At 37.8% G+C, this 72,089-nt stretch overlaps 3 protein-coding genes and 1 long non-coding RNA gene across 4 annotated transcripts; 1 reads left to right on the forward strand and 3 right to left on the reverse strand.

Moving 5' to 3' along the window:
* Window positions 1-21,262: 21,262 nt before the first annotated feature.
* Window positions 21,263-24,429, reverse strand: LOC139125955 (uncharacterized). Its single transcript, XM_070692030.1, has 5 exons — window positions 24,304-24,429; window positions 23,759-24,163; window positions 23,473-23,598; window positions 22,915-23,113; window positions 21,263-22,120 (listed from the first exon to the last, which is right to left on the reverse strand). Exons 1-5 carry the CDS (start codon window positions 24,427-24,429, stop codon window positions 21,312-21,314), a joined length of 1,665 nt encoding a protein of 554 aa, XP_070548131.1. The 3' UTR covers window positions 21,263-21,311.
* A 455-nt stretch (window positions 24,430-24,884) lies between these two features.
* LOC139125871 (uncharacterized) lies at window positions 24,885-26,481 on the reverse strand. Its single transcript, XR_011550391.1, has 3 exons — window positions 26,322-26,481; window positions 25,484-25,670; window positions 24,885-24,953 (listed from the first exon to the last, which is right to left on the reverse strand). It is a non-coding gene; the product is annotated as an uncharacterized lncRNA (long non-coding RNA).
* A 5,796-nt stretch (window positions 26,482-32,277) lies between these two features.
* LOC139125956 (protein starmaker-like) lies at window positions 32,278-32,868 on the reverse strand. The gene has a single exon (XM_070692031.1). The coding sequence runs from the start codon at window positions 32,866-32,868 to the stop codon at window positions 32,278-32,280; it is 591 nt and encodes a 196-aa protein (XP_070548132.1).
* Window positions 32,869-33,413: 545 nt separating this feature from the next.
* Window positions 33,414-52,167, forward strand: LOC139125957 (uncharacterized). Its single transcript, XM_070692032.1, has 4 exons — window positions 33,414-34,099; window positions 34,780-34,886; window positions 36,336-36,542; window positions 52,135-52,167. The coding sequence occupies exons 1-4, from the start codon at window positions 33,460-33,462 to the stop codon at window positions 52,165-52,167; spliced, it is 987 nt and encodes a 328-aa protein (XP_070548133.1). The 5' UTR covers window positions 33,414-33,459.
* The last annotated feature ends 19,922 nt before the right edge of the window (window positions 52,168-72,089 follow it).

Raw genomic sequence — 72,089 nt, forward strand, 5'->3', positions numbered from 1 at the left:
CAAATAAATGTTTTTATCTTTAAAATTTTGGTTGTAATAATGCCAAATTTAGTTTAAAAATAAATCATTCCATTTAGTCACATATTTTTTATTTAGTCTTTACTGTTCAAAATTTAGCTTTTGTATGATTTTATGATGAGAATGTGAAAATCTAGAAGATCAAGAGCGGTGACTCTATCTTTTTGCTTTGATGTTTGATTATTCTCATGTGCATTAATTCAAAAATCCCCGATAACTTTTAAACACTCTTAGTCTTCCATGTGTTGCTCTCTGGCCTGATCTTGTGTACAAGTATATTTCACTGCATGTCATGAATGTCATTTGACCCGAATGCTTCTTCAACTACCATATGTATTAGAGTCAGAGCTATCTCTATCACTGCTCAGGTATGCAGTGACAGTGACACTGCAGTGGCGGGACGGTACCTGATAGAGACACTGCCCGAAGGGAGTAGCTCTATTAACTTTGATAATTTTGACGATATTTGTGTTCACATCGTACAACTATGGTGTCTTGTTCTACTCCCTACAGCAGGATGAACTGTCCAGTATTCAGCTTGCTAACATAGCCTGTGTACGTGTGCCATGTATTTGTATCACTGACTGTCAGTCTAGACTCTAATTAAATTATCATCTAATACATATTCGTATATACAGGCTTTGTTGACAAACTGAATATCGTGTGTTTGAGGATGCTTTTCACGGGTAGAATCCTGAAAAATGGCATCTTCTTGTCTGGTAAACGAAAAACGATATCCCTGAAATAAAAGTGGGCTACCAGTCATTATCACTGGGTTTCCGACTTTAGAAAATGGTAGCCCAAGTGGACTACCCGGCAAAAATGTATTTCGAGTCCTGCAAGTTAGGTCAAGATTTGAAAGGAATAGCAGAGTTCACCAAGGTAAAAATTCTTATGTTGACCTCTTGATCATCCTTGTGTAATTGGTTTTTTTTTAAGTTGTTTTAAAAGTGTATAAACCAGTCGTACTGGCCCTAGTAGACTAGCCGGGAAAAATTAATTTCGAGCCCTGCTTCTAGAGGGACGGGTTGTATTTTGTCAAACCATGAGTAAAGTCACTGTCCATAGAGGGACGGAGGTACGCCTACAGTGTCCAGGCAAAATATGGCATGAAAATGCCGCTTATCTAAGACCGTCACCAGAACCGAGATGTTTTTCGTTGAGCAGAATATATGAAACTGAATTTTAGTATAGGTGTAATATGGCGAAGTAGGTTGGCCGCCTTCAACAATTAAATTGTAAAAAACAATCCTGATTTACAGGTAGGTAAGAGTATTAATTTACCATATTACAACACAGTCTTCACTTCCCTGGTCGTTTGGTTCTCCAATGTCCCACAGTTGTACGCACATTTCAGAACCTTCGGAATGTTTGAAGTGACCTTCACTTTCTCTGTCGTTGGCATCAATCCACACATGGTCTAAGGTATTGTTTTCGAAAAGAAAATGATAGAAAAACAATACATGAGCTAAATGTCAAAACAGACATCTTAATTCGTGATTTCAGCTGTTAAAAGATCACACCATCTCCTTATTATTGTAAATGTGCTTTGTTTTTAATATGTCAAGTAAGCGTACATATTTTAGTGAAACAATTAGGCTCATCATTACAATCTCTCGGTGACACTCCATAGCAATATAACTGCGGTTGTATAGGTTAGCACATTACACGGCCCTTGTTACATCGGAAGCGTTAGTTTTTTTAAAAAACTGAAGGCACGAGGGACTGTCAGCAGTCTAAGTTTGATAGATAGAATATCTGTCCTTGAATTACATTCTGCCGTAATTAGGTTTCGAGACTCAAATTGAGCAGCTGCTGTGCTTAACTCGGCTGTGAGGCAGACGGAGTACGAAGTAAATATTAGATTGTTAACATGTTAAAATTTGTAGCTGTCCGTCACACTCTTGAAGTCTTCCTCGGTTTATCTGAAAGTAATAGCCCTCCCGTCTTGCTTGAAACTTGACTATTTGCACTACGATATAGACCTAGCCCCCGTAGCTTCGCTTTGGTAGCCTCTTGAGTTGCAGGAGGGCCATGAACCACCAACCCACCCACGAACTACGAAACAGCCTACCACAAACGCGACAGTCTGCTAAGGTTTACTCCTACTAATTAAAGGGCTCAGGTAATTTGATGACTAAACCTCTCTGCCTTCTGTCACTTTAACCAGAAACCTCTACACTGAGAATATTCAGCATATGGTAATTGGAAGACAATATTAACTCGATGTTTCGCAGGAAGATGTAATCTCTCAATTTATTGATTATATGAGCTGCATTTACTGTGGGAGTGTTCAACCAATTGTGATGAATTCTGTAAATGCGATTGCGACAAAACGAATACTTGTTTAGAATTTGGTTTAGTACACTACACTTCAGATTTCTGTGGCCAAATCTGTTTCCAAGGACGGAAAGAAAGTTACTCAAGCATCTCTGTTGATCACTGGCCATATTATTTATCTGTTTTAACTTTTGCCATGCACGAGTACGAGTATTAACGGTGAATTTTATATCTGATATCACAGAGTGACACTGAATCTATTGAACACTATAAAAATCTAATAATAGTTACTGTATTTGCAGGATTATTTCATGCATTTTAGCTGAAAAGTGCATATACGGATGAATACAGTCAAGAATCCCTTGCTTGTATTCAGCAAGCCTGTATTCATGTGCATTCATGTGAATTCACGTTCATTAATCTATACTACTGTTAACTCGTTAGTGTGACTTTATCTGTACTGTTGTGTTTTGATGCAGTGGAACACATTCACATTATGCATTAACGGCGGGAAATAATGGCACCAACTTAGAACGTTAGAAAAGTATAAAGTGCACATTTGATCGCCTATTGATTTTAAGTGTGGCCAAACATCCCAAGTTCATGGCAATAGTATAACTTAGATATTTTTCATGGATAAGAAATTAAGTGAAATTACAACTTTGTACCTGGCTCATAAAAGTAGAATGCTAATGTCGAAACAATCCTTAAGACTTCCTGGTCATAAAACCTTGGCAGATGAGCATTATGACTTTCACAGACTTCTTTCGCGTGAGTCCAAGTAGTTGTGAAAAAGAAAAGTCTGTACATTCCTCTTTCATTCTCAAGTTGAAGAACTCTACCTGAAAACAATTAAAGAAATACATTACATATGTACCTATGTACAAATATAGTGCACTCTACCACACAGATAAAGTCACTGGTAAAGCAATATGCTATACACGGACCTTACTTCCAACACAATGAAAGCTGCCACGGGAGACTGGGTAGACTAAAATGAATGGATTGTAAATTCAGCAAGTTATAATCATGCCAGCGAGAGGCAATCCAAAACTTATTCACTCGTAACCTTCTGTTTCGTTTTTTTTTAACCTCGAAAGACGTTTCATTTGTCTGGGCCAATATTCAAACCCCAGTTCCATCACACAAGTGATTAAGGCAAAGATGAGAAATACTGGTAAAAGAATTAGAACAGTTTATGCTGGAGGTAACAGAGAGGGGTGCATGGGGGTGCGCAGGTTTGTGCCAAAACGAGCATTCAAAACGTCTGACGTTTTATTAACCTAGGCCTATATTCTAACCACGGTCCCATAACAGACGTGATTCAAGCAAACATGAGAAACATTGGCAGTATAATCTGACCAGTCTATGCCGGGATTAACAGACATTAACATCAAAATGCCAGCTATTGGTTGTTAGTGATCCTTGGATAAGAAACTTGTATGTTTATATAGCTGCCATAACCTACTCGCAACGCTTAGCAAACAACTGCTGTAGAAAGTTACTTTATCGTGTAGTGTGCATGCTAGAGTGATTTTGATATGTGAAAGTAAATAGTCCAAGGAATTATTGAGTGACTTATAAACACACAAAGCAAAAATTATTTGCAGATGTTCAAATGTAGTAAATTCAGAGGTTTTACATGCAAAATGTACGTGTTTGAGATTGAAGTGTATTTCCAAATCGTCATTACATGAATTGTATGGGCAGCCCTTAACGTTGTGTATTATATCAGAAATGAATTATACAATAACAATGTTAAAGTAAAATTTGAACCTACTTATCTATTTGTTCAAAAGTGGGGGATCCCTCCTTGAGTGTTGCCTAGCAAGTATTTTGATCGTGTAGGATTATTCAAAATCTCTAGAATTACTCAAATTAATTAGTTCATCATATCCCTGTCGGATGTTTACGCTCACCGTGAAAGAATGTATTGAATTGCCCTTTAAAATATTACACACTTCTTAGCCTACTCACCGCTATAGTCCACGCAATCATAACATCTACAATGGGCTTCGCTGTCGCCGCACACATCGCCTGGTGAACAGCAGGGATACATGCCCTTGGGATTACATTGTGATGTGGTATCATCAGAGAGGGGGAAACGTATTCCACAACGATTGTCGTCCTGCCATCTTTGTTTACCTGCAACTGATGAAAATGAAGCTTTAAACCTGTCCATGTATCGCATAAAGAAATGTGTTAACATCCACAACTTTCATTTAACATCTCCCATTGTTTTTCAGTAAAAAAATGTTGTCATGCTTTGTAGTTAATTGCCTTTCAATTCTCTATCAGTTTTTGCATGAAATATTTCTATAAATATTTTTGTTTTGGCTTTCTTTGGAGTAGAAAAGATTTAGGGCATTTCAGTACAAATTCTCAGTATTTATCTTTATAAAGAATAATACAGCTGTGCAAGAAAGCCATTAGTTCTTTGCCAAGGTAAAAGCAAAAATGGAATAACACTTCTAGTTTTACGAATATGCTAAATACACAAACTATAATTTATGCTTTTCGAGAATGGATCCCAGAAATTCAATAAAATAATTGTGTGCTACCCGCTATTAAAGTTCCACTATTTTATTTTACATGTTACACAGAAAGACCATTAGATTTTTGTCAATTGATCGTCTTTGGTATATGAACGTCAGAAACGTACGTATGCATTTTAGTTTTTAAGGAAAAAAAATGATAAGCTGGGATTCATTTCCGTATAACAGGTTTGAAAACTGCAGAGTGATATACCATTACAGTCAATACGAGATGAAGATGTGCAACGGAAGTGCTATGACATCTGTAAGTGAGTCGAATCGGATGTTCGTTGTTGAATAACTTGCAAATATGTAGACGAAAGATCAACTCATCCTTATTTTGCTTTCAAGGCAATTAATATCCAAACACAGAAGTTAGACCGCTAAACGTGACAGACGTAGTTTTTCATAAGGAAATCTGAACTTAGGACATGCAACAGGCACACTGACACATACGAGTAGGTGGACCAAAATTTGTCTTTGCTACAAATAAAATGGCGTCGTGAACGGGAGGACCAACAACATACAAAACATGCAGCAGTAACTCCCGTGCGCACCTTTGGAGATGAGCATGTTACAGAAATGTAAAGAAAAATAGACGTGAGGTTTAGATGAACATTTTACCTTCAATAGATTTTGATATAATCAGAGTGATTCCAACGAGTTGCAAGTAGCGGCGAAACCGCTGATCATTCAAACCTGTCTTCATTTTCTACTGTGATTCAGATTATGATGATGACATGATATATATCTACTTACCTATGGATGCCACCCTGCCTTCAAGCCTTAAAGCTAAGTGGCGCCACACCATATTGCGCCCTTATTTGTACGATAAGAGGGGACACACTAACAATGTACTATGATGTTTACCTACAGTGCTCCATGTAACAAAGAAAAGGAGTACACCATACACATCAAAAAACGTATTATAAATTCTCTCAATTATCATATCTCGATAGAACATGTATTAATGGACAAAATGTTTTGCTCATTGTATTTTCCGTTGTAAGTTTTGGACGTTGAAGGGTAAGCACCTGTTGCCCTTATTCAAATGTGTTCGTAAGGATGATGATGATAGTGGTGATGATGATGACTATGATGATGATGATGATGATGATGATGATGATGATGATTACACTTCATATCTTCACTGCAGCCCAAAAGCCCCTCATCTTTTACAATAATAGCTTCCAAAGTTTTCGCCACACATACGCGAAGTACGCGTACAGAGGGTCAAATCAACCTTCCATGTCATGTTAAAAACTACGCCGAATTTCCTGGCTCCAAAGGTAAATATGTATGAAAAAGTTGCAGATTCCATTTCCCTGACTTGTTGCACTTTCCATTATAGTATTTAAGCACGAATTTCAAGGGGGAATTCCGAAAATACCCGAGCGATAATAGTCATGTGGAAAAATAGGTGAAAACTCAGTTAACAGCCAAACGATAGTTCACTCGTCATTTCCTAAAAATAAGAGAGAATCTCAAAAAAGTAAAAAAGATAGACTTGAGATGTTTAATCTCAAATATTGTAAGAAATAACAGCGGAATGAAACAGTTAATATATTATATCATGCTACCATGCGCCATTCTGATTGGACGAGAGCTCATTCCAACGATGCTAAAATACTGTTTTAGCACTGATAGCAGTGCTATAACGGGCCCCTAAACCAGCATTTTCGAAAATTGCCCGGTCGGTGCATTTGAACGTACCTATCTAAACCATTGACCCTCGAGAAAGACCGAAACAGTCCACTTTGTTTCAAAGACCGAAGACCGAATTTGATACACAGATAAAGTGTGGGTCTGTAACTCACCTCTTGGTGTAAATTAGTTGGGATCGATGATGAAAGACATCTCTAAAGCAGCACGTTTGGGGTATGATGCACACAAATATTAGGGCGACAGCGCACCGTGCACTTTGCTTGATATTGCCGGAGTCGAGACGCGATATATCCCAGTACCGCTCTTTAAAATGAAGATAGTATTCGTTCATGCACAAATAAATTGACACTTCCTCACAGTAACGGTATGTCAGATATTATTTACCAAAGTTTCGGCTATAATAGATCGGGATGTCCTAACGATGTAGACCATGAAGTTCAAAATAACCATTGAATGACTCCTGGAGACTGCGACGATATTTGTCATTTGTATGCAACGAGCAGTGTCAGAGTCCAGCTCTCCCTGCATCGGGCAACACACTCAGAATCTGCACAAATGTTCATCACAGTTGCAATCATCGCAAGTCTGGATTATTTTAAGACTGCTTGTTTTCTGGTACAATTAACGTCCAAATTTTCCATCAAAAATAGATCCTGTAACTTTACTGTGCCACCACTGTATGTCGCGACGGTATGCGGTACAGAATGAGACAAATCTATTTTTAGTATGCCAAAAAAGCCAGGACTATTGTTCTTATTTAAATTAAGAAAAATATTGTTACTTTTTTCTTTTGATTTGAACTCTTGACCCATTTTCTCTGTGAGTGCAGCAGGTATTTTTGATAATTATCGTTCGTGTTGCATGCGAATAAAATGCAATGTCGATATGTGCCTGTACGGAATCCCAACTTATAAAAATGCTCGGTCTCGGGCGCAGAATTTTCGACGTTCGATCTCTCAGACGTCCGTTTTCTGCATTTGGCGCTTAGAGTGATGAAAATACCCGAGTAAGACAACAAATACGAGCAAGTTGATATAATATGATAGCAATAACCCCCTTCGCAGTCGGATATACACTCAATTTTGGTACAATTCGCTCCTTATAGCACGAGCCGATAGGCGAGTGCTATAAGGAGCGAATTGTACCAAAATCTCGTGTATACCCTCTTGCGGCGGGGGTTATTGGTTAAATCAACGGCATTTTTAGATGTATTTTTCATTTTACGACGTTTCGAACAGACTCGATTTCCCATAGAAAACAAAAGCGTCTAATGTAACGAACAGGCTGCACACTTGTCGCTGGTTCAAATTTTTCAATTCTGAGCCAATGATGGCGAAAAGAGGCACAGCGATCCTTTGATTGATAGACAAAATTCGTGTGGTCATAGGTTTTTGAATTTCTTCATGGAACTGGTTTTATTTGCATTTTATTTATTCTGATCACTGATAAATTCTCTTGCCCGTAATACCATGGCAATCTGACTTCGTTTACATACACAGAACAACGGTCTCAAATTGACAAATTGTATCAGTAAGCGTCTCTTAAGTTGTATAGACCAAATACCAGTATAGTTTCGTAATTTACAAACAATTTTGGCTAATAAGAACGATGAAAATTCCAATAAACTGAATAAAAAAAGAACACAGATCGGAGGCAAATGAACGCAGGGTCTCCACTGTAATCGTGCAGTGAACTAGTCCTAAACGTTATGAATCGATATTCTTCTGTCGGAAATTGATACATTGTTGTGTTGCATGTTCGCAGGTCGTTGCCAACTCATAGAGGCGCTAAACTAGGCCAAAGCGCGCCAAAATATGCTAAAACGTAAAAGTATCACAAAAACTGAAAAAAGTGTCATCAAATTAATTAAAGTACAAGAAACCAACATAAATGTTGATGTTATAGTATACATAAGTCAAAATATACGGGTTATTGAGGAAATATACATGGCAAGACCTGAATAAACGAGCGGCACCCTAGCAGATTTCGACCGATAATCTTTTGAAAATAGATTGATACAATGTTCGCCGTTGTCAATAGCGACCAGCTGATAGTGCTGTGCGGTAGCAATTATGCTTCGCGGAATACTGTACACTCAGATATGCTTTAGGACCGCAGTGGTAATCGTCATGTGCTAACATTATTCAAGTGACATAGCGATGTTTCCTGCTGTCGACACTTTCGAGCTGTGACGGCACATTTGTACGCACGTAACACATTGTCTTGGACTGATTGCCTTGGCTTGCGCTCCATGAAACTTACTTTCATGAACACCATTGCTTGGGCACGCTATAAATTTTTAGCCAGACCTTCTTATTATGTGGTACTATTTTAAGTAGAACATAAAGGGCGTGTGAAAAAGTATAGTCTGACGTTTTTGGTAAAAATACAGACAAATAGAGAAACAGACTAGCAACGCCGCTTGCCTTTTGTCCCATGGTCGTCTGGGTCGACTATGGCCTTTTCATATTAAAATGAGATTCAAAGGTGATATTTTTTGAAGACTTTGTTTGTGGTTGATGAATACGAGGGATTATGCGAAAAATACGACGAGATGTCATCGTGCTGCCAGTCTCAGGCCAACCATAGTTACTTTGTGAGCTCTCAGGGCAGAAACACTACTTCACGCCAATCAAAACATAACACGCCAGCAGTTTCATAAACATGTCCTTCCTTGACGAACATAAAAAAGACGGTATGACTGACCGTAAAACCAGATGAGTAAAACCAGATAGTATCGACAGAAGACTTGCGAATTTGGTTCAAACACACACATTATATATTCACAAAAATATGAGAGGAATTTTTAAAATGGTAAAACTCACTTTCCTGAAGCTCAAAACCACACGCTCAGCACCACACGACAACAACAACACACACTTTGCCGAACATACTTTTGCTTAATAATTGGTGAAAATCCGAAAATTACCTGAGGATGCATGGTCGGCACTCTTCGGAAAAGAGAGGCGAGAGCTACCTGAGGCGAGGCGAACATGGACGGGTTACGTAACTGCTTCACGCCTTCAACAATACCCGTTGCTAGTCTTTGTCTGTGGTAAAAATGAGAGGATGTGTGTTCATTTTCATTATGTTTGCCGTAATTCACAGTTTGATGTAATGGACGCAACAAAAAGATTGGTATTGAACTGTGTATAAATTGATTGTGTTATTCAGGTCATTTTCTCCAAGTCTCATGACCTGTGTTTAATTAGTCGAGAAAATCCATAAGGTCACTGTCCTTCACGCCCTCACAACCTTGAATTCAATTAGTCATGTTTGGAATGTTCTTGAAATTTAATTAGTGTGTAAGGGAGATACACTTAGTGCAGTAATTAGCATATCAATACAAGTTTTAGATTGTTCTTAGCTCTTATATAACCACATGAATATAAATAGGGGACCGGCACAGCTTGCAGGCAGACATTTTGGGAAAGTGTCTCTTGCGTATTACTTCAAGTCTTTGGAAACTCCAGCAGTATTAATTTCAAGGATTTGCAAGACCTTGACTGCCACGCTAGATTTATGATGTGGACTTTGTGCAACTTTAAGCCTACAAGCCAAAGGGCTGTTCATTCACCCGACTGACTGTTACAACTCTGAAACTGAAGCTTTGCCATCCATGCTGAGATAAGTAGCCTGTACACTTTTACAGTTTGTATTCTATCCTTTGACGTAGGATCGTCTATCCTATCATAGTGGGTTGCATTGTTTTGATGTTAATATATATTCATACATATATAATTACTGCAACATTATACCAGAAAGCAGGAAGCGAACCAAAGGACACGCTGTGAACCCCAATATTAACTGTATGAAATTTATCCTTACACTTTCAGAACCAGTTTCGTCGTTATATTTTATCACGCACTTTAATCTTTGCGATTGCTCTAGACCATCGCATGCAGTCAAATTATTGCTTCATAATTTTTTTTTGGTATTAGTTGACAATTGTGTCAAGCTGTTCATAGATACGTTTCAAGCAAGCGCATCTCAGCCGTCTTCTTTTTATGTTAATGGTGTCTGAAGTACTGCCATTGCTTGTCTGCTATAATGCCGGACTGGTACCCGGATACGAGAGCTGTGACATCATTCGCAAGTCAGCAATTACCAACGCATGTCCGTTGACCCCAGGATATGTGGAAGCATCTCTGCAGTACTTGATCTAGTGTTACTGTCAAATTTCCCTACGGGACTCAACGCGTATACTATTGTGAAAAAAAAACACCACTTATGAGGCGAGCAGACTCATGCCGACAAAGGTTTCTAGAACTAATTGGAGAGAGTGCACTTTAAAAGTATACTGTTACCTGTTTGAATTTCGCTACAGTTACCATGGAAGGAGAAAATCTAACCAATCACAGATTTTAAGCGGGTGGCTGCTTTTTTAAAACAGCACCCTCGCATGGGCATTTTGAATACCAAGGAACAGGAAAGGAATGGTCATATTTAGATTATAGGTGACTGTATACCTTAAAGGTAGAGTGCGCCTTGAGAAAAGCTCTTCAGAATAGTCTTGGACTTGCTGAGTCCAACTTTAAAGATCAGTTTCTGGAGTAAGTACGTCGTTTATGTTCTATTTAAAGAATTACAGCATAATAACAAGGTTTGGCTAACAATTTATAGCATACCCAAGCAATGGTGTTCATGAAAGTAAGTTTCATGGAGCGCAAGCTAAAGAAACAAGTCCAAGACAATGTGTTACGCGTGCACAAATGTGCCGTCATAGCTCGAAAGGGTCCGCAGGGAGAAACATCGCTGTGTCACGTGGATAAATGTCAACAAATGACGAAAACCATATAATATATGTGTCATCTTCATCATCATCATCATCATCATCATCATCATCATCATCAACGTCATCATCATCATCATCATCATCATCATCATCATCACCATCCTTACAAAAACATTCGAATAAAAGGAACACGGACTTATCCTTCAACGTCCAAAACCTACAACGGAGAATACAATGAGCAAAAGAGTTTGTCCTTCAATACATGTTATATCGAGATATAGTCATTAAGAGAAAATTAGTTTTTTGATGTGTATGGTGTACACCTTTTCTTTGTATCATGGTGCATCGTCGGTAAACATAATTGTTCATTGTTAGTGTGTCTTCTCTTATCATACCGAAACGGGCGTCATATGGTATGGCGCCATTTAGCTTTAAGACTGGAAGGCAGGGTGGCATCTAGAGATGACTAGATATATTCCATGTCATCATCATAATCTGAATCGCAGGGTTGCATCCACAGATGGGTAGATATCTTTAATGGCGTCATCGTGATGAGAATCACAGTAGAAAATGAAGACACGCTGGAATGAACAACGTTTTCGCCGCTACCTGCAACTCATTGGAATAACTCTGATCATTTCAGAATTTATTGGAGGTAAAATAGTCATCTAAACCTCACATCTATTTTTTTTACATTTCTTTGACACGCTCATCTCCAAAAGGGGGCATGGGAGTTATTGCTGTACATCTAGTGTGTTCTTAGTCCTCCCTTTCATGACGCCATTTTATTTGAGGCAACGACAAATTTAGGCCCACCCACTCATATGTGTCAGTATGCTTGTTGCATGTCTTAGCATGTCTTGGTTAACACCAAGTCAGTGTGCGGTCTAACGTCTGTGTGTGGATATTAATTGTCTTGAAAGCAAAATCAGAATGAGTTGATCTTTTGTCTACATTAATTGCAACTTATTCAACAATGAACATCCGATTCGACTGACTATCAATTGTCAAACCACTTCCTGTGCACATCTTCGTCCGGTATTGCCTGAAATACAATGCTCCTCTGCGGTTTTCAAACTCGTTATATGGAAATGAATCCTCGCTAATCATTTTTCCTGGGAATCTAAAATGCACACGTACGTTTCTAACGTTTATTTACTAAAGACAATCAATTGACAAAAATCTAGTAGTTCCTCTGTGTAACATGTGAAATGAAATAGTGGAACTTTAATAGCGCGTAGCGCACATTTTTTTTCTTGGAGATACTTAAGTAATACATCGTTTTCTTGGAACAATTCTAAAAAAGCATAAATTATAAAGTCTGTGTATTTAGCATATCTGTATAACTTGGAAAGTTATTCTATTTTTACTTTTATCTCGACAAAGAACTAACGGCTTTCTCGTACAGCTGTTTTATTTTCTATGAAGATAACTATTGAGAATTTGAACTTAAATGCAATAAATCTTTTTACTCTAAAGAAGGCCAAAACAAACATATTTATAGAAATAAATCATGCAAAAACTAATAGAGAATTGACAGACAATTAAATTATACGAACTATGATAAAACTTTTGATTGAAAAACAATTGAAGATGGTAAATGAACGTTGTGAGTGTCGACACACTTCTTTATTCATTACATGAACAGGTTTAAAGCTTTAGATTTCATCAGTTGCAGGTAAACAAAGATGGCGGGACGACAATCTTTGTGGAATACGTTTCGCCCTCTCTGATGGTACCATATCACAATGTGATCCTAAGGGTATTAATCCCATTGTAGATGTAAGAATTGCGTCGACTATAGCGGTGAGTAGACCTAAAAGTATGTAATATTTTAAAAGGGCAATTCAATACATTGTTAAAGGGTTAGCATAAACATCTGACAGGGATAAGACGAAGTAATTAATTCGGGTAAATCTAGAGATTTTGAATAATCCTGCACGATCAAGATACTTGCTAGGCAATCCTCGGGGAGGGATGCCTCTTTTTTAATCAAATACATAAGTATGTCCAAATTGTACTATAACATTATTATTGTATAATTCATTTCCGAATGATTATACAAAACGTTAAGGGCTGACCTTACAGTGCCTGTAATGAAGATTTGGATACATGCCGGAAAATGACAAGAGAGTTTGACCGGTTAACAAGGGCTTGACTACGCAGTTTTTGCGTAGTGAAGCTTCATTACGTATTCATGGTGACCCCTGGCCAGCTGTCAATATCTTTGGGGGCTTTTGTCTTTTGGCCTGCTTTGCATATGCGTCGTTGGACACGACCTGCCAATCACCCAGGTAGTCAATTAAACTATTAATTGACTGTTTACCGACCCAATTAACACTATCCAGCAGTATCAGTCATATTTTAATCGCGTGGCCCGGGTGGGCACAACGTAGGAACGCGTGTATTTCTATGTGTACGTTTCACTTGTGGTGTTGTTTGTACCATCGTGTGTTTGAATCCTTGTTTCACCTACAGAATTACCTTCAAGGTGACAGGCTTACTATTAATGTTCAGTATCATTGCACCGAGTTCTGCCCACGGTGAAAACCACCTGTTTTGCCTACTAATTACTGCCCGTCGCTGCCCGTCCTGAATGTAGCCTATCTATAGCTACAGTAATCACATAAATCATTTATCAGTTTTGATATATACTCCTAAATTGTAAGTTTGATCAAAATCGAGACCACATTCAAGGGCTATGCAGACTGTCCATGTACGCACACACAGTGACAAGAAGGCGGCAAACACCTACTCACCAAGCACATCGAATCGGCGAAAAGAAGCATAAAAAGCTAGGCTCATCGCCAAAACAAACGCGCCAAGCGCTAACAAAAACCCATACCAAGCGGCCCTTTTCAGGGCCACCAAATACTCCAAAAAGAGAACTACCAAAAAATACGATAAAATGACATAGAACACACAAACACTTAAAAGAAATAACAAAAATCGTACACATAACAAACAACTGAAACACAACATTAAATACAAAATAAACAATCACAGTAACGTAACAGAAAACATGGCCGTGGAAATAAATCAGCTGTTTCCAAAGAAAAGCCGACAACAACATGAAATTCAACAACAACCTATCATCGCTCAAAGTATGAAACTCCGAAAAATAGTACTAGGCAAAAGCCTTAAAATTCATTCGGACACCACCAACCCAAACAGAATAAAACCACCTCAGGATTTCAACAAATAAAGTCGTATAATGTGACTACGCTACATCGTGAGACACAAACAATCGCAACAACACCAATTCAAAGAAAAGTCAAATTGGACTCCACGAACAACAAAAAAACAAAAACTTGAAAGCTATCTGAAGCTTCTAAACTCGCACTTCTAGAGATACCCTTTCAAACAAGGAAACAAAACATGTCGCGTGCCAAAAGAATCGCGATAAACCAGCTTGCAAACATTGGACAAATTTTGGGAAAATAACCCTTCGACAAGGGTCGGTTTTTCGTTATTGTCAACACAAACGATTACGTACTCGAATGCGAAAGGCAATTACGTAACACTCAGTATTATACACAACAAGCCAGAACAAACAGTAAACAAAGTAAACGAACTATCAATTAAAATGTACGAGAACCTGCACATCAACCAGGATACTTGTAAGTATCTTGATCCAATAAACATAAAATCCGTACCCCGCAGTGGTACTTATTGCCTAAAAATTCACAAACCTCCGCAAAAATCTAAAAGACACACCAGTCAAAACAAAATTTACCGAAGTAAAGAAATATAGAGCAAACAAACCGAACCACCAAACGGACTCACAACGTGACCAAAATTAATATACTTGCCTCGCTAATCGGAAAGCAAGACCACTAAAATGCATTAAAATAAATTTTCACAAACACAAACTAAGGAAAGAATATAACGACGACGGAGAAAAAAATGCATTAAAATAATTTTACAAACAAAACTAAGGAAAGAATCTACACTGCGACTGATGAGAAACCACACTCGGGTTTCGAAACGCACGCGTCAAAGGGCGACTCTATCAACTTTTGTAACAACATAGGTCCGGCTGCGTCTCGCCATAAGCTTTCCACACAAACAAAACATTACCGTACACACTAATCCAAACTTATCTACAAATATCCAAAGCGAAACAAACATTTCATTAACACAAACAATCGGATAAGAATGTAGGAACACATTTTCGAAACGAATCAAACACAAACTCGACACAAAAACATTTAGGATAGTTCGGTTGGGAGCCTGTTTCACATTTTTTACATCTCGCTATACTGTCTATGATTCTAAAAATAAAGTCATCTGCCACTTTTTCTGTATACGCGGTTTGGCAAAACTCATCTCTTCAATCGAAAGTCGGGCGATTTCATGGTTCTTTGGGGCACTTAAGTGTACGTCGAGCTTAAGGAATGTAGTTACATTCGCGATGTTTTATTCGAAAATTATTTATTCCTTCAAGGGCAAATGCACATAATTTATGCTGTTGGAAATACTGGCCGCTCATAAACAAGACAATAAACTCAATATATGTGCATCTTTACTTATATTGTCAAAGTACCACCGACTCCCACAAAAAACCAAATGGTTCAGTCCAGGTATTTGCAACTCTGCCATCCGACTGGTCAACAGGAAATCAACCATAGGTGTCTTTTGGCACGCGTATACGCCAGTCACCTAGGCGACGGTAATCTGCACCACTTATCACCATCGGGAAGGTACTCCTCCCAATATACCACTGGTGATCCCACCCTCAAGGCACTGCGTCATTCGACCAAGCATTGTTATTGTAATTTCCTGCATAAAATTAACAGCGAGGTCAACCGGTCAAACTCTCTTGGCATTTTCTCTCATGTAAACATTTAAATCGCAAACACTTGAGACATGTAAATTTTCTTTGTATTAATTTGAATATACTACATTTGAACATCTGCAAGCACTTTTTGCTTTGAAATTACAAATATTCATAAGTCACTCAATAAATCCCTGAATTACGTACTACTTTCACATATCAAAATCATTGTGGCATGTGCACTATACGATATTTTGCAATGAAGTAACTTTCTACAGAAGTCATTTGCCAAGCGTTGCGAGTAGGTTGTCAAAGCTATATATACTTACAAGTTTCTTATCAAAGGATCACTAACATCAAACAGCTGGCATTGTGATGTTAATGTATGTCAATCCCGTCATAGACTGGTCAGATTATACTGCCAGTGTCTCTCGTCTTTGCTTGAATCACGTGTGTAATTTGTCTCTGTTTTGAATATAGGCCTAGGTTAATGAAAAGTCAGTAGTTTTGACTGCTCGGTTTGGCACAAACTTGCGCACCCCCATGTACCCTCTCTGTTACCTCCTGAATAAACTGTGTAATTCTTCCAGCATATTTCTCATCTTTGATTGGATCACTTGTATGATGGGACTGTAGATTGAATATCGGCCTAGACGAGTGAAATGTCTGTGGAAAGGTTGATAAAAAAATAGAAGGCCACGAGAGAGTAGTTTTTATTTGAAGGGGAATTGAATTTTATTGGCGGTAACGTTAGAGATTTTTTTTAAAGTGTTACCTTAATGAAAAAAGTAAACTATGGAAAGCCTCTCGCTGGCGTGATTATAACTTGCTGAATTTACAATCTATTCGTGTTGGTCTACCCAGTCTCTTGTGGCAGCTTTGATTGTGTTGGAAGTAAGGTCCGTGTAATGCATATTGCTGCACCAGTGACTTATCTGTGTGACATAATGCACTATCTTTGTACATGGGTACATATTTCATGTAATTCTTTATTTGTTTACAGGTAGATTCGTTCGACTTGAGAATGAAAGAGGAACGTACAGACTTTTCTCCTTCAAAACTACTTGGACGCACGCAGAAAAAGTCTGTGAAAGTCATAATGCTCATTTGCCAAGGTTTTATGACCAGGAAGTGTTAAGGAGTGTTTCGTCATTAGCATTCAATTTTTATAGTCTAAGTCAAGGTGACAATCTGTAATTTCACTTTAACTATGATATTATTCATTATTGCCACGAACTTTATATGTTTGGCCACACTTATAAACAATAGGCGATCCAAGCTGCACTTTATATACTTATCTTACGTCCTAGGTTTGTGTTGATATTTCCCGCCGTGAATGCGTATGTTAATGTGTACAACAGATTCAGTGTCACTCTGTGATATCAGAGACTAATGTCTCTTTTACTGCTCATACTTCCGACGACTACATGGCCAAAGTTAAAACACATTTATATAACAGTATATGGTCAATGATCAAAAGAGACACTGGAGTAATTTTCTTCCCGCCCTCTTTGGGCTCGTAACATGTCACGATCAAGAGATTTGGCCACGTGAATCTTAAGTTAGTTTACTTAACCATTATAGAATTCATCAAAATCGATTCGGAAATGCATATCCCAAAGTAAAGAAAGCACAAATGATCAATAAATTGAGAGATTACATCTTCTTTTGGAACATTATACAAGTTATTCTTGTCCTCCAATTACCATATGCTAAACATTCTCCGTTTAGAGACTTCTGAGTAAAGTTAGTGAGAAAAGGCAGAGGGCTTTTAGCCATCAAATTACCTGAACCTTTAAAGCTTCATAAGCTGTATCTTATCGCTATTTTTTCAGAACCTTTGTTTCGTGGTTTCTCTACAGTTTCTGCATTGAATCCCTAAACTGTAATTTAATGCCAAGTATTAAGCATATCAACACAACATATATGAGCAAAATCTACATTGTTATTGTTGTAAATTGTATTTAAGTCCGGACAAGAATTCATTTGTAAACAATAAACAATGATCACTACACACATACAAGCTGTGTTTACAAAAAGAATACTCGAAATTTCAGCATGATAAACGGGTAAGGGTCAGACACGGTAGTTTATACACAGAGGCAGAATACTGAAAAACTTGCCACAAGTTACAGCTTATGTCCCTTTAATTATTTGGAATACACCTTGGCAGACTGTCGCGTTGCACAGGATCTTGCATAGTTCGTGAGCAGGTTGGTGGTTTATGGCCTGCCTGCAATTCAAGCGGCTACCGAAGTCAAGCAATGGGGGTGGGGGGGTGGCTGTTCTATGTCGTAGAGCACATATTCAAATTACGGGAGGCCTATTACATTGACATGAACAGAGGAAGACTCCTAGAGTATGAAAGACAGCTATAAATTATAACGTGTTAACAATCCAATATTTACTGCTCTGCATTCTGTCTGAATCACAGCCCAGCTAAGCACAGCAGCTACTGCAGTACACAGCATTCAATATGGCTTGCGATATTTAGTCTCGAAGCGTAATTACGGTAGAATGTACCTCGAGGGCAGATATTCGGTTTCTCAAACTTAGACTGCCAATAGTCCCTCGAGCATTCAGAGTTTAAAACACTAATATAACGCTTCCGCTGTAGCAAGGGCCGTATAATGTGCTAACCAAAACAACCGCAGTTATATTGGTTATGGAGTGTCACCGAGAGATTGCAATGATAAGCTTACCTGTGTCACTAAAATATGTACGCTTATTTTACGTATTAAATACAATGTAAATTTACAGAAAGGAATGACATGGTGTGATCTTTGAAGAGCTCAGATCTAGAATTAAGATGTCTCGATTGGCATGTAGTTCATATACATGTTTTTTCTACCGTTTTATTTTCGAAAACGATACCTTAGACTATTTGTGGATTGATGCCAACGATAGAGAAACAGGAGGGCACTTCAAACATTCCGATGGTTCTGAATTGTGCGTACAACTGTGGATCATTGATGAACCAAACGACTACAAAGGCGGCGAAGACTGTGCAGTATTAACATGGTAAATGTATACTCTTGCCAGCCTGTTAACCAGGGTTGTTTTTAACAATATCATTATTAAGGGCGGCCAACCTACTTAGCTACATTACACCTATATTTATCTTCGATTTATATATATTTTTGCTCAACGAAATACATCTCGGATATAGTTTACGGTTCCAAATAAGCGGCATTTTCATATTTTGCCTGAACACTGCAGGCCTACTACCGTCCCTGTATAGACAGTGACTTTACTCACGGTTTTACAAAATATTGCCCGTTCCCCCAAAAGTGTACCGTCTCCGACAAAGTCTCCTCAGAAATGTCGCCATTTAAATGTTTCACTTCTGCATATTTCGATTTCAAACAGACGCATGACAAATGTACGTCTAAATCACTTTTCTCTTCGTTTGCACGTAGCATTAGACATTTCCAATTTGGTAACACAAATAAGTACTATATTTCACTCTTGGAAACATTAAGAATAAGTGCTACAAATTCATAGAAATTTAAAAATCATGTCAGTTTCTTGAAACTTTGCATGGAAATTCTTTCATGTTTCAGAACTTAAAAAATGAAATAAAAAACAGGGGTCACCATGCTCGTTTCCATGGAAACGTTCCTCAAAAAAAGGCTCCCTAGCAATCGAAAAATCTACCTTTACTTTGAAAATGTATTCTGAAACTCACTTTTACATTCAGAAAAGTGAAAATAAAGAAATAAATCGACAGTACTCCTTCCCCAAGGCACAAAATTTGTATAATTAAGATTTGTAATCTATTCATAAATTAATAAATCATCAAAAAAGTTTAAATATGATATTTTCATAAATTCCCTGCTTTTGAAACTTTTATACTTACCTCAAAAATCATGTCAATTTGATTAAACTTGGCAAATTTATAGTAAGATTAAATATGATCACTATGACTTTTTAAAAAATGATGGTCACCATGCTAGTTTTTTCGGTAAATGAACTTTTACACCACAATAGAAGCTGCCCTTTGGCTGGCAACAGCTAGATTCAGCTGTTCCTGTTCAAAAAATATCACTAACTTAGGGGGTCCTAGACTCGGATGTCAAAGGTCATGGGTGTCATCAAAATATAACATCAAAATAAATCTTATGGACATTGTTGATTTTAAACAGGAACAGTTTTTTTTGCCATTTTGTGTACTGGTAACCTGTCAGATCAGGTTATTCTATGGACCCCCCAGGCTACTCATCATTTGCTTTGGTCATTAGGGTATAACCTAGCCTGTTTATATTCATAGGCATGGGCTATGTTGTCTGAAAAGTTTCTACATTTGATAAACTGGAATGACTTTATGGTGGGCATGGTAGATGAATTTCACAAGCATTATTCAAATTTTTAAATAAAGTTCCATTTCTGCATAAGTTCTGGTTTTTCTTTCAGTGTTTTTATTCTGTGCAACAACTGCAGTTTCTGATTCAAATCCTTGAAGATTAATGAAATACTGTGTCTTTAACTTATCAATACACTCTATATTTAGACAGTCATCAACATCATCAGCAGCATTATTATTGTTGTTGTTGACAACTGAATTCAAGTCCAATCTAGAATTCAGTTCAACAATGCAATAAGAATTATATATGTACAGGCTGTATTGACAAACAGAATACAAGGTATTTTAGCACGCTAAACAGCGTAGGACAAAACACTGGAACAGTGTAATGTCCCTTGAAAACTTTGTTTGTTTTGATGTGAAAAAGTGAACTGCATTGACAGGATCTGCATATGGTATTATGATATAGAAATAAAAGACAAAGGACAATAAAATGTAGTAAACCCAACATAAATTGAGTGTTTCATGAACAACTCACATTTATTTAATACATACACTTGTATAGACTTACATTCAAAAAGATTATCTTCTGTATTGCACATGTATATGACAATGATGATCAACACTGATCCTTGAATATCTACTTTAACTATATCCAATGCAGTATGTATGGCCAAAATACAAGACTCTAAATTATTAATAGTAATATTTCACACAAAGAAAAACTTGGCATAATCTTTACACAGGTAAGTACAATGCATTCATTATTTACTGTGGTCAGCTTTCCATTTTTGTACCTAATGTTTCCGGTATGACTAAAATTCATTAAAGCTACATTAGCCTCTACTTTGGCTATTTTCATAGTATTTTTGTTATGTGTATCAAATGTAATATTTGGTACAAATTCCTGAACCATAATGAAATACCCTGTTTGTAATTTATCACAGCTCATACATGTAAAGTCATTCAGAAATTATTATTCATTGTAAACCACACATTTCAAACATTGTCATTGACAGACGAGTTGAAAAACTCAAAGACACTGTTCATTATACGGGATGATTTTGTTACTCTTACAGAACCATTGGAAGTTTCTTCAGTAAACAACTGTCTTAAGCTATCTAATCCACCTCTCTGGTATGTTGTGTAAAGATGGCTGTAATTAAGACCAGATCCTGCCACTCTTTTTGCCATCGACTCACTTAAAACTTTATTATTTACAAGAGTGATCAGAGTTTTGTAATTAGTTGATTGTTGGTTTTTGAAAGTGAGATATTGGATCATCGAGTGTGATGTAAAACTCTTTCCAATCATCATTGACAATGAAACCTGACATACTTTCAATAATTTCTGTAACATGAAAACATCAGCTACAGCATTGTGTGCTTCATAATCCTGCCCTACATAGTCATTTACAAGACTTTCTTGGGAATATGATGCTCTGTCAGGGTATAATGATTTGGATACTGGTAATGAATCAACGAATCCACAAACATTTGCTACAAACTGATCTGTCAAGGAGCATTCATTCATAGCTTGCAACAAATATCTACAATCAAACGATCGAGCATTGTGTGCAACTAAAATTGGATTCTCAAATTTACAGATGAACTCTATAAAACTTTCCAAGCATGTTTGCTTAGGAACTGTAGGAACTGGTTTTCCTTCATAGCACAATTTACCACTTTTTACAGTAAGGCGAGTTTTTTCACTTGCAATACGACAAATTGGCTGTTTTGGCAAAATGTACTGGCTGAACTGGTCATCTCCTGACACAGCTGCAATCTGGGTGATTTCTGCAGTTGAATCTGAAATAGAATAAATATGTAAACATGAGAAATTAACCTAATTTTTTCATTTATGACAGATAGTAAGAGGTTTTGGCTAAAATCATATCTCAATTTATCCAAAACTGTGCTAACACTTGATTTCTGTAGCATCATGACAGATTACACATGTAAATCATATGGGGGAATGCTAAACACTTGGCTTTTCAGGATACTCTATGGTGTCAATCAGAAAACTACAGAACACAAATGCCCAAAATGTATGATCAAAACGTGCTGTCATTACAGATTTCTCATACCACTGATCCCTTTTACTGCAAGTGCAAAATTGGACTGGATACCTAACTTGATAAGTCCCTACCAATATTCCAGGCAATGTTCCTATCTTCCTACAAAAAGATAAACTTTGATCAGTGTTTACATCAACCAGCCCCTGCTGTGCTTTGTTTACATCCAGTCTCCCTACAGCGTTTCCACTACACAGAGAAAGGACAAAGTGGGAGATTGAAGGAAGATAACAAAGGCACTGATCAAAGTTCCTCAGTATGTTCCTTGGATTAGGAAGATAAGAATATTGGTAGGGAAACTGACAAGGATTTACTAATATAGGTATCTGGTTCAATATTAGGGTTGCAATAAAACTCAAAGTGAAAGAACTGGGGTGCTGATACAATATGAACTCACTTTGCACCAACAGTCACAAGTGATACATGTATGTGTATTCTGCTGTACCTTCACTTGCTTTGCTTGTGAAGTGCGGGTGCAGATTGCATGCTGAGGTTGTGGACTTATGTCATATTACACATGGTACTCACATGCTGATGTAGTTTCTATATCAAAGACGACAGGAGTATATGATCCTTCAGACAGTGATACAGAATCAGGTGGTAAGACAGGCTCCGGAATCTCATTCCTGCATTGCTCTGATGACATGGACAACCCAACACCCTTTTCATACGTACTCCCTTCTCGTACTTCAGTGGCTGCCGTCTTCTGGGCTCTTTTCTCTTTTCGCTTAAGTAGATAAGAAACACAATTGAACATGCAGTGGTAAGAACTGAGATACTTATCAACATTAGTGGATCAAACACTGGATCAATTTCCAATAAATATAATATTATGTATGTGTAAGAGTGTGTGTGTATCTATTTTCAATGAATGTATGTATGCATGTATGTACCGGTATGTATGTATGTATGTGTGAATTTTTGTGTGTTTAGGCCTGCCTATATTTATGAGCATTGATGAATCATGTCAGATCCATAGGTTCATGTCAAAATAAATCACTTCATTCAATATATCTTTACACATTTTATGGTCTGTGCTAGTGACATCCTTCTTGTTTTATTTTGTAACTTTCATTGTCAACATACCTGGAGTCTCTCTAACTTTCCTTTCTTAGTCTTAGCTCTGTCATTCACTTTTTGAGTTTTCCTATCCAATTTGGCACCATAAATTTGGCATGTTCTACTAGGTGATAGTAAATTTTCTTTGTGAACCTGCAATCAAGAAGAAACAATGAGTTATGAAAACGAGATGCAGTTGATTCAAGGGAAACATTGTCTCTATTGCATCTTTCTATCTCAATGATGTAGCTTCCGGGTGTGTACTTTGATTTTGCTAACTTGTGTTTTCACTCTATACTTTTATTGTACCAACCTGACTAACGTAAGTGTGCCCTAAATTCTTCTGTGCAACTGCTGCTGCCACTCGGAAATTAAAGCTGTTTGATCCACTGTAGTGTTTTGCCTTTGGAGCTTTTGAAGCAATAACCATATTTAAACTTTCATTCCCTTGTGATGAACCAATTCTGACAAGATCACTAGAGTTCACAATGTACACATTCAAGACTCTGTCTAAGTCCTTCCGAAGATCTTCACCACACAAGTCTTTACCATATGGGAGGCTTCTATGCTTATACTGAGCTGGATCCTTCATGAATTGGCACCACCTTGAATCACAGTAGACATGGTCACCAAATGCATGGGGAACAATTGCTTTGAGGTTCTTTTCCAGATCACTCGCACTACTACTGTTTTGACTCAAGGCATAACTGAAACACTTCTGTAGATAGCATAATATGCTGTCAACAAAAGTTATATTATAACTTTTGTTGACAGCTGACCATAGGATTTTTCTGCTTTTAATTTATAAAGCTTGTCTGCAAAACCTTTCTTTAAATGGTTATTGTCTTTGTGTTTTACTATATCTTCTCTAACTTCAGTGTGTAGTTTAGCTATTGTAGTACTATCATCACCCATAGTCACGCTATCAATTTTAACCATCTCCTCTACTTCTTTTACTGTTTCTACAGCTATACTTGCTTCCATTGCCCTGGCACTACCTGCCCAGTTTCTATGACATTGATGTTTCCTGACTTTCTTTCCTGCCTTCCTAGCACAGTCACACACTCTGCATTGCTTACACCTTGTGCTATATGCCAAGACCTTTCCTGTCTGTCTACCTATCAGTGTACCATGCCCTATGTACAAATACAAAAGCTCACTGTATTAATGAAAAAAAAATTAAACTAGATCACTTACAGTTTTCAAACCATTCATTAGTAATACTTCAGAGCTTTTTCACTGAATGTCATGACTAGTCACAATGGAAATAGCCAGGCTAACCTGTAGTTTGCTAAGTCTGGCAAAGCCTTTCTGCTTTTTAGAACTGAGTTTTGATGAAATGTCTCATTAGAATTTAACCAACATATGTAATATGTAATATACTGATGAAATCAAAATATGGCACTAGTAATAACACTTAAAAGTACCCAAGATATTCACCTGGCAAACTCTTATATTCTCTCCCACTGCCCCTCTTTTGCCATCCTCCATCATACGACACATCAATCCTAAAAAGAAACATAATATTACATCAACAAAATATATACTTTTCTTTAAAAAATGATAAGTATATTAACATACTGTCAATGACAAAATGTATGCTGTTATTTGTTGAATTACAATGTTACAAAGAGGGTATGCTTTCTGAAAGAGATAAATTTTAACGAGTTGTGTACCAAATGGTGGCTAAAAACTGGTTCAACTGAAAAATAATTGTGAAAAACTTCCGTATGCACATATCAGAACTCTCACATGATTAGTTTATTGTTAAATGTTACTAGTCAGGGCACCCAGTTATTTTACTGGTTACTTTTAGAAATACCAACACCATTCATACACATTTGATTAAAAATATTCACCTGGGCATATTACCAAACTTGAATTGGGAAAAGTTACAAACAATACTCAAATATCGCCTGGGCTACTGCTATATGTCACCAACTAAACCAAATCTTGTATAAATCCAACCTCTTCTGGGTAATAATTGTGGATTATTGATGAAATATAAAACAATGACTTGGATATCAAACATTCCTACCTTGGTTTCTTTGATGCACACATCTCATCTGATATAGCTTGTTTACATGACTGGTTTGCAATTTTCAAAATTGATTCTCCAACTTCTCTCTCTTTGCGTTTTAATGTCTTATGATGTATGGTTGGTACAGAAATTGATGACAGCATCTGATTGAGATGACGTTCTCCAATCCCTGCGGTGATCATACCTATAAAAATGAGTGAAAAAAGGACACAAATTTTACTAGCAAAATTTCATGAAGGGCCCCTTTGGTATATGTATCTCAATGTTCAAGTTCAATTTGAAAATCTATCTTAAAATTTTAAAATAAACAGTAAGTATATGTTAGGTTATTGTGCATACACAAAATATATTTTAGCAGCAATAACTACGAAACGGGAGATGAAAAAGAAATGGAGAAGTGGAAATATTGTAGTCAGGTTTTAGGTTTTAGATATCAACATGTCATTTATTAGTAGCTGCATTTTCTGAGCCCACAGCGACTGTTTTGACCGTGGCTTTCCTATCTAATACGCGTATACGGAAGTAATGAGCGCCATGCCACGGTCATAACAACCCCAACGGGAGAATAATTATTGCAGCTACATTGTATGAACCTCAGCTTGTTCACTAAGAATAACAAATTTTCAGAAACTGTAAGTGGTGACAGATCTAATAGGACACTGGTGAAATGATCAACCGACAGAGAAATCCAAATGTGACGACTATGTTTACTTTTTGTGTAGTGGTCTCGCGCGTGGTACTGGGCTGTTATCACACTGAACACAAATGAAATATGTAAAAACGTATGTTACGTTTCACCGTACGTAATCTCAATATGACCAAAATAGGCACGTACCTGTGGCAATTTTGGCGTTGACGTCAAAAGCCTGCACACCACGGCTCAGCTCAACTTTCCGATGGGTTTTACTCGTATATACATTATTTATAGAACCGCATTGGTCACAGGGTATATGGAGTACGCTGCCACCGCCGTACTTGGTTTCAGATTGACACTGTGTCAGACGCTGGTGTTCATGGCAAACATTGCAAGCATCTAATCCTCTTGCAAGCACTCCCAAATTCACCAGTCTATCGCCTTCATACCACGGTATTTGCTGATTAGTTGGAGGAATCAAGGGTTCGCATTGAGTATCGTCGGCGTCGCGTGGCAAGGACCAAATGGGTGCACGAGCATCTGATGTCGATGTTCCCACATTTCTCGCTGGTGAATGTGAATCAACTGAGTTCTTCTCAAACCGCTCAATGGTCGCCTTGGAAACATTTTTGCGTCGTTTCAACTCTGTTTTCGAGCAAAATTTTCCACCCCAACAAGATCTGTTCATGTTGGCTGTAGCTAGCTGCACTTCGGTGAAACTTTTATTATGGCCGACTGGCAAACACCACAATTTTACGTAGAGCTAAGGGGTCAAATGCGCGGAAATGCGTGCGCGTTGGAATTCGGCGTACTTATCCTTAAGGCTATTGTAGGGGCTATTTTAAAACACTATAAACCGTGTAGTACCTTGTTTTCAGAGTTTGTCATCTTTTTGTTGCAGTAGATGGTAAAATGCAGTGCAGGGGGAAAACCGGATATTCGGTTGCCCTGGCGACAATTTCAGGGTTAAAAATATGAGGAAGTTTGTGGCAAAGATATTTATTGAACGAAAAGTCATACAACAACCGAATTTTTTCTGTGGCATTCAGATGTATATGTATTACAATATTAACCTAAATCTATGACTGTATAAGATGTCAATATAAATTAAATCAAAGTCATCTCGGTAAGATTGAAAAATTAATAAATTTCACAACTTTCCGTCAAGTTTCTACTATGACATGATTGGATGACCTTGTTTTTTGAAGTTTATTTTGTAAAGTATTTAATTTCACATATGTTGGCTGATTTTCATTGCATTTCAACCATTCTTTCAAGAGTTATTACTGCCACAAGAAACGAATACAGTACAAAACACAATTGTTAGGAGTATTGGATTGAAATGTTTACAACATAAAGGTGATACTCATACTTCATGCAAAGTTTACGACCTCAAAATAGGGTATTGGACAAGTTTAAATTGTCAGTTAGAATTGGAAATTTTATAAGTGCGCGAAGCGCACGAAATGAAATTGTAATTTTATGAATAAACTGAAGTAAGGTATAATTATGTATTCTCCATGACTTCGCTTTAGCGCCCTCTATTGACCAAGCCCTTCAAAGTCAGAAATTTACCCATGATCCTCCTCTCCAATATTGGCGGAGAGGATGTCAAGGGAGACAAAATTTGCACACCACACCATCATAAACATTTCAACAATTTATTTCTAACGATATGAAAACAGCTAGATAAACAGTCAAATCTATGGTAACACCAACTGTCCAAATATCAACACAATATTATCACTTGCAATCTGTGTCCTATCCCTATGCAGCTTGTTCACTTATCCATGCATGATCAGACACTGCAAGAGAAAGAGAAGAGTTATATAAGTCATATATAGGGATGGGAGGGAGGGAGCCATAATTATACCTTACTTCAGTTTATTCATAAAATTACAATTTCATTTCGTGCGCTTCGCGCACTTATAAAATTTCCAATTTTATCTCATAAACCTCCGTAAGGTATAATTATGTATGTTTAAAGTGTAAAGGTCTGTCATCATTGACCAATTCCTCTATATTTGTGATGACAGAACTTGCTCTTGAAATTTGCTACTTGCATTCTCTACTCTTCTGTAGTAAAACTTGTGAAATGTTGACGATTTTGACCAATTTGCGATTTTCATGATCTCTCCTGAGGAGAGTCCTTGTGTTTTGGCCTTTGAGGTACTTGCTGACCGAACTGAGTGTCCTTTGAATTTTTGTATATCAATTCCAGATGCCTTCATCAGCTTCTGGAGCCAATGTGCAATTGTGCACGTTACAACTGGTTTGTGTGGCTTAATAAAGCTGAGAAACAATTGCTCCTTCTGAGCTTGTGTTTCTCTCCAATGCCCTGTACGAGCCAAATATTCTTTTAGGCATTTTATGACATCTAACTGTTCATCATGTTCAAAAGTATACAACACTATTTCAGCTGGTGGCTGACCTTGCCTTCGAGTTTTTGTCAGACCAGGTAGCTTAAACTGAATCTTGTCACCAGTATCAACCATGTATTTCAAGTTGATTTTATGTAGCTCAGATGACCTACTTGCGTTTGTCAAAGCTATTAGCATTACCAGTTTAAGTGTTAGTTCTTTATTTGAGAGATCTTTATTCTGTTTCTGTGCTTTGATATATCTCAACACAGTATCAACTTCCCATGTATTCTCATATTTTGGTTTTGGGGGCCGAGAATTGAAAATTCCTGACATTAGACTTTTGACTGGGTGAATTGCAGATATAGCAGAGCGGTAGCCATTTATGGTACTATACTCAAGCCCTTGATAATACAAAGAACTCAGGAATTCTATTACATTTGCCACAGTGGATTGAAACGGATTAATTTCCCGTTTAGAACACCAGCAATCCTACTTTTTCCAGGCGCAGTTGTAAGCAGTTTTGGTACCAGATCGCCATGATTGCAATAGCAGTTCTGCAGCTTTGTTTGAAATGCCTGCTGTAATGGCCCTTTCCCTGAAACTTTCCATGCCGCTAAATGCAGGTGTCCCTGCTCCATCAATGGGTGTTTCTCGCCTGTGGGTGAGATCAGGAGGTTGTCCATTGAGGGAAGTAATATTGGATTGTCTGTGCACATTAGCAGGAGTGTAGGGTACCAAGTCTGAGATTGCCAAGTTGGTGTGATCAGAATCATTTCTGTTTGTTCTTTCTGGATTTTTAGCAAACATCTGTCTATCAGGCAGAATGGTGGAAATGCATACGCTTTTATTGTTTTCCAACTCATTTGAAATGCGTCTGTTTTGACTGCATAGGGGTCTGGTTTCCAACTCACATATTTCGGAGTTTGGGCATTGAGTCTGTCTGCAAAAAGGTCTATTTCGATTGGACCCCACACTTGAACTAATTGTGCAAACACTGCTGGATTCAGTCTCCAATTGCTGGAATCTGTGATGTGTCTGGATTGCCAATCTGCTTGCACATTCATTACTCCAGGGATGTGTTCTGCTGTGAGGATAATTTGTTTGTGGAGGCAGTAGCTCCATAAACTTTTTGTTACTTTTAAAAGGTTCTGAGATCGGGTACCCCCCAGTTTGTTTATCTGGGCTACCACTGTCATTATTATTATTATTATTAATCTTTATTTAAACTCGATAACTCCATAGGTGAAACACCTCTTTTCGTGGAGGTCGAATAGACAAAATAAAAGTCATAAAACACTTTACAGCACAAACATGAAAACACAAAAACACACAAGAACAAATAGATATAAAAAACTACGAAAGGGCATCAGACAAGTAAGTATTATACAAAAAGTTGTTACAAGATTTCTTAAAACTAGCCAGTGACTCAGAGTCCCTTATTGATTTGGGGAGATTGTTATATTCATCCACACCCGCAACTGGCAAGGTGTTCTGATAGAGAAGTGTACGTGCCTTGGGAACTTTAAGGAGATTCTGATTGGAAGAACGAAGTGATCTAGAAGGGATGTGATTATTGAACAAACTGGTTATGTAGTCGGGGGTTAGATTGTGAGTTGCTCTGTAAATTTGGGCCATACGGTTACAACGGAGTTTCAAGTTAATAGGCAGCCAATGAAGCTGAGTATACATTTGAAAAGTGGAAAGAGGCGGAACAATGTCAAGAATAAGTCTCATTGCACGTCTCTGTAGACGCTCCCATGCATAGATATAGATCATGTTGTCTGATCTTATGTGTACATGAATATCTGACCTGTCTTTGGTTAAAGCTTTCACAGCAAAGTTGGCTCCCACTAATTCTAGCACATTGATATGCATTTTCGATTCTTCCTTGCTCCACACACCGTTTAGTTTTGTATTGCCCCACACTGCCCCCCAGCCCTGTTTGGATGCATCTGTGTCTATGATCATATCTGGGCCTGGAGTGATTATTGCCCGGCCATTCCATTCTTTGAGGTGGTGGATCCACCAATTTAGTTCTATTTTGCACTGATCTGTCAGTGTGACAGTGGTCTCGTAAGTCTTTCCCTCTATCAGTGCTTTTCCTTTTGTCATTTGAAGATGGCGATAATGAAGGGGGGCAGGAAGAACTGCGAGCAGAGTTGATGTTAATTTGCCTATCAAGCTGGCTAGTTCCCGAACAGTTGTTGTCTGTAACTTTACCATTCTCTGACATTGTGTGTGTATGTCCTGTAGTTTGGCTTGTGGAAGGGATAATTCCATTGTGACTGAATTGACTATGTATCCAAGGAATTCGATTATCTGGGTCGGATCTAGTACTGACTTCTTCCAGTTGATCACAAAGCCAAGATTGTGTAGAAGCCATATCAAAGTATTCCGGTCCCGAATTAGGTTCTGTTTGGATTGATTCAGAATGATTATGTCGTCCAAATATATAATTATCCTTAACCCAATTCGTCGGAGGAATGCTACAACTGGCTTCAGTAGTTTTGTGAATGTTCTGGGTGCTGATCCCAGGCCAAATGGGAGGCATTTGAACTGGTATAGTCTCCCATTCCACTTGAATCGGAGAAATTTTATGTGTTCCCTGTGTATCGGGACACAAAAGTAGGCGTCCTTCAGATCTATCTTGCACATGTAATCGTTTCTTTGTATTAGATTTTTCAACATGGAAATCCCTTCCATCTTGAAATGTTGGTATGTCACAAACTGATTCAGCGCCCTCAGATTGAAAATAGGCCTTACACCCCCGTCTTTCTTTGGTCGTATGAAAAGGTTGCTCAAGAACTGACCCTTCACTTCTGACACTCTCTCTATTGCATTCTTTTGCATCATTTCTTGTATCTCCTGATCTAATGCCTGTGTTTCCTTGAGTGATAGCCTTATTACATTTGGCTCTTTCTCTTGAAAGGGACTGGCATAAAAATCTATTTTGTGCCCTTGTATTGTCTCTAAAATCCACTGATCCTTGGTCAACTTCAACCAATTTTCTTGAAAAAATCTCAGCCTCCCTGCCATTGGGAGCCCCATTTGAACAATTTTGCTTAATTGGAGATGTTGAGTTGCCAAGTGAAGATTCACTTCTGTTTCTGCTACAAAATCTAACTGTTTTGTGAGGTTTCCTATGTAAGACAAGTTTAATATGACTGTACCTGGTTTTGTTGCCTGTTGGCTTGTACTGTCCTCGCCAGCCTCTTTTGTTGGTTTTGAATTTGATGTATCTGCCCCCATCACGTCCCCTCTGGATATGGATGAGGGCCCACCTCGAAAGGGCTGGAACTGATCTCGTGGTCGGCTCTGATATTCAAAGCGAGGTCGCTTGAATTGTTGGCTACCTAGAGTTTCTCCTATTTCCTGGGCCTTTCTCTTCACCTTTACATGTCTTTCAAGTTTCTTATAGAATGTATCTCCAAACAGAGATTTATTTGTGTGTTGCAACGCTGGGGCATATTTGTTTAACAGTTTCTTTGCTTTCTTCTGGCTACGAGCAATTTTAGCAACTATACCTAATCTACGCTGGTATATTATAGCCACATTAGCCTGGCCAAGCATCAGTATCGACTGCTCAACCAACGATAACATTGTCTGCAGGTCAGTTTCCTCACCTGCTCTCCCACAACGAATGTCCTCAAGTTCAGACCATAGCTTACCAAGTGGTCCCATGACATTAAGGACTCTTTGTTGAACACGTTTCAAGCCTGTGTCTATATTGACACATATCTTACTACTGCGTTTATCGATCATTTCTTCCATGTAAGGGTCAAGCTTAGCAGCCTTTAATATGCTAATATTAGGCACAGGACTGTCCTCCAACACCTTGTCTTCAAGAGTACTATCTGACAAAATTGTCTGAAGTGTCGTTTTACATAGCTAATCATATCAGCATCCAGCTTACATTTTGGTTTTGAGGAAGTTGGGTCAAACCTAGTGTAAGAATCACAGTCCACATCATTAGTTGGCTGTCGCTTTTTTGAGGCACTTTTCTTGTGCTTCCCTTTGTCTGTTGAATCATCACTCTTTCTATTTGCACTGCTTTTTGAGACATCACTATCAGTGTCGCTCGAAGTGGAGGTGTTACTATCAGTGCTAACTGTAGTACTGCTATCACTACTACCTGAGCCTGTAGTGTCACTATCACTCTCTTCATCAGTGCTAGTATGTCTATCAAACTTGCCTCTGTATGGCTTTTTTCTGCCCTTACGCTTTTGGCCTGATTTCCGAGGAGCTTTCTTAGGTATTCTATACCCGTCTAAGCCTGTCTTAGGTACAGCTTCGCTGTCGTCTGCTCTATGGCTGGATTGTCCGCCATCTTGCTTTTCGTGGTCTGCTGCCACTACTGAAACACAATCATTGACATTTTCTGCCATGATCTTTAGGAAATTTCAGAAATTGTGTTACAGGAATAGTGCTATACACTTTCCCTCACAAGTTCTTGGTGTGATTTTATCCAGATATTTCGGATGGCTGTGATACAGCTTGGATTACGACAGCAAATTTTACTCTGACATCAATATGGCGAAGCCAATATTGGAGAGGAGGATCATGGGTAAATTTCTGACTTTGAAGGGCTTGGTCAATAGAGGGCGCTAAAGCGAAGTCATGGAGAATACATAATTATACCTTTCGGAGGTTTATGAGATAAAATTCTATTTGGGCCGCGTCAAGCAAAAACCTACCGGATGGTAATGAATACAATGTTGCACAATATCAGTTCTAAAAATTGATACTTTGTATGAGAGTTTACGTTTGCGCGCCCACAGACCTGTCGGCGATAAAATCATGGGCTCGTTTCTTTCCTTTCAATCCTCTTCGAATTAAAAACATTTACATTACGAAATATCAAAAGTAGATAGTACCAAGGTGCACTGAACTGTAGATACTTGTTTCTCGCATTTTCGTTCTACATTTTGAAATGTAAAGTTTAGGGTGTAATCAATCACCGCCAAAAATATTTGCATATGAAAGAGTTTCCCGCCCATAGCTCTTGTCGAGCCGTCATCAGTCCGCAACCTGCTGTGTCGTACGTTGCTTTCCTCTCTAAAATCATCGGCATTTCTCACAGTAAAATGTGTTCAAGAGTTCCCGTTGACCTTCAATTCGACGAAGATCTAGGGCAATTAATGTCCGATAGACATCGGGATTTCCTTGATGACATCGAAAGTGAACACCAACAACGCCAACTTTCAAGCGACGAAAGCAGCAACGGTAGCGACTCGGAGAACTCTGAATCCGATTCAGATGATGAGTGCCAAACATCGTCGCAGGATTTGGTTGCAAATTTTACTGCTTCTACCGAATCCAGTCGTGAGACTGATGGAAATAATCATGCGTCTGAAGTTACTGCAGAATTTCAAGTTGGTTGCGGCTGTTCCAATCGATGTTACAGTCAACTCAACGCAGATCGGGTCTTTCAGTATCGTCTTAATTTAGCCGAATTCACAAAGACGGAAAAAGACATACTCCTGCTTGCGAAGATTGAACAGATGGAAAAGAAAGGTGACACAAGGAGAGGAAAGATACGAGAATGTCAGAGATTCAGATACGAATTTGACGGATACGAAATTTGTGAGAAGGCATGGCGATTTATTCATGACATCAGTGAGTATTTACAAGCATGCAAATTTCTCCTTGTCTGTGTTAAAAACAACTACGTTTTACAGGTACACCTCTGCCCCGAGACGACTTAATCGAAGTACTGATTTGTTGACATCAGATATCGATAAAACATAATTGAATTGTGTTTGCCTTTCTATCATTTAAATCAGATCATCAAACAGAGTTTCCGTACACTAGTAGAATTGAAGTTCAAGGTCATTGACCGCTTCATGGCGTGTAAACTCAGTCTCAAATTCTAAGTTCTGGCTCCAATAATTGTAGCTCACGGGCCTTTGTTTGCTGTGTTGGAGATTCAGCCCCGGCCCACGGGTCGGAGCTGAACGATTATTGCAGCTATCTCACCTTCCTGACTTTCAATTTACTCTCAGACTCATAGTTTTCCATGGGTCGACGCAGTTTTAATTCGTCATTTCAATCAATAACAGTAACGTCGATGCATAGCGTCACCGGCAAGGCAATATAACTGGCCTGTTTTGTCATCAAAGCGACACCATACATGATGGGCATCCACAGTGTTCAAATTTCTTTTTAGGACCACTGATCCTTCAAATTAGAACTAGATTGAACCTTATGTTTTCAGTTGACTTTGAAATTAAACAATAACTAATAACCCGACATGAAATGTGATATCTTTCTCTAATATAATTTTATCTCCCTCTCAGGTGTTTGGAGTTACAAATCTCTGAAAGCCCATTACAAGGTCAATGGCATAGCACCTAGAGAACATGGTTTGAAAGGAAAGAAGGCTCATAATGCTTTTTCATTTGAGGTAAGAAAATATCTTAAGTGCATCGTGGTCAATTCACAAACCGTTCGTAAATTCAGAGTTATATATCAAGGTTTCCAAATTTGGACCGCAGAAATGTTACCAGAGTTGCGAAATTAATTACCAACGTCCCCTATCTTTAGCAGAAAACACTGAGTAAAATCATTATTGTTTTGTAGAGAGTAATTTGCAATAACATAACCAATTTGATCTCAATTTCCAAACTCATCTCTCGCAGACATATCTGGGGAATAATTTTCATTAGTCAGTTTCTCTGACATGACGACGTGTGTGATAGCCCTTGTCCCAACTGGGTTTCTCTGTTGTTGTCATGCCAGATCTGTCATAAATAGTAAAACCACAAATTTCCCATTTCACGTATTTGGCCTGATTTGACAGGAAAAAAGCTTTGTTTTTCAGACTTCTATCTTATCTTGTTTTAAATTTCTTGATTTTGATATTTAAAAGAGTATCTTGAAGTTAAAGCCTCAGTGCTGCTGACTTTTGATGATAATTTCACCATTTTGATTTTGAATGTGAACCATAATTCCTTGTTCTTCTCCCCAAAGAATGTTGATATACACAGTATCCAGCTTGTCAACTCAGCCCTTATGGTTGTAAAGTGCATTGTTATTGTTAAAAACTGACTTCTAGTCCGGACTAGAATTCAAATGTAAACAATATTCAATACATGCATTTCACACATATATAGACGCTAAGTTGACAAGCTAAATAGTGGGTGTTTGAACATTCTTTGGGGAGTAGAATAAGAAGTTGCAATTGATTTATAAAATAAGAATAATGAAAAAAACATCGAAAGTTGGCAGCACTGGGGCTTTAACATTTCATGATTTTTTCACTTCATTTGTTTTTCAAGGTCAACTAGTTTCTTGTTGTACTGACTCCCAAAAACATGATGAGATATACAGTATTTAGCTTGTTATTAAACTCAGCCTAAGATCGTGCATGTGTAAACTGCAGTGTCATTGTTGACAGGGTAATCCCAGTCCAAACTAGAGTTCAAATGTAAACAATAATAATGCATGTTACAAGTACAGACTATGTGTTGACAAGCTAAATAGTGGGTGTTTAGACATGCCTTGGGGAGTAGAACAAGAACTTGCAATTAACATACAGATATAGTGAAAAATTCATCATAGGTTAAAACTACAGTACCGCCCCCCTTAAGAACTGACTCAAGCATGATTTCTGGCAGTGTTTTCACCAATAGGTTGATAGATGCCAGGTCATCCACAAACCTGTTCTTTATTTGTGTTTAACAATCAAGTGATTTGTGTTGAATTTTTTTCTTGATTTGTGATCATTTTTTTGAAGACAGATATACAATACTGGCACCATAAAAGCAGACAGTGGTATCACACACGGACGAATAATACCAATCATAACTGAAGATGTTTTCATACCGGTATATACTTTTATTTGTCACCATAGATCATCCAGCACGTTGTGCAGTTCATTATGGAATATTCAAATGAGTTTGGTTTGCCTATGCCAGCTGTACCACGTGGAAGGGAAGGCACTCCACCAGTCTACTTACCATCCAGTATCACCAAGGAGAGAGTCTACTCAGCTTATGCAGAGTCATGTGAGCAGACACAGCCACCTCTGACACATGTTGGACTCACTACTTTTAAGAACGTATGGAAAGACTGTGTTCCTCACATTCAAACCATTTCTCCCAAAACTGATGTTCGTGTGAAATGTGAAGAGTTTCGAAACAAAATTATGTTTGCCTCCTCAGAAGATGAAAAATTATTGTTTACATCACAATATAATGAGCATGTCATGAAAGCACAGAAAAGGAGAGAATTTTATAAGAATTGTGTCCAGAAGTCATTTGAAGAGTATGAATCATTACCACAACAAAATAAGATTCTTGGTATTCACAGTCCTTGTTCACAAGATTTGTTTTCTGTTCATTATAGTTTTGATTATGCACAACATTTTTCACTTCCCCATCAGTCAAGACAAGTTGGTCCTTTGTACTTCCTTAGCCCAATGAAAGTTTTCTGTTTTGGTGTTTGTAATGAAGTTTGTAAAGAACAAATTAATTATCTTTTCAGCTGATAGCATTGGTCAGGATGGGAAGAAAAGTGCAGGACCCAATAATGTAATTAGCATATTACATCATCATCTTTCAGATCACAGTTTGGGTGAAAAACAATGTTCCTTTCATGCTGACAACTGTGGGGGTCAAAATAAAAACAAATCTGTTCTGCACTATATGTCATGGAGAACCAGTACTGGTCTGCATGATGAAATTCAAATTCATTTCATGGAACCTGGGCACACAAAATGTATTTGTGATGCATGCTTTGGTAATGTCCGTCAATTATATAGACGTAGTGATGTGGATACCGTGGATCAGTTAGCTACTCTTGTCAACAAGAGTGCCCATATTAATAAAAGTCATGTCCTGCAACAAGACTCAGAGTCTGATCACACATGGCAATGGTATCAGTGGGATACATACCTATCTGCATATCTCAAACCACTGAAAGGCATACGGAAATATCACCATTTTAGATTTAATAAAGATAATCCAGGTAAGGTTTATGTAAAAGAAGTCCACGATGAAATTGAAACTCAGATAGCATTGGTAAGGAATGGTGCAACTTGGCCCCCACAACAAGGAAGCTTTCCTGAGAAACTTGACTGTGGGGGTTTGTCAGATGCCCGCCATAGACAACTACATGATACTATTCAACAGCATGTAAGGCCACCTTTTCGGGCTGACTTTTGTACAGTGTGTATGTAAAATGTATAAACCACACTTCAAAAAGTGAATAAATAAGATTGAGTATTTCTCATTTATGTACCAGTACATGTTTGTTGTTTGAAGTATTATTTTGCAGTGAGAGTGGGCACTGAACAAGTGTGTTATATTATCAATGCCTATTGAAGTGAAAGTGAACATGCATAAATTTGTTTGTAAACCTGAAAATCACGTTAATAAGATATCTACACAGCTTAAATGAAACATTTTTATCTCATATCATGTTGGCAAAAACAACACTTCATCGGCGTGGTTTTTCTTTGGAAGAAACAATGCAGAGGTACACAGGAATTTGATGTGTGAATGAAGAGCAAAGGAAAACCAGTATGCAAATCTAAGGTCAGGGGTTATATTCAAATGAGCTAAAATCATACTTCTGATCGCGGTTCGGACCTTAAACTTCAGTGACATAATCAAGAGATAGAGAACCATCAAAAATGCTAGAAAAACAAAAATTGATAATTTTGACCATCAGGTAGGTTTTTGCTTGATGCGGCCCATTTACAAAAGCCTGGTTGTAATTGCTTTCTAAGTGAAAAATGAACTGTTAATTATAAAAAAAAACATTGATTTTATAATTAGCATGATAATGAAATTCATGTGAGATTCTTTACTTGTCATGTATATGGACACCATAACGTCTAATATGGTTTGTTTTCTGGTTTAATTGCTATACCTGAATGAAAATCTTCATATGCCTTACAGTAATATCCACACAAAATATAAAACAGAATCATTTGTTGCAAATTTCTTCCCGATTACTCATTGATCTGGCTTTTTTAGACTGCAATTAGTCTCAAACTCACAATTTCCACAACGCCATATTTTTACCTCTGAAAAAGCTGCTTCAATAAGCAAGCAAATGGTCACTACTTCATACATGATGCCATAACTCAACAAAGTTTTTAGGCAACCAAAAATAGCGATTTACCTGTTTTGAATATATAATTAGACTAAATAAAATTTGACCAGGGGTCAGTGGGAAAAAAACGCGATTTTTCTCGATTTTAGTTAATATTTTTTGAAGAATGATATAGCTTATTTGAAAGTATACATGTCGAGGGTGACAATGAAGGAAAAAACTAAAATTAGATTTTTTGAGCATTTTGACCGACATTAGCCCAGACGATGGCCTTAAAGCTAAGCTTATCGTTGCATCAGCAAGAAACTGGCATAGTTGGATTTCTCAAATGAAAATGTATTGGCTTTAACATTTTAAATGAATACATCAACATTGACGTCGTCCAATTGAAGATGCAAAGATTCACAATCGATCATATACCCTTTCCAAATTACATTTAATGAGATAGTTGCTATAGTGTTACAATAATAGGGGTCTGTGATACGAGCTCTTAAAAATTATCGAATTGCAGCCATCAAATAAGTACGTAATCACATATTATTTCTATATACTTATATTATATATTATACAGCAATTAGCAGAAATTCTCTTTGTAAAACACAAGCAATTATGTGTAGGATGACGCTGATTCAGTGACAATTTACAATCTTTTTTCCGTAGTCAATATTGAGCTTCGGCGTGTCTGTTTGTGTACGGTGCTTTTCTTCTCAAATAAGCATTATTCACCGCTTGGGCGTCGTTCAAGATCAATCCCATCTCAATTTTGCAATGAGTTGTGATGTGAAATATCACTTATCAATCTAGGCACAACATAGTGTGTTATTACCCTAAAGAGAATGTCTGTTCGTATCAACAAGGATTACTATTGGATAACAGCAGGTATATAACAGCAGGTATATTTAACATATATAAAGTCACCATTTTACCCCAGCTATATCTTCTTTCATATAGTTTCGTAAACGATAATGTTAGGCCGGGGTTCTCCCCTTTTTTAGTGGAAATTAACATCGGTGTTTTACACGTAACTGTGCGTGTATTGAAAAGAACACCGTTCCACAAAGTTGATTTTACGAAGAGCCTCCAGCAGAAGGGCTTTGACGATAACCTCGACTTTTTTGTCGTTATGGGCGGTTTTATTAGACAATTTTCGCGTACGCTTAGATTAGTCTCACGTCCTATTCCTTAAGTTGCGCAGTGAAGTCATACGCGCGGTCTCAATCATGTTCAATGCCACCATTTGACATTGATAGCCAACGTATTGTTAAACATGTTTGCGCAAAAAGTCACTTATCAGCCAGTTTTATACCCAGTCCCGAAAGCAAATGTGATATGAATAAAAGTAAAAATGCCATCCTGATAATAAGGTATGCGCTTAAATGTGAGTACGGCGCATCGTCCTCTACTTCACGTCGGACAATATGTAGGCTGCGCTAACTTCATAAAATACTACAATACATTAGGGGAAGGCTGCATTAACTTGCATGGTCCCTGAAACCCGAGTCCTTGCCTGACCAACTCGGGTGACAAACAGAAGACTTATAATCCCCAAGGTGTGAATGTTCCATTGTTATGTTTATCTAATCCAGCTGGTGCCATTGTAGTGCTATTGTAGCAAAGGCAGGTCTGTGAAATTGATCCTCTAGGGAAGTCGGGTATTCCTAAGTTAATGGAGCTTTCCCGTAATGTCTAGATAAACCTGTTAATTTTTAATGAATATTAATGAGCAATAACTGGATTAATATTCAGGCATGAAATTATAGGTACAATTTTCTCATATATAATTTAAAATCTATCAAGAAATTTAGCCGATGTTGATAAATCTGAATCATGATATTCTTAATAAGTTACTCTGTAGGCGGTATCTGATAAACAGTACGTAGAGGACATTATAGATTCTGTAAAACTCGTTTACTTTCCGTTCGTTTTATACAGGAACGACCTGGCATGGAACGATATAAGCTGTGAAAGTACATTTCCTTTCTTCTGCCAATACGAAGAAGGTTTTGGTGTACCTAAATGTATGTAAATATTTCAATTTGTTTCCTGACGTCCATTTTTTCTATTTTAAGGGGTATATTTTGGAAAACCAATGGGTCTTGGGAACAGTGAAATTCGAATTGAGTCAAGTATATCAAATGGCGTCAAGTGACAAAAGCGCATTAAGATTGTGTGATTTGTTTCTGAAGTGGTTAAAGGCTGGAAATCGTTTATGGCAAATACGTTGTTATTGCAACAAGACTTGGTAAAATTGCGCCCAGAATCTGATCATAAAATAAAACTTGATAGATAAATCCACTTATACGTAGCCTGTATATAGGCCAATGAATGAATTCGAATGTGCTTGACCTTCCAAACATACTGCAATTTACAGGCGAATTACGATGGTTACTTTAAATGAAATTGCCTTTGGTGCTTCGAAACATTTTGCTGAAGACTTTCGCAAAATGCCCTGAAACCACCGTCGTGCAGTAGACTGTCGCATTCAGGTCATATGAACATGTTATATCCTCAATCCCATAGTATTCTAGCTGTGATCAAATTGTTATTACTCTAATAAATGTTAATATAAATAACTGTGGGAGGTTTAAACCTTATTTATGTCGAGTTCCTATTAATATTTTGGACAACAGATGACCTGATTGACCTTGGTGGTAACTTGCATTTCTCCGAAACGGTTTCAACTTCAAACTATGCTTATGATTATTGTTCGAGATATGGAGGGGTCTTATTGAGAATACCCGATTATGAGACAGGAATATATGTTTCAAACCTCATGGAAACCTATTTTCTATCTAAGGATGTTAGCAAAGTTGGTGAGTAAAGTACTAATTTGCAAAATATAGATGATAGAGGGGAATTTTCAGTCTTTTATTTGACATTTAGTTACATTGATAATGTCATTTCTATGAACATCTTGACAACAGGAATAACATCAAAAGATTTATCTATCGCAGCAAGTGATTGAAGAAATTACATAGTTGCCTTCCCGAGCTTCGCCTTGATATTTTAAATCTCTGTTCCTGGAGCATGACAAATGGGATGATTATATTTCGTCGCATATTTTAGAACTCGCCTCGCGGAGATTATATTCCAACTCTCAAATTTTTACAATCTTTTTCTAATCTACATCTGATTGGCGATTATTTTATAAGCTCATAAAGTAAAAAAAATCACCATTTTAGCATTTCGAAAATTCGAAAATGATATTTTCCCGGGGAAAGATCTCAACAGGAATAATAGGCAATTTTATATTTCAAACACAGGTAGATGTCCAATATTTTTTTTTTCTGTGGTGCCACAATTTGCATGGTGACCCCGATGTTTTGAATTCTTTATTTGTCCAGCGTACAATTTAAAGTTTAATTGAGGAAAATGTAAGCAAATGTTTAAAGAGGCACTCCCACTTGGTAACATTTTAAAAACATATTTTTTTACTGCCAACGGTCGATATTTGACTTGGCGGCAGCGGGCGGATCGCGAGATATAGATAAAAAAAATTTCATTTCCCGAGTGTATTTTCCACATCCCGAAGTTCTACGATAGTTCCTGATTTTTGACCCGAAATCCCCCGAAGGTTTGTTGTTGTGCTAATTGACGATATTTTAAGGAGTCTATAATTAGTCCGAACGACGCAATTAATTTACTTCCCACTCAAAAGACTTTATATACAGCATTATGCCTTTACCTCAGGTAAGTTTTTGAAAACTTATCCTTAGTTTTTGTAGTTTTCATTATTTTAAATCAGTTGTATCATATTTTAAACCAATACCACATAAACATTAGTTTTTACATGTCAAATATTAGCCGCCTCCGATGACTACATTTTGTCGTCTGCCACACAGTACGCCGTGCGCGTGCACTATAGGGAAAAACGCGTGACTAGAGCGAGAAACTGACGCTTTCTCGTAATCGGTGAGAATCTGTTCTTATTCTCACCGCTGTCGGTGAGAAAATTTTAATCTCCTATGGAGATTGGTGAGAAATGCGCTCCTTGGCGAGAATCAAGTGTGAGAACAAATTCTCACCGGTGAGAATTGGAATTCACATTAAGTACAGCGAGAATTGAAATTCACTGGCGAGAATCATCAAGACTTGCCGTTCATTGGCGAGAATCATAAAGACTCCGTGATTGCGAGAAGGTGTCAGTTCCTCGCTCTAGACACGCACTTTTTCCCTATAGTGGTGATATGCGTCTATGCATACCACGCGGCTGCCGCTATGTATCAACCGCACGTAACTGTGCTAGTCACCTATGCAAACTCTGGTGAAATCAGCAAAAATTGTTTTTCGTTTTTACGCCATTTGCATTCATCACTTTTGAATTCATCAAAAACGACAAATATCTAAACTATGTCATCTCTAGGGACTTCCGATAAGTAATTTTGAATGATAAGGTTGTTCGAATAACACTAATATAAATATTCCTGAAAATGAAAATTTCCACATGATTTGAAGAATTCTGCAGAAGGTTTTCTTCCTAACAGACGCATATGCTAATTATTCCAAAGCTGTCAGATGAGACTTTGAAGGGTACGGCGTTTTTAATACTGAAAACACAAAAAAGTTATCTTTAAAATATTACGTGAAAGATTTGATCGCAATTTACACCACTCGAAAATAGGCCATGCCCAGGAGAACAAGAACACCATATTTAAAAGTTGTCGGATGAGTTATTTTGAAAAATCCGTTTTTAAACAAAAAAACACTAAAGAAGAACAATAATAACACCCAGATTTCATCACAATTTGCTCAAATGTCGTCTAGGTCATCCCTAGGTACAAAGTTGCCAAATTTCAAGGCTGCCGAATGAATAGTTCTGTAAAATTTGATTCCTGAGAAAATATCACGAAAATAGCCAGAAATACAACAATGTACGCTTCATTAAAATTTGAACATTTTTCTTCAAACTCATGGCAATGTTATTTGTACCGAATTCCAAGGCTCTTTGACAAGACTATCTGAAGAAGAATATTTTTTGAGCAAAATGACAAAAAAACGTTATATAAATACAAAGTGGCACATATCCCTATGAAATTATAAATTTTCAAAGACTTTGTGCAAGGTAGCTATGAATAAAAACATGTTCAGTAGTCCAGGAGTTTCTTCATTTTATTGAGTTTGCCTGTTAACCCCATTCAAATACTTTGGAAATGAACATGTTCATGTGAAGAAATTCACACCATTCTTCACCGTATGATGCACCTGCACACCAAGTACTAAATTAGTGGAGTTTTGTTTTTTTTTGATTTTTTATTTATTCGGATAACCAACAGGAGTAAATTCCCGATTACAGGCTCCGCAAAACATAAAAATACATAAAATACAGTCACACATAAATTAACGCAAAGGACAGTCACAAAAAACATACAAATCATAAAAAAAAAATTCCTAACACCTGTTTAAAAAGACTTAGTCTGATTAAAACGTCAATTCTCGAGCGAAAATTTGCATTATCGTTGTAAGTGCTTAAAGTACGTGGCAAAAGGGAGTGTTTACGAATATTGATTCTGGAAAGGGGTACCCGAAATGATAGGTTAACCCGTAGACTACGTTGAACGTTCAGTATGATTTGAGTTAAATGAGAACAATTTAACACAGGATGAGCACATTTGTACAGGAAGCTAAGATCAGAAACGTATCTACGATTGGATAGAGGAGGCAAATTGAAACATTCGCATAATTATGTGTATCATGTACAGTAACGCATATTCAGTTTAAAAGACAAGTACTTATAATAATCAATCTCTTTTGAACACCTTCAACCTTATCAACAAAATTCTGCTGCCATGGACTTCAGATAACAGAACGGTATTCGAGGCCGCTGCGTACCAAGGCGATATACAGGGTCTTTTAAGATTTAACATCACTGAAATCTTTACAATAACGTTTTAAAAAGCCAAGGCTACTCATTGCCTCCTTAACTGCATTATCGATATGCTCAGAGAAGTCCATGGAGCTACTAAGGATGACGCCCTACTCCTTTACAGTTGTACATCACGCAAGCGGTACTGTATCAATACGATAATTAAAAGAAACCTCTTGGTTTTATTTGAAAATGTAATGCAACAACATTTCTGAACATTTATATCAGCTTCCATGTTGAAAACTAAAAAGTAAACCTGTCCAAATCATCCTGCAACCATGTGCAGTCAGAAATTGACTTGATTGTTTTGTAATTTAAAAGCTTGGAAACATCAGCATATAAAATTACATTCGAAGACTGAGCACATTGTGCCAATTATTTATGAACAATATAAATAACAGGGAGCCAATTATGTACCCCTGAGGTACACCGGATAGAACTGGACACCATTTCGAATAACTCCCTTCAACAACACTTCTCAAAGAGCGATCAGACACATATGACTCAAGCCACTGAATACAACGTCCGGTAAAACCGAAGGAAGACAGTTTATGAATTAGTAATTTATGCGATATTGACTTAAAGGCTTTGCTGATGTAAAGATAAATTGAATCAGATTGTAATTTATTGCTGAATGCAGTTGAAATAAAATATGTAGAAATGAAAACAATAGTCTCGACGGTCCTCCCAAGAACAAAACAATGTTGATTATCTTAAATTACGTGACAATACAAACTTTTAAAAACTATTTTCTCAAACACCTTACTATAAAGGTAACACTGAAACAGGCCTATAATGTTTTATATCCTGCTTGTTTCCCTTTTTAAAAATTGGTACCATATTACTACGTATAAAAACGTAGGAAAAATTCCAGATCTGGGAGATTTATTAAAAATATAAGTCAGAGGATTCCTCTGCATATTGTTTTAGAATAACACCTTATACCTTATCAACTTTTTGACGTGGACGTACGTACGTACGGACGAAAGAACATACAACATACACACATACATACATACATACACACATACACACATACATAAATACATACATACACACATACACACATACATACATACATACATACATACATACATACATACATACATACATACATACATACATACATACACATACATACATACATACATACATACATACATACATACATACATACATACATACATACATACACACACACATACACACAAACACACACACACACACATACATACATACATACATACATACATACATACATACATACATACATACATACATACATACATACATACATACATACATACATACATACATGCATGCATGCATGCATGCATGCATGCATGCAGACAGACAGACAGACAGACAGACAGACAGACAGACAGACAGACAGACAGACAGACAGACAGATATACAGACAGACAGACAGACAAGTAGACAGACAGACAGACACACACATAGACAGACAGACTGATATACAGACAACAGCCACACAGTTGACAGACATGTTTCTAGCCTGTAATGATAGCTTCCATCGGCATAATTACTCGTGCTACTAACACACTAACACAATAATGCAGACCCCACACTCATAGGATCGCTCAGATTTCTGTTTGCAAAAATAGAAACTCTGGAACTAAGAAAATTAAGAACGGTATTTGGTAACTACGGATGTCTTTCTTTCGGGTAGGTTATGACTATTTAAGTATACATATTTTCTAAAACAATAAAGCTAAAGCTATCCTTATCATTTCCGCCGAGTGTCATGGACGTAGATAGGCGAGCGTCCAAGTGATCCGATACTATCATACTCCATAAGATCCTTAAAAAATAAAGTAACATTTAAAGCCTAATCACTTCAACTCAATGGTATTGCCTATTTTATGAAGCATTGGATAGGATGCGAGCTTCGTTGCTTCACACCAAACACAACGTATTCCTTTACTAAAACATACTAGTCTACAATAAAATATCAATCTCCCAATCGTTATTCTCCCACTCATCAATTCTCCTCACACTCACATCAATTTAAAAACAAAGAACATTGAAAAAACATTTCAAAAAACTTTCAATAAATTATACTCTACCCCGATTTATATAACCTCTGGTATCAATCTATCATAGATAGCGGATGGATGAACTTGCCGAATTATTTGCATGACAAATTCTTCTGACGTGTCACAGGAGTTGGGGATAGGTGGTTGTAACACTCCCCTCTAAACATGTCCTTGCACAGAGTTCCGTACTCTGATACCTTTACCCCTTTGAAGAGCCAAAGTTAAAATGGGATTACCTGACAGATTTTAAGTCAACAAATGCTAAGCTCTTAATGGTTAGTACTTCTTCTGCAATGAACACTTTTAAGTAAAAGTTAAAATGGGATTACCTGGCACATTTTCAGTCAACAAATGCTTAGCTGCAAAGGACTATGTACTTCTCCTGCAATGAACACTTTAAGGTTTCTGAAGGTCAAGTCGTCAGGGGAGACTTACTCCTTCCTGCCAAAAGTGCTTCTATATAGGAACACGCGGGTCCGATCCATTTTCTGGGGCGCCCTGTAGCTTACCCAGTTAAAGGTTATCCGACGCTGAACACTGATCAACTGTATAATACATCTTCCTGTTTGGAATGCCAAACTGGGCAAAGAGCCCTTGTAAAATCTACAGAAGGCACCCAAGACAGGCTCCTGCAACTGGCAGGCAGCCATAAGGCCAGGGTTTTTGGTAATTGCCCCCCCACCATCCTGTCAAAAGGAACCATTGCTGAGAAACGACAACCTATTTTGCATTTACACTTTAATGATTCTCTGCAAACTGAAAGCACAACACAATTCCCTAAGGAATAAACACAACAGATAAAGCACTTGAAAACTGTCTCTGAGATGTACCAGCAGACTTCTCCAAGTCGTCGTTTTTTCCTGTAACTCCACCAGTTGCAGCCGCATGTATAAGCACATGCACAGAAAGGGAATCCCAAAAATAACACACCTCAAATGTTTACATTTCCTCTCCGAAAACTACAATGGTTGGCATCACATGCATCGACTTACTACACATTCAATCCCTCACAGGGAGAACTTCGTCCCCATTTAGCCGTGGCCGTGACCACGGTCACTACATTTTCCCTTCTCTCGCAGGGAAGACAGGGTGGGCAACGCATGCAGGCACCTTACTATACATTCCGTCCCCACAGGGATTACATAATTCACTCACAGGGAAGACAGGGTGGCAACGCATGCAACCAGCTTAATACACATTCCAGTTCTCACGACTAAAAAATTGAGTACGGTGTAAGAAATCATGTAAGAAACGCTTAGACTGTATTAATTAACTTTAATTATATGCATTTTCATTTCTGTCACAGAAAAATAATGGGACAATAATGGTGCCCTTCATTGACTAAACTTGTAACAGTATAGTTTGCTGTACAGCTACAATAAGGAGCCCACTGTCAAACACAAATTGTAATGATGAAGAACTATGACACTGTCATCATGGATGTACATCCATGCTGTCATGGTGTCTGTTATATCTGACACAAAATCCATCCAAAATACGCAGCTCAGTCTAAAAATAAACGTACCTGAACGCTTTGTTTACCTGAGGGTTGGACATCCCTTTTAATGTAGGTGAACGCCGTACCAGCAAACACATGTGGCACAGTAGGGGGAGCTGAGTGTCCGGCATGTGTGGCCATAAACGTAGCTACTGCAGGAGCTGGTTGTGGAGTATTGACTTCTGCATTCGCTGAAATGCCTGGGCAGTCGCCGAGGTTGTACTGCTGGTATGAAGGGTGGAAGCTGAAACCTTCCTGTGCTTGTTGTCGTTGGCGCCCTGGCTTTTTTTTTGAGGAATGACACCTTGTGTTCCCTAGGGGACTACTTTATACTTTGTTGTATTCGTGAATATTTATGAGTCACACCTGCCGGAATTTTTCGCTATGTGCTTAGCCTTTGAATATGGGTGTAAATATCTATGGCCAATCCATGCCTCCTCATATGAATGTCAACTCCCAAAGAAGGAGACTGATATAGCCAGTACTTACGCGTTTTTTTGTGGAACTAGCATGGGGTTACGACGAGACAGCAAGTCAGTGAACTGGTCCAGCTTTTGCCGTTTCCAAAGTACAACGATGATACTCCACACTAAAGTACGGCAACATTTGGAACTGTTTGACTGCATAGTCACGCTCATTGCAATCCAATAGGAAAGTACTTCTATTTGCGTTATCGCATGTCATGAACTAGTGCAATTTTGTTAACGTAGATACGAATTTGCAAGCGATAAAGCCAATCGTTTGGGAGCAGCTTTGAAGACTTGCGTCAGGCATCACCGACACACCTGCTCTCGACTCACTACCTGCTCTCATCTAGCTGGCGTACAGGTGCCTGGAAATGCCAGTATACTACACTGACAATTTCAGGCACCTGCGAGCTGGTGTATGAGCTGACGTACGCATAGCTAGGAAGGCCATAAACACATGCGGTGATAGAGACTGCATATCTTTTAACGTATTTTAACGAAACTTTCAATTTGTGTAAACAGTTTCCAATCCTCTTCTGTGCAGCTGCTCAGCCCTAATGATATATCAATTGTCTTCATGTATATTAATAATCACCATGAAATGTTCTATTCTATCTTATGCAAACATCAATCAAGACTATCTCATACGCCTTTCAAGGACATGGCTCGATGGGGTTTCGCCGTACCAGGAGAGTTCTTGGACTCACTATGACGGAACACCACTAAGATACCTACCATGGAAAATTGGAAATCCAGCGCACGATGCGACAAATGCACGATGCATAAGGATCAGCTGGTGAGTTGTCCATCAACCCTTGTTTTAACAATTGCTCGATCAATTTCTACAATTGAATACCCATGGAAAATGGAATGTTCGGTGGTTTCTCTACTGACATTCACTGTGTTATGGGGTAACATTGTACAATAATTACGGTGAAAATGTGAATATCTTTTGATATCATTTTGGTTAGATTTGTTTTGTGTGAGCCACTATTCTGTTGGTCTGCTCACTGAAACATGCCAATTTTCCTTGCCAGGTCTCCGGCCTCTCCTTACTTAAATAATATCATATGCTTTGATGATGCAATTGAAAATTAGATACCACAAAAGTACATCAGCTAATTTGTAAATGCAGGCTGTGAATGGACCCCCATGTGATTGATAATCATGTTTCAGTAATCATAACAACGTATTAGATGTCTCATATGAAATAGAGATAACAGAAGTACAGATGGCGACTTGACCTTGTAGTCAACAATATAACTTATCTTATCAAATAGCCTCTCAGTTTTGCATATGACTCACGACGCCTTATCAGGGCACTGCAAGAAAGGGGACCCGTCGAAAATCTACAACCAATTAATACTATATTATACTGATTTCTATCTAGCAGGCTAACGCCATATGAGTTCGATGATATCTACTGTGGATACCAAACATTTTTCATATGTCAGTTCAGTAAGTGATCAACTTCAAAGTTAGCTGTTTCTGACTCACAAGCATTGTCTTGATGTTTTTGTTGCTTCGAACACAAAAAATTGACATGTTTATTTCTCTCTAAAGCACTCGATGACAAGTGTAAGCAGTGTACATGTGTATTTCAGTGGTTGGCTTGTGAAATTCAGAAGTACATCGTAACAACTACAAATCGCCTATTTTCAGACTCATCGTATGAACCTCAAATGCCTTCACTGAGTTCAGTTGTACACAACTTATGTATGCTGATGCCCAGGGATGCCAAAGAGATGTCAATATGACATACTCTTCAACAGAGAAGACAGAGCCTGAAGGAAAGACATCACTGGCCCAAAAGAACAGTGTAGAATTGGTTAAATCAGATGACAGCACTGCGATAGTTAATTCGAAAGACAGCACTAGAATAGTTGGTTCTGACGGCGTCACGAGAATAGTTATTTTGGACGACACCACTACAACAGTTAATTCGGACGACACCACTAGAAAAAGGGTACTTGAACTTACGTCAATGGCGAAGACGAAGAGGAGTGTAGAAAGTACATTTGACGCAGAAGTTCTATCGAAATTTCCTCTATCCGATGCTGGAGGTGTGTCCAGTACTTTAAATTTCATTCACAATCGCACAGGAGGTTTCACATTTGGTATAAGTGATGCTTCAAGCTTCATAAGCTGTATCTTTTGGCTATTGTTTTTCAGAACTTTTATTTTATGATTTTCGTACACTTTCTGCATTGAATCCCTAAATTTTAATTTAATGCCAAATGTTTAGCATTATCAACACAACCTTTATGAGTATAATTTACATTGTTATTGATGAAAATCGTATTAAACTCTGGACTAGACTTCATTTGTAAACAACTAACAATGATCACTACATACATACAAGCTATTTTGACAAAAAAGAATACTCACAAATTCCAGCATAACAATCGGATTAGGGCCAGACACGGTAGATGATAAACAAAAGCAGAATACTGTCCCTTTTAAAAAACTTCCGAGTCATCCCACAAAATATACCCCAAATCAGAATCATTTTCAATTTGCTCTACCATTCAACCTTAATCAGACATAATGATACCTAGTTAGCGCCTCGATTGTACTTCTTTAGAAGTTCAAGTTACCTTATGGAGAGAGAGATAAGCATAGACGGTACAACCGAAGACACGTACCAATCATCCCCGCAGAAGTAAGAATGTTTTCGTAAGCAACATTTACGGGTTTCAAGATCAACATCACGATCAATGCTGTCGCAGTAGTCAACGAGTCGAGCCCTCGGGTCGAGCAGCGGAAGCGAAAAGCGTCCATCATTTCTGACTGCAATGACGATACTCAGGACTTAAAAAAAATCAGATGAAATGCTATTCATTTTTTTCAAGAGCAACGAGTTCACAAGGTTATCAGTGCATTAGAAGGTGCAAGCTATTGCTCTGTCCAAGCATTTTGTGCATGTTTCCTGTATTACACCTTGTTGGTGAATTTCCGTCTTCTCACGTCTAAGCTCAGAAAGACAGGTTTCGTGCAGTGTTACCTATGGTGTCTGTGACGAACATTATTCTTCATTTAATTCAAACAAGCCCATTTTATTCGTAAAATATAAAACATACAATAGATAATTTCGTAAAACATAATAATTGTAATTTTGAAAATTTCCTACAAACTTTGCAAACCAGAACTCTTTGAATAATCTTCGATTATTGACCAAAAAAAACAGTTCTCAATAGCCACGGCTGAGTGTCGCGACGTCCCGCTTGCACGTCCAATAATTTTGTGAATGAATAATCGCAATCACACCAATCCACAATCCAATAACACTAGGTCAGAATTCGTAAGACAATACTTGTAAACATAGACACAAAACAGCACGGAACAGATTGTAAATAGACGGTACACAAACACAGTCAAATTCATGAAAGTAAGATATATGGAACTCTGGCCAAAGGACCAAGAAGTGATGTCAGGTGTTTCGAAAATAGTAAGCGCATCCTGCTCCACATGTTGCACCCGACATATATCAATCAGATAGGTAGCGGGCACTAATTAAGGCCCAATGTCACCGATACCATAAGCGATCAGTTGTCGAAGAGGGATATTGTATTTATCATTAGGGAAAGACTGCATTAAAATGCATGGTACCTGAAACCCGAGTCCTTGCCTGACCAACTCGGGTGACAAACAAAAGTCTTTTAATCCCCCAAGGTGTGAATGTTCCATTTTTATGTTTATCTCATCAGGCTGGTGCCATTGTAGGACAGGCAGGTCTTTAAAATTGATTCTCTGATAACTAAGTGGGGAAGTAGGGTATACCTGCAAAAAAGCGTTTGAATGTAGAGACAAGTCTTGCTCTTGTGTAACCTTGAGTTTGCAGTTTGTAGGAGAAATGGCCATGTCTCTCTACAAAATCACCGTACGAACTGCATGCTCTTGCATATCGAATAAGCTGGGAAGTATATACCCCATCAGCTGGTGAGAATGGAATATTACTGATGAGGTGTGGAAAGTTGAAATCATCTCTCTTGTCATATAGCCTAGTAGAAAGGGGACCATTACAGTCAAATTCAAGAGTAAAATGTCCAGATATGAAACAGAAGAGGCCATTTCTGTAGTTTCTTCAATGTCAAATTCTAGAGGATAAATCATAGCGAGATAGTAACTTAATTCAGAGTTATTCATTGAAATAACATAGTCTATGTATTTAAACGTTAGGTTGAAAGTTATAGCTACAGAGACCTTTTTCTGTTTTATTACGTTCTGGATAAATTCTGCCTCGTATGAGAAAAGAAAAAGGTCGGCAAGCAAGGGAGCACAGTTAGTGCCCATAGGAATTCATATACATTGTTGGAAAATGTGTCCTCCAAATTTAACAAATATGTTGTCAATGAGGAAATCAAGCATACTGATGATGTCTTTCTCGGTGTTCACTCATGTTAATGTTATAGTAAGTACCAAATAAATACCTTGCATTACGAATCCACAGTCTTTCCTATTTCCGCTTGATTCACACAGAAAAAGCCCTACGAGAGACGCTAATTATTCATAAGAGCACATTCAGCGTGCTCGGAGTTAACCTCGACATGTACAGCTGAGCGCAGTCAAGTCATGTGTGTCCCAGCCTCGACCGCATAACACAAGCGCATGAATTCTTGTAAAATCCCCCTCTCGTTCTTTGCCAGTATGATCATTCCTGAAAGGTTTATTCACGGTAAACTAGGTCTATGCATGTGATAAATATATATTCCCCGCATTCCTCACTCGTGTGTCTGCGTCGCGGACTCGTGATTCCCCGTGTAGCGGCAGTACCCTCCCCAGCCTACGGCTCGTAGGAATACGGCCGCTACACGGAGAAGAATTACGCGTCCTCGACGCAGCCACACTCGTTTGGAATATGTGTGGATTATATATATATATATATATATATATATATATATATATATATATATAATATATATATATATATATATATATATATATGACTCGTTACTTTATTTGTGGTTTTTCGAGACAACACTTTATCTACAAAAATACAAACACACAAAATTTTAACATTTTGATATACTTCCCCGTCATTATAAAATTAAACAATTATTCTTTGCATTGTTTTCTTTTTGACAGATGGAGAAAACAACTCATTTGGTAAACAAGAACAGTACGCTCTGATAGGCAGCTTATTAGGAGTTCTATCTTTAACTGTGGCCTTTATCTTAGCACGCAGAAAACGCAGTATACTACATGGTACCCATTCCATCCATGGCACCTTCACTGTGCCTAGTCTTGATTGACTAGTTTTGCTCTCTGAAACAAGCATAATGTAGGGTCGAAGATACTAAGCGGCAAGCTATGTTTGTGATAAGTGTTTAGAAAAGCGGTGTAATGCAAGGAAAATTGTTGGTTCAATGATTGAATCGCTGCAATGTATTTGTCTTTTCAATATAGCATAGCCCTGCTGACGAGAATAAGTCATCATAAATGACATCATTGACTGTCCCAAATATGCAACTGATCGTTGTGTGACAAAGCTTTGTAAAAGCGTATCGAAACAAATTGTATAACAGTTTCGCGTACGCTAATGCAAAACGTCGACTTTCTGTAAGTCAGTATAAAAGCCAAGTAATTCAATTGTAGTTTTCGAATATGGTTTTTATAATATTTTGTGGAAATCCTAATTTATGACACACCTTGCCAGACAGTTTTTAAATCTCGATTTATGTATCGCACACTTGCAAGCCTTACAGTTAATTAGGATTAGACAAACTATGTTCATATTGCTCCTCATGAATACTTTGGTAATGATGGTTTTATTGACATTCACTCATGTAAGATCAGAAAGGAAAATTATGTACCTTACCTTAGAGTTCATATAGACCATCACCTATCCTGAATATTACGTTTTCAGATTAGCCCTAAAATTGGTCTCTTTTTTAAACTCAGGCTTTTGTCCTAAAACATATTCTTATACTCTCGTTCAACACCCTTATTCTACCACATAATTCTTACTGTCTCGAGGTTTGAGGTAATGCCTACCCTTCCACTCTTCTTCATGTTCATAAGCTGTTAAAAAACTTGTAAGAATCGTCAAGTTCATCCCCGCGCAAGCCTGAAGTGCACCCCTTTTCGGATTATGAACAAGTTTGTTTCCAGAGAGGAAGTATGGCGGACTCCGCACAATTTCTCAGACTACTAATCCTACATCTGTCAAAAAGGGAAAGTTTATGATTTCAAAATTGAAATCGTCTCTTTTGTCATACAGCTTAGTATATAGTATATTTTGTCTAATTTCAAACAATACGTCTAGGTATGAAGCCGAGTCTACACTTTCAGTTGTTTCTTTTATTTCTAAATCATCTGGGTAGATGTGGTGTCGATAATTGGATATACCAGGATTGTTTAAACTGATGAGACCATTGATATATCTGTGGATGTTGTTAACTCGCTTGGCAATTATCGAAATTAATGAATGAATGAATGAATGAATACAATATACCCTCGTAACAGTTCGTGGCCGACATGAACCACATCGTCAAAATCGCAGTCAAACAATAAAGCTACCTATATTCATGCAGTAGCTGAGTGTGACCTAGAGACAAGACTGGCCCTAGTCGCGTGACTTTTCTCGACAATTAATCAAGGCAGTATGCGCCTCTAGAGGGAGAAACTAAATTATTTCATCAAATAGCCTAAACGATTACAACTCTCCGCCACGCGCTTACGAAAACAAGAATAAAGATCAAGGGTCATGGGCAAAACTCGGTACTAAAATGTAAATTCACAGTGTTGTCGGAGTTATAAAATTAACAAAATATAGACCAGCATTACATATCTGCGTCAATAACCTATAGAGTTTCATCGTGCAGTGATTTTTTGGTATCCGGGGACGCGGAGTACGGTAACTTTAGGTCTTACTAGACGCCAATACGGAGAAAACAAAAAAAGATTTTATATTTTATCAAAACATACATATAAACAATTTGGAACTTCAAAAAGTGAATAATGAAATCTGTTACTTTGAGTGAAATTATGCTGCTGAACTACTATTTCTACAATGTACACTGTGCTTCGAGGGTCGAAATTTCGTTCTGTGCGCTCAACGGACAGGTTGAAGATGAATTCCTTCCAAGTTTGCTCGCGAGCGTTCTGATTTATAAACTGGATTAAAATGGTGTATAATAATTTGTTATTCAAAACATCCCGCGATTTTTGTCCCAGTATAAAGTGTACGCAGCTGTACTTTCCGAGGCGCGTTGCGCCAGGGTAATTACCTCCCAGCACTGTACAATAAACCAGGACATAAATATTTCGTTCACAATGATAGCAATATCAGGTATATATACTTTATATAGAGCATTAACTTTTAAATGGTGTCATTGGTCAGCTGTTAATGTTCTTGCTTTGTCAACGTTTTCGACAAAATGTAAATGTAAAACTGCGACAATGTATAAATATATAGAATAAAATATTATATATGTATCAAGCAATGAAATGTTCGGTTTACTTTTTTCCTTCACTTATAAGGTTTCAGCAATAAAATAGCGTGGCAATAGTAAAATGTTATAACAAGGTTCCCGATAGGTCAGCCATACTCATTATTCTGTTCAAGTGTACCGCTCAACGAAAGAGTAATGTCACACCTACAGACAAGTACACATCATTCTATGAAGGTGCGACTGAGCTTGGAAGGCACGCATTCACATGTTTTCCACATGCTTTTCAAAAAGAGACGCTGTTTTGAACTTACCGCAAATTATGACTTTTCAATAACCTGCTTGTCAAGATCGATGACGTATATCAAACTCATCGTAGTACATGATATTTCAACAAGCACTTGCATGTCAAGTCAGGAGGAATCTATTATAAATGAAAGTGACGAGGCGGTGAGAAAAAGGGGTAACTACTTGATAACTTAACAATGCGTTTTTCATGGTGATAAACTACCATGCTTTCAATACACTTCTTGTTCAAACCGATGTGCCTTGTACCAAATGTTTGTAACGTGTTGAACAAATCCAAACTGTATCATCGGGACTAACGCTGAGCATCACCTTTGGAACTAATTCGCTATCGTTTCGTTGAATGTCGGTGATCAAATCAACACTCATGATGCACTTAGTCTAATCTTTACAACGATGAATGTTGACTTCCGATGCTGTGTGCCACGTAAAGACACTGACGCTATTCAACTAGTCAATTGTCATTCTGCCTGTACTCTGTATAAAAGTATCATTCGAAGTCACAGCTAGAGGTAAGATTGCTTATGGCTGAAGACCATGACAAAATGAAGTACAACTAGCATGTCAAAAAAACTCTATTGCTACGGTGGTTTACGGACAAACAATATTCTAGATGCGAAAGTGATGGTACCTTCATGGTCGTCATCACAAGAAAGGATGTGATGTCATTTTGCGCCCTTCTCTCGTCCAATTTACCCGGCGTCTCGTACTTTGGCAATGGTTACATGAAGGAGATCGGAGACTTTGTAAAATGTTTAAATATTGGATATTTACTGCATCGAAGTATTACGTCCAACACATTTCCGCCATTCATCTAATATTGATACAAGGCAATGTAAAAGGGGACTTTTTAGCCAGCAACCTTTTTAGCCAATTTAGTTAAGACAAAACAACAATTTTTAAGATCAATCTGCATGCCCTGGAGAAACGTTCTACCTATTTCACACATGAGTGCTGCACGCTGTAGATGGTTATGAGCACAGTGCCCTGGTTGAAAGGTGTAATAAGCAAGTAAAACTTGCAGAAGGGTGCCCCAAAGCCAAGTAAGTTGTTACGTGCAGAGAAAACGAAAAAAAGGGTGAACTCAGCAGTTTCCGTGTAAACAAAATTTATTACGAATATAAAACTAATTGCTAAGTCAGGAATATAGTACAAGCTTTAAAAGTGTACAGACTACTTATCTCAGCTTGGACGGCAAAGCTCCAATCTCAGATAACAGTCTGTCGGATGAATGAACAGTCCTTTGGCTTGCAGGCTTGAAGTTGCACAAAGTCCACAGTATAAATTCAGCGTTGGCAGTGAAGGTCTTGAAAAGTCTTGAGAATGACTACTGCTGGAGTTTCCAAAGACTTGAAGTAACACACAAGCCCAAACGTCTGACTGCGAGCCTGCTGTCCCAGTATTTATACTTGTGTGCTTATATTGGCATATAAGAACAATCCAAAACTTTTATTTACATGCTAATTGCTGTTTTAAAATTATCTCTCTTACACAGCTAAATTTCCAGAACATTCCAAACATGACTAATTGAATTCAATGTTGGTAGGTCATTAAGGGCAGTGGCCTTGACAGTGTTCTAGACTAATTGAACTCTAGTCATGATGAGTGTGGGGGAAATGACCTACATAGCACACCCCCTCTTCAAAAAAGAAAATTGTTCAAAGAAAAATCTTTCTTGTACAAATGTAATCTTAAAAATGTGAACAACAATAATCTCTAAATACGAGAGAGACAGTCTGCAATCAAATTGTCTCTGCCTTTGATATGTCTAATGTCAAGATAAAACTCTTGTAACATTAAACTCCATCTTAGCAATCTCTGATTTTTGCCTTTAAATTTCTGCAGAAAAAAACAAGGGGGTTCTGAACAATATAAACCATTATTGCCTGAGTTGAAGAAGTAACATAAACTTCAAAATGTTGTAACGCTAACATCAAAGATAAACACTATTTTTCAATCGTAGAGTAGTTTCTCTGGGATTTGTTAAATTTGTGTGAAAAATAGCAAACAGGATGATCTATCCCGTGACTATCCTCTTGCAATAAAACAGCACCAGCAGCCGTATCACTAGCATCTAAAGCTAATTTGAATGGCAAAGTGAAATCTGGTGCAGACAACACTGGAGCACTTTGCAGTATGGCTTTAAGTGTATCAAATGCCTGTTGGCCTTGCTATGACCAAACAAACTTTACTTTCTTTTTAAGTAAGTTAGTCAAAGGCTCAGTAATTGTGGAGAAATTTGGACAGAATCTTCTGTAGTAACCAGCCATACCTAGAAAGCACATCAGTTGCCGTTTGCAGTTTGATGGGGAAAACTTGAAATGGCACTGATTTCGGCATCAACAGGTTTTACCTCGCCCTGTCCTACAGTATGTCCAAGGTAAGTCATCCTCGCCCAACCAAAATCAGATTTGGCAAGGTTGACAGTCAACATTGCTTTACTCAGTCTCTCGAAGAACTTCCGCATGAGCTTGATGTGTTCCTCCCAGGTGTCACTATACAGGACGACGTCGTCGACGTAAGCTCCGCATACGTCTAGCCCGGATATCACGTCGTTGATCATCCGTTGGAACGTTGTCTGAGAGTTCTTCATTCCGAATGGCATCACCTTGTACTGGAACAATCCGTCTGGTGTAACAAAGGCGGGTATATCACAAGCACGATCCGTCAGAGGGACTTGCCAAAATCCCTTCAGTAAGTCAAATTTAGTCACATACTTGGCTTTTCCCACTCTATCGATGCAATCATTAATCCTCAGGATTTGGAAAGTGTCTGTCTTTGTTAAAGTGTTCACTTTCCTGTAGTTCGTGCACATACGATAACTGTGATCTGATTTGAGAGCAAGTATGCATGGCGAAATCCAGTTACTTTTACTGGGTCGAACAAAGTCATTGTCCAGCAGGTATTTGACTTCTTCGCGGATATATTTCGCTTTCGTTGGATTCAGTCTGTATGGATGTTGTTTTACAGGCTTACTGTCCCCAACATCAACGCCATGACCGATGACGTTTGTCCTCATTGGAACATCTTGAAACAAGTATTTATATTCATGGAGTAGTTATTTCACTTGTTGTTGTTGTTCTGGATGGAGGTGTGCCAACTTTGTGGACTACATCCTCTCCAGGATGTCTGAGTTCTGAAGCTTGACAGAGCCCAGCTTTGAATTTAGTGTATTGTCACTCAAGTCAGGTTCAGTATCACTATCTCCGTAATGGCTAGAACTGACTGCACTGACAGGCTGTGTTCTAGTGGGATTATCCCTATCCAAATATGGCTTAAGCATATTTATGTGACATAGCTGTTTTTGTTTTCGCCTGTCAGGTCTTTTTTATGATGAAATTTAAATCGCTCAATTTCTTATCAATTAGGTATGGCCCAAAGTAACAAGCATGGAGTGGTTTGCCAGGAACCGGAAGTAGAACAAGAACTTTCTGACCTTGTTCAAACTTCCGTTTTGAGGTTTTTTTATCATATTTTATTTTCATTGACTGCTGAGATGACTCAAGATTTTCTCTGGCTAATTCACATGCTTTAGATAGTTTTGTACGAAAATCTGACACATATTGTAAAATATATAGACAATCTTGTCGTCTGGTAGGAATTGGTCTTTAACGAGCTTAAGTGGGCCATGGACTGTATGTCCAAATACAAGCTCAAATTGGCTAAAATCAAGAGACTCCTGAATTGACTCTCTAACAACAAAGAGCAGAAAATGAATTCCTTCATCCCACACTAAAGTGTGTATGTGCGATGTATGATAGTGAGCATGCGTGCGTGAGTGCTCCACGAACTCTACAACGTGTTGAAAGGTCTCAGTCAGAAAAATGTAACAACTTAGCCGGCTATTGAACCACTCTTTTTTGGGAGTGGAGATTTAGCCGAGTGGTTCTGTCTCAGGCCTCTCAGCTAGGCGACTGATGCCGTATGTTGTGGGTTCGAATCCGATTGAAAACTATCCGTATTCTCTGTGTCAAAACAGTAGGTCTTAATCATGTTTTTCAAAGTTTGATGAAATCGCTAGAGCGGCCTGACTTTCTGGATGATAGGTGGATGACCTTTACTGTTTAATGCCTAGCTGATCCATTACTTGTTGAAAAATATCAGACATAAAGTTGGAGCCTTAATCGGACTGGACACATTTAGGGAAGCCGAATAAAGGGAAAAATTTGACTAAAGCTCTCACTATAGTCTTTTTCTTTATATTTCTCAGTGTTAAGGCTTCTGGGAACCTAGTTGATGTACACATTATTGTCAGCATGTACTCCTTTCCTGATCTTGTTTTGGTAGGGGCCCAACACAGTCTATTAGAATCCTACTAAATGTTTCTTGAAATGCAGGAATTTGCTGTAAAGGGGCCTTTGGAATGGTCTGATTTGGCTTTCCTACCATTTGACATGCGTGACAAGTTTTACAAAAATGTGCTACATCCTGCCTTAGGTTCGGCAAATAAAAATGACTGAGAGTTTTGTGATAAGTTTTCGTTACACCTAAATGACCGGCCCAGGGGGTTTCATGGGCCAGGCGCAATATTTCAGCACGATAGGGCTTTGGAACCACAATTTGATGTTTTATAGCCCAATTGTCATCAACCAAGACATCTGGAGGTCTCCATTTACACAGGAGAATACCAGATTTTGAATAATAGGAAACATAGCTATCTGAAGTTTTACCTTCATCATCTACCCTGTCAAACAAACACAAAATATCTGGGTTTTTGTGTTGTTCTGCAATGAGATTTGATCTAGAAAATATCTGACATTGGCCAACAGAAGTTTTACTGGAAGTTTCAAATCCACGAGGGAAAACAGAATGATCCGTGTCAAACACCTGACTGAGAAAGGTGTCATTTAAGTCAACTCTGTGACATTATTTTTGAGAATATTTTGTTTCTCAGAAGTTTTCTTAGACATGGCTCGAGTAATAGCATAATGAAGGGAAAAGGCCCGGAATTTCTTCCTCTATTGGCTCTGGATTCTGATCTAAACAAGGATTATCAGTCACAAGTGGATTTGTAATGACCTTGTCCCGAGCAAGGTCGTTTCCAAGAAGAAGATGAATCCCTTCAAAAGGCAAAAAAGACCTAATACCTAAAGTCACAGGACCAGAAACTAAGTCCGAAGACAAATAGAACAATATGGAGAGGATCAGGAATGTAGTCATTGCAATCTACCCCTTTAATAAGAACTTAGGAACCTGAAAATGACTTTTCAGCAAACGGCAGGGTATCTGCCAACAAAAGAGACTGGGACGCACCCGGTATCTATTAAAATTTTGACAGGGGTAGCAGAAGACAAATCACGTGAAACTGATACAAAACATCGTGAATGAATGGTTCAAAAATACCCATAATGCTATCTTCAGAAGAATTGACCCTGACTTCATTAATTGGGGATAAGAGGGGTTTAATCTCAGAAAATGTGTTACACACAATATTATACTCCTATTGAGTTGATGAAGAAATAAAGCCAGTTGGCTTAGATCCACTTTGACCACTTTGACCTTCACGTTTTCTTTTCAATTTGAAACAATCTGACACTAAATGGCCGTCTTTCTTACAATAATTACAAGAAAGTGTACCAAACTGTTTGTCAGAAGGAGATTGAGACTTAGGATCTGATGATATGGGAGTGTTACTTGAATTTTGTGAACTGTTGTCATTTGATTTCCTACTCTCCTTTGAAAAATTCTTGGATGAAAAGGAGTAAAATTTACCTGCATTGTTTCTGTATGAAAAGGACTGGGATGGTTTGCTGAGAATTGAAGATTTGTGGGTCAATGAATAATCATCGGCCCAACGTGCAGCAATCTCTAATGTATCTGCCATTTGTTCATTGATAAACATTTTGATGTCACTTCTGATGCACCTTTCAAAATCCTCAATCAAAACAAGTCGTCGTAATTTGTCATAATTCTGACTAACCTTTTCAGAAGAACACCAACGATTAATCAGTTGTTCTTTTATTCGAGCAAATTCAACATAAGTTTGATCTTTCACCTTCTCACAATTCCTAAATTTCTGACGATAAGCTTCAGGCACCAACTCATAGCCCTTGAGAATTAATTCCTTCACAGAATCATAATTTGAAGCCTGCTCTACTGACAACTGAATATAAATTTCTCTGCCTTTACCCACCAAAGCACTCTGCAAAAGCATGGACCAGGACTCCTTAGGCCAATTCAGACTCTGAGCAATTTTCTCAAAATGAAGGAAATATTTATCAATATCCTTTTCTTGGAAAGGGGGAACTAACCTGAAATGCTTAGTGATGTCTGAAGGGAAGAAATTTCCTGACTTTCCAAGCTCTAAACGTCTCATTTCTAACTGTAGTCGGTGTTCTGCTAATTCTCTTTCCTTTTTTTCCATCTCTTTCTTTCTTCCTTTTGTCTTTCTTCCATTTGCAATTCTTTTTCTTTCATTTCCAATTCCCTCTCTTTCTATCTTTCTTCCATTTCTAACTGCGTTTGTATTTTTTTCTTTTTCTAATGCCTGTCTCTCTTTTTCCATTTGTAATTCTTTTTCTTTCATTTGTAATTCTTTTTCTTTTTCTAATGCCAATTTTTTAAGCTCGAAATCTGCCTGTTTATCCAATTCAATTTTTCTAAGCTCAAAGGAAGACTCAGGCTCATTCATGCAAGACGGATTCCTCAAATTTGCCTACACTGACTAAATATTTGACAATATTGAACTGAATTACCTTTTTGCGCATAGATCTCTTGACTTCTACTTTAAGGCAATCAGCCAGTGCAATGAGGTTGTCTTTTTTGAGGGAATCAAATGCGTCCTGATCAAGGTTCTCCATTAATTCGTCTGGATTGAATTCCGCCATGATTGAATTTCGCTAAGTTCACAGTATACAGTAGTTTTTAAAAGGTTGGCAAAATGTTATAAAAAGGCTCAAAATATTCGTCTCCCGGACGAGCCCCCAGTTTTGTTACGTGCAGAGAAAACGAACAAAAGGGTGAACTCAGCAGTTTCCGTTAAACAAAATTTATTATGAGAATAAAACTAATTGCTAAGTCAGGGATAGAGTACAAGCTTTAAAAGTGTACAGACTACTTATCTCAGCTTGACGGCAAATCTCCAGTCTCAGAGTTGTAACAGTCAGTCGGATGAATGAACAGTTTTTTGGCTTGCAGGCTTGAAGTTGCACAAAGTCCACAGTATAAATCCAGCGTTGGCAGTAAAGGTCTTGAAAAGCCTTGAGCATGTCTACTGCTGCAGTTTCCAAAGACTTGAAGTAACACACAAGAGACACAATCCCAAACGTCTGACTGCGAGCCTGCTGTCCCAGTATTTATACTTGTGTGCTTACATAAGCATATAAGAACAATCTAGAACTTTTATTGACATGCTAATAACTGTTCTAAAATTATTTCACTTACACAGCTAACTAAATTTCCAGAACATTCCTAACATGACTAATTGAATTCAAGGTTTGGAGGTCATTAAGGGCAGTGACCTTGAGAGTGTTCTAGACTAATTGAACTCTAGTCATGATAAGTGAGGAGGAAATGACCTACATAACATCGGTCGAATTTTTTTCGCCGTTCCTGAGTTCACATGAAGGTTTATTTAATATGGAGCTAGAAACGGACTAGCTCCATGATCTAAGTGTTTCATATATCTCTACAGTTCTCCTTGAAAATAACAGTGAATTGCGCGAGGGATTACGTTTATACAATGGATGTACCTCCATGGTGAACACATAATGGCTATACCACTATATGATTTCTCCATGACCATGGTTAAAGCATGGACATGCCAGTATGGCCATGGTTAAAGACTGTATTTGTTTTATGGATGCGAGAACAAAGGTGGTTCGGGGATGAATTTTACCGTACCGACCCGAACTACTGAATGACGACCATTTGTCGAGGTCGGGGCACCAAAAATTAACCAATCCTTTGAAGCAATCTCCATGTAAACACATGTTTCATGTAAAATTTCACAATCGTCTCGTCTATTAATTCGACCATTTATTTTCGCGGTGTTTACTATTATCCGACGATTTAAAATCATAATCATTTTTGTGCTCGAACTACATTTGTTTTTACGACGATATTAAGATCCCGTACACATTGACAACGCTGGGTTTTTACCCGCAATTTGGCAATTAAGTGAACAACTGAAGAGCGTCCAGCACATGCCCAATTTTCAGTCTTGAGACAGGAAGCTTAACAAGCGTACGGTCCGACAAACAAAACTGGCATGAAATGGCTATGCATGTGGCTTCGAAACCTGCCTTTATCACGACTCGACACTCTCTGCGGAATAACCGCTGTGTGCTAACAACATCGAAACCACAATTTGTATACTGCGTTGATTTGGGTCACCGCAGCCTTAAGAGTGGACGGTGTGAGGGTAATAGCACCAAACTCCTGACCTGTGAGAGTTTTGCCATGGGCGTTAATAAAAGTTTGGTTGGCCGCTGTTGTCTAGGCAGCGGGTTGGTGTTTACCTGGTTGGTTAGGCAAAAAATTAATTGTGCTGTTTCGATAACAAGGTTTTCAAAAATAGGGTAGGTAGGTCAGCAGGATTTTTTTCCAAAATAGTTTTAGTTTTTTTATATGCATTTTTCAGGGGTTCAGGGCGGTCAAACACTGGCCACAACCTTTCATGAAAAATGTATCATACATATAAAAGGAAAACGAAACATAAAAACATCTTTGTTCAAGCAAAAATCAAATGCCAAGTAACGAATACGTGATTTTATGGACTTTTTATTTCTTTTTTTTTTTGCTCCCCAAACAGTGATAACGAGTGAAGCCAATTTATGGCTTCTGTATTGCAGTTTAACAACACCATAGAAGTCTGCCCATGCCTTGATGGCTACATTAAGTCTAAGAAAAGTGAATAAAAATTGTACATTTTACCAAAACGACAACGTTTCAAATAACATAAATATATTGTACAATTGCTGTACATGACACAATCACTGCCTTGCATAACACAGATCGATCTGCATACCAGCAGCACACTAGCATGATCGCCGCTGTTGTTTAAAATGTGATGATAATCAGGCAAAGATCACTGATAACAAAAGTTTGATAGTTCACTGACGACTGTAACTAAAGACCGATAAGTATGATCTAACAAAAAATCACAGTCATTACTCCCATGACAGAACACAATAATCTATGGTTACCATGGCAGAAAACACAAACCGTCAACTTCCGATCTATTGTGAACCTTTTGAAATTGAGGTTGAATTAAAAATCAAACTAAATAAAATGATATATCTATAACAAACTTTATTGTTCTCGACAAATTTCATAAATCAAATCACTCACTACAATCGTACTTAAGCTTTTTCTAATTTCTTTCGGCAACCCTCCGTTCACGAGAGCAATTCATTCTTCTTCCAGCTACTTTCATATTACAACCTGGCACTTATCTGAAACCAGCTCCTTTCCTAAAATGACAGCTTGTGTTTGCCTTTCAGCAGTTTGATAATCAGTTATCACTTTTATGTTATATATATATTCGTTTCTGTCTCAAGGCTTTTGGCAAGATAAGTCTATGCACGCCTTGTGAATGTTCAATTCTGCAATGCGTATACGCATTTAGCCAAACGGTTCACTCAGGTTCCTTTGAGGCTAAGAAATTCATGGCAAAGCTAGGCATAATACACGGTAAATTCAAGTCATGGAAATACATTTCAAATACAGGAATGAATATAGATGAATTTAAAACATACAAACTCTTGGCAAATACATGATTGATACAGACTGTATTTATAATCTGTATTAAACTTTATTTACCTGTATTTAAAAAGTATTTGTAAGAGTGCATATACAGGTAAATACAGGCAAAATACAGGGCCTGTATTTGTGTTTCCTGTATTACTCTGTATTGCAGTTTATTTACATGTATTTACAATAGAGAGGGGTTCCGATATTTGATATTGATCTCTCTGTCGAATGCATGAAAGGGGCAATAGCTTTAACATTTCACAACTTTTTACAGAGTCTATTCATCAAAGCATGTACATGTCTTTATTGTTCCCAATAAGGGAGCGTTCAGTTATTATGGCCGGGAATGGGACGGCAAATTCTTCCTGCGCCAAATTCTTCCTGCGTATCAGTCAAAGTAAGTGAACCCCCTACCCATTTTACCAATAAATTGATGACCCCCCTTTCAAGATGACAAAAATTTCATGACCCCCCCTCCCCCTACATTGCTTGAGTAAAGTTGCACACACAAACACCTCGGGGGTATGGAGCGATAGAATCCCCCAAAAAAGAGCTTAGATTTTTTCAAATGATCTTCCTTACAAACTCAAAAGGTGTTGATGCTCAGATTTCCCCTTCTGACTCGCTTATAATTTTGAAATGACCCCTCAAAGGGGTTGGACAGAAATTACTGGGAGAACGCAATATTTTTGCGCAAGCGTGTGTGTACAAAATTTTGATATTTGGATTTAATTAAAAATCAGCTGTTGATATTTTCTCATACATGTATGACAAATCTATGTAGTACTTTTTCAATGGAAAACTATATCTATGCATTTATAAATATTTGATAATTTACATAAATGTACTTTAATGAAATAGGGTTGTTAAAACTGGCATGTGGACAAAAAGTTTGACCTTAGAATTTCACCAAAAATATTCATCCACTATACATGGGAGTCAATGATAAAATTGTGAATAATTTTTTTCCCATAAAAAAACTTGGTATACTTGTGCATATACAGACGTGCAATAACTAACATAACTGTACTTGATTAGAATACAATGGTTAAATGTGCATATCATGTGTACAAGAAATCTGATTATGGAAGTTCACTGAAAATGTTCATCCACTATACATGGGAGTCTATGAGGAAAGTATGAATAATTTTTTTCCAATACAAAAATAGGTAAACCCTTGTATTTATGTACTCTCGATTATTGATATCAATGTACTTGATTAGATTAGGGTGGTAACAAATGGATGTGTTTGCCAGAAATTGGATTTGGGAATTATACCAAAATGTAGATTCACTGTACATGGGAGTCTATGAAGAAAATATGAATAATTATTTTCCAATACAAAACTATCAAAATCTGTGTATTTAGAGACATTTAATAAATCATTTTAAAGTACTAAGTTAGCCTAGGATGGTTAAAAGGTTGATATGTGTGCAAGAAATTGGATTTTGGAATTTCACCGAAATGTTGATTCACTATACATTGGAGTCTATGAAAAAACTAAGAATAATTTCTTTACAATGCTAAACTAAATTAATTTGTGATTTTATAGGTGTTTGATAATTGATACAAATGCACTTGATTCAAATAGGGTATTTAAAAGTTCAGATATGGACAACAATTATGATATTGGAATTTCACCTAAAAGTATTATTTAACTTGTCATGGTACTTGTAATCTCAGTACAGGTAACTGTTAAATAATTTCCCTGACAAAACTTGCTATATCTCTAATATGTAAGTAATAGGAATTGTTCATTGCCCTCAGTTAAGTGAGCTTGATTTACAATAAAACAAGCCTCAGAGTCGTCAAGTCAAGATGTTCATGTGACAGATAATTATACTTTTGTTCAGATTAACAGGTGAATAACTGCAGAGAATGAAACCATGCAACGAATCATTTTTATCTCCCAGAATATTTATGAACACTGAAATTGCTTTTTGACGGGACGGAAACTTATGAAAATTAAGTGACCCACCCCCTCTGAGCTGTTTGAAAAACACATGACCCTCCCCCTTTGCAGTTTTCAAATATGAGGTGACCCCCCCCCCCTGGATTTTGCCGGCCCACCCCCGGCCATAATAACTGAATGCTCCCTAATTTATGTTGAAGTAACATTTACTTAGGCAACGACAACAACATGCATGTTATTGCTAATAAATGAATTCTATTAAAAAAACTTGAATTTCATCAATGGTCACCGGTGATGCAGCCTCGTATTCATCAGACCAGGCAATTGACCCGGCTATTTCATATTGCTGACAGGGATATGAGTCTCTGAAGACCTTTGAATCATTAAAGGACTGGTGAAATGCCCATGTTGCAAAATCACAGAAATACAGTTGATGGTCTATAAAACAGTTACATTCATTTCTTTTTTCGTTTAGCGCGCGTGATTATGAAATATGGCAAAAGAAAAATGCAATGTGGGCGTGTCCCCCGAGCTTCTCCAGTCGACTTTTTTCGGCTTTCCGAAGTTTGCCCGACGCCGTATCTCATAACGGGAAGTAAAGTATTTCACACCTCCGTAAGCTCCCTACGGGGGGTAACTTCTAGGGTTTCCGCTTACATGATCAGGACAGTCTCCTCCTTCACTATGGGAGAACGTTGTTCTCTTGGTGGCTGTGACAGCGGCAAGAACATGAATGGCTCAACTGTAAACTTTTTCAAGTTCCCGTCAAGTGTTGAGTGTTTGAACCATAATGTGCCTGTCTCTGCTGGTTCGTACGATCGGCCACGATCCCTCGGCTGAGCCTGCCTCGCTACTCGCTACACAGAAGGTTGGGACCGCAATGCAAATCAACAGCATGAATACCAACACTGAACGTTGTGACTGCCATTAAAATGCACTTGTCTTCAACACGGAACGTCGGACTCGCAAGGCAAATCGACAGTAACTTAAAACGTAAATGGGACCGTGATTAAAATGCACTACAACTACAACACGAAAGGTTGGGACCACGATGCAAATCAGCTGCATGAACAGCAACACTGAATAGACTACCATTAAAACGAACAACAATACGGAACGTAGAGATCTCCATGCAAATCATCGAGGTAGATCCTCCATGATACAAATCGACAGCAACACGGAACGCGTCGTTGGGACGGCAATTAAATCGAAGAACAACGGGGAATAGCGCGCCACGAGGACCGCGATGCAAATCGACCGCAACATGGAATGTTGAAGACTGTGATTAAAATGCACAACACAGAACATCGAGACCGCCATGTAAATCAACTGCAACACCGATCCTTGTTGCCTCGATTAAAATGCGTATGTCTGCTATGTATAGCAAAAGTTTCAATTCTCGCGAGTGAGCGTTCCTATGCCCCCTGTACACTAGACAAAATGACGTCAAATCTCTCGCGAGACTTGGCTCGATTGCAAATACGTACGACGGAAAGAACGCAATAACACGGAAGTAGACACAGTTTTTGCGAATCGCCGAGAGAGAAGCGCAGATTAAACAATAGACTAAAAAACCCACGTTTTTTCTTTATTTTACCATATTTTTAAACAAAAATCAGTTTCGCCGCAGTGGCGAGTTAGGATCGATTTTTTTTTTTTGCCACTTCGGATTTCAATTCGCATTGGCGAACGTGGCAAATGGGCAGCGCGAACACTGGAGCCTGTTTTGTTAGCGGATACCGGGCAGAGATAAGGTGGCGTGGGACTGCTATTCGATGTAAATGAACACACCTGTGACGTCACAGATGGCCAACTATTATCCCCGCTATGGGCGTGACCTGAGTGTCGCAAAATGACCCCATAAAAGCCGCGCATAGAAATATCAAAAAAATTAACACTTGCGCGTACTTTTAGGTTGCAATTCTGTTGCGAGTGTAATAGTATTGACCCCCTGGAAAATATTCAGTCACACGAAAGGGACCATTTCACCAGACCTTTAAGCCAGGTAGATTTACCATCTAAGATCAAATGCATTTACAAGAGAATAAGTCAATGCCTAATAATCTAGGGCATGTATGGTTTCCTAGTTCTGTGACAGCCCTTTTCCAAACTTTTACCGAACCTTGCTTGTAATACAAATATATGTGACAGGAGCTTTGAAGGTGATTTTATATTAAATGATTCAATAAATTCACAATAAGTCAATGCCTAATAATCTAGGGCATGTATGGTTTCCTAGTTCTGTGACAGCCCTTTTCCAAACTTTTACCGAACCTTGCTTGTGATACAAATATATGTGACAGGAGCTTTGAATGTGATTTTATATCAAATGATTCAATAAATTCACAATAGGGCTGAGCCAGTAATCTAACTAAGTGTTTAAATTTCAATGAATTGACAGTTCATTTATCGTATTAGATGCCAGGGTTCTTGCTTTTTGTGAGGTCTCTCAGTCAAAGGTGAGGGTAGCTTCACTGTCTAGGCGTTGGGCAGCTCGCTGCGTACTTTTGCCAGGGCGTTGACCTTAATAATTATTACGCATGCCAGCCCCATCAAACTGTGTATTATGTTTCATCGCGAACGGAAATATATTGATGCGTTTGAATTTCAAATTCAAAGCTTTTCTTTGTTCTACATGATTAATGGCATGAGAAGTAAATAGATGCTGCTTTGGGGACTTTAGTAAACCGACACACGACCACAGATTAAGAATGCATTATAAATGGTGCGTTCTTTGGTTGACTAACAAAACCTATGGAGACTAAACAAGCATAAGACGGGCCTATCAACAACATTAAGAATAAAAATAGACCAAGTGTGTATCACAGTCAATATTTATTGTAAGTATATATTTCGGAATATAATATTAGAATAAAATTACAGAACATTTGCACAAATATTGCTGTTCATTGGATGATTCATACTCAAGTTATTTCTCGTCAGTACAGAACAGATTTCCATTCTAGTGATCTAGGATCCAACCTTCCCAAAAGGTCCAAAGCTCGTTGGTAACATGCAGCTTAAAGGTTCCACAACGAAAAACTAATCAGTTCTGGAATGGCTCAAAAACGATCCCAATCCACATATTCTAGACCAACTGCTGCCAATACGTATACACTCAGGTTTAGGAACAAGACTGCTATTTTTTCCCAAAGGAAAAAAAAATTACATTTCAATGTTTCTCACATTGTAGTTCTTTTGCAAACTGATGTGTTGCCATACACTTTTGAGTGAGCAGCGTCCCATTAACAATGCGCAAACAGAACACAAAGCAGAAATAGTTGTCTTGTACTCATGACGTTTATCAATGCACTTTTCTCACAATAATCATATATGTCGATAACTAGAAGATCTTTACAGGTTGATAACAAACTTTCAAGCATTTCTTATGTTCATTTGTTCTAATTTTTACCAGAGAGGTATGCATTAAGAATTTGAATTATGCATTCTCCCCTACTCTCGACATTATGATGTTGTTGTTTTTTTTTACACCAGGAACATATGATACGCTATCTCCTGCTTCTATTTCATTTCATTACTTACTTAATGTATTTATTTAGTTATATATTTATTTATTTATGTAGTTGTTCTTATTCACTTAGTTAGTTACTTAGCACTTTCAAGTCTTCTCTTACACGATTAGTGTTTTACGTTATGTTGAGTTATATTCAACTTAACATATCATATTTAAATATACATATATATATTTTCTACACGTTTTTAATGGTTTCTTTGTTTTTGTTTTGTTTTTGTTTCTTTTTACGTATTTATACTTACTCGTAATTTATACTTCCCTCGATATACTTCAGTTGTTCTTGTATCTTCTTATTTTTGTTGCTTTAACATCAAGTGGCTTTGGGAACGGACTAGACTAGAATTTGCTATTTTCCATTTCCGTTAACCCTTTATCATAGCACAACTCAGATGTACATTCATTATTGAATCGTAATAATGATATGATTAAGGGTAATAAAGATTATTATTGTTATTCAATAAATGCCCCTACTGAACCTTCCTAAACTTAATAACTTTACTCAATTTCTTCTCAAGGTTAAATCAACATCACTTGTCTCAACGTCATATGCTGCACATTATCCCTTTGAAAACCTCTGCGTTGGTGGAAAAACATGGTTGGCTTTTGGACTAATAGCTTTCTAACTAGAACTGTAAACAACAAATTCTGGCTAGTCCAGATCTCAGTAAATATAAGTCGCTGGGCATTTTTCCCCTTGGCCAAAACACTGAGAAGGCCGTAACTATTTACGACCTTGTGGTCTATTGAAAATTAATATCAAAGGTATACGGGGCATCATCAAAAATGTCGACAGAAAGAAAGGTTAAATCTATTTTTGATGGAAAA

This window comes from Ptychodera flava (genome assembly GCF_041260155.1).
Source record: "Ptychodera flava strain L36383 chromosome 3 unlocalized genomic scaffold, AS_Pfla_20210202 Scaffold_26__1_contigs__length_13983176_pilon, whole genome shotgun sequence".
Taxonomy (NCBI): Eukaryota; Metazoa; Hemichordata; class Enteropneusta; family Ptychoderidae; genus Ptychodera; species Ptychodera flava.

Excerpts from the sequence above, each read along its gene's own strand:
- LOC139125956 (XM_070692031.1), bottom strand. The coding sequence starts at position 32,868 with ATGGCAGAAAATGTCAATGATTGTGTTTCAGTAGTGGCAGCAGACCAC.
- LOC139125955 (XM_070692030.1), bottom strand. The coding sequence starts at position 24,429 with ATGGAAGCAAGTATAGCTGTAGAAACAGTAAAAGAAGTAGAGGAGATG. Across the intron at positions 23,599-23,758 it reads GGCACACTTACGTTAGTCAG|GTTCACAAAGAAAATTTACT; the intron begins GTTGGTACAATA and ends TCTTGATTGCAG. Across the intron at positions 23,114-23,472 it reads GAAAGTTAGAGAGACTCCAG|CGAAAAGAGAAAAGAGCCCA; the intron begins GTATGTTGACAA and ends TATCTACTTAAG.
- LOC139125957 (XM_070692032.1), top strand. The coding sequence starts at position 33,460 with ATGAAAGAGTTTCCCGCCCATAGCTCTTGTCGAGCCGTCATCAGTCCG. Across the intron at positions 34,887-36,335 it reads ATAATGCTTTTTCATTTGAG|ATCATCCAGCACGTTGTGCA; the intron begins GTAAGAAAATAT and ends TTGTCACCATAG. Across the intron at positions 36,543-52,134 it reads GACTCACTACTTTTAAGAAC|GCTGGTGCCATTGTAGGACA; the intron begins GTATGGAAAGAC and ends TTATCTCATCAG.